A 72,089-nucleotide genomic window follows, 5' to 3' on the forward strand; every position below is an offset into this window, starting at 1 on the left:
CCTCCCGTGGTTTCAATGTAGTGACAGATAATAAATGATTGTTCAACAGTTACTTGTATCAACTCAGCTGTCGGAAGTGACTGGAAGCCAAATATGTTTGAGACAACATTCGCCATGTTCTCATTTCATCTGACAGCTGTCAGTGTTCGTGGCTGCGTCATTTGATCCTCTGACTGTGTTTTTCACATATGTCTCTCTGGGGACATATCTATAGAAGGTTTGCGCGAATGGTTCCTCTGCATGCTGTGTTCTAGCCTGTGAGCTCATCCATCAGATTCAAACTAGTTAATAGGTTGTCAGCTGTGAGATGATTCGGTCATATTTTTCTTGAAGTTCTGCTATCAGATCAGACACATCAGATCCACCCATGCCCAGACCTGGGTACTCCGTCTGTCGCCCTCTAACACATTGAGAAGGCTCAAACTGTGAGACATGTCCCATAAGAAAACCACAGACTTCTTACACACACTGTCCTAAAGTTGGGGCAATATTCAACGCAGTTTTACTTAATAATAATTCACTGCAAAACCATTCTGACAAAACATGGTCAGTTTCAGTCACTCCAAAACATCACTTGTTAGTCATTTGTCACATTTACAAGTAATACGCAACATAATGGAACATTGTTATGTTTCATGTGCGGCATGTTCGGTGACGTGTCAATCTCGAACGCTGGTATATTGGGGAGTTACTACTCAAACTACCTCCCTTTAATCATTAGTCCCATAATGAGGACAGTGGTCTCTTGTAAACACTTTCAGGTAATGAAAAACAAATGTGTCCCCAAATTGGAATCATGGCCAATAATAAAATAACAGCAAACGAACAAACAAACATACAAACAAACAAACAAACAAACAAACAAACAAACAAACAAACAAACAGACAAACAAACAAACAGACACACCAAAACCACATACAGCTGTGTACTCTCACACGGATCCAGATCCTTAAACGGGATTACCACATGACCAATGAACGATGTGAAGATGGGTGTTATTGGGTTGAGTACAGATGAGTCAGTGTTTTCGTACAACCTGCTAGTCACGATATGACTGAAATACTGCCGATGTCATGTAACATCTATATTCTCTCAACCACTCACTCATAGAACCAACATCACTTAGTGACCTTGCTGACAGCAGTACAATTGAGCCCATCGTTTTGAATTTGACATAAATCTATGGTCTTTATCACGTACAATATTCACAGTAGCGGAAACAGTATCGGACCCGTTCAGTCACCTTGTCGGACACACACGGGTGACCGTGGGTTATGCCACAAGGTTGTGGACGAGGCGGCTACCAAATGTGACTCAGGCTGTAGACACGGAGCCTGAAGCGTCCGCAAAATCACTTGCTCACCAGATCTTGCAATGACAGTGTCGGTGGCACAGACACTCGGGCGATCCTATGACATTGCGCTCATTTCTTCAAGGTTTCATTACTGACATATATATGCTTGTTGTCAAAACCGACTTACAAGACAGGGTAATATACTAATCTTCGTTCAAAGTAATCGACTGACGCTTAATGTACTAAGATGGTTTAATTCCGGGTTAATCATACACAAACCGCATTTTTACAGCCGAAAAGCAAAGTTTGAATATACTGTCTTCTACATCACCTGGTCTAAGGTGATGCTGATAACGACAATACCACTATACCTAAGATGATGTTTGTAACGACAATACCACTGTATCTAAGGTGATGTTGGTAACGACAATACCACTGTATCTAAGATGATGTTTGTAACGACAATACCACTGTATGTAAGGTGATGTTGGTAACGACAATACCACTGTATCTAAGGTGATGTTTGTAACGACAATACCACTGTATCTAAGGTGATGTTGGTAACGACAATACCACTGCATCAAAGATGATGTTGGTAACGACAATACCACTGTATCTAAGGTGATGTTTGTAACGGCAATACCACTGTATCTAAGATGATGTTTGTAACGACAATACCACTGTATCTAAGGTGATGTTTGTAACGACAATACCACTGCTTCAAAGATGATGTTGGTAACGACAATACCACTGTATCTAAGGTGATGTTTGTAACAATACCACTGTATGTAAGATGATGTTTGTAACGACAATACCACTGTATGTAAGGTGATGTTTGTAACGACAATACCACTGTATCTAAGGTGATGTTTGTAACGACAATACCACTGTATGTAAGGTGATGTTTGTAACGACAATACCACTGTATCTAAGGTGATGTTTGTAACGACAATACCACTGTATGTAAGGTGATGTTGGTAACGACAATACCACTATACCTAAGATGATGTTGGTAACGACAATACCACTGTATCTAAGGTGATGTTTGTAACGACAATACCACTGTATCTATGATGATGTTTGTAACGACAATACCACTGTATCTAAGATGATGTTTGTATCGACAATACCACTGTATCTAAGATGATGTTTGTAACGACAATACCACTGTATGTAAGGTGATGTTGGTAACGACAATACCACTGTACAGAGGTTTTTGTGCTCTTTTAACCATTACATATGAAAGACTTGTAGTTAGTCTTAAGCGGAATATCATATTTTCTCTTAAAAACGCGTGGTTGATTAATACCGAGCGAATAAAAGTTGCCAAAAGAGTCGCCTCTTTTCCTCTCGTCCATTAATGAAACCACAGAGAAGTTATGTAACTCTGTCGCCGGAGCACTGCAGTGACGTCATATGAATAAGGATTTTGAGTTAGTTGTATGTAAAATGTGTAACAAACTTGTCAATTTGCTGATTTCTCAATGTCAACAAAGACATGCCGAATCGTTAGGTTGCTAAATGCAAATGCTCCCAGGTGTCGGGTGATGATGCAAAGATTTCCATGGGACCCCTCAGTTCGTGCTAAACATTGTTTCTGAGTGCGAAGCGAGCGTTGTCGAAGCATGTACGTACCTCACTTCCAGGATAGAAGATGCTATTTAGATTTCGTTCGATCTAGTTAAAAAAATCAAAACTACTTACTAGTAAATGATTGATGACCAAAAGGATTTTGCATGGTACAACTTGTAACATAAGAATTTCTTCCTCGGAAGCGATCGAAGATTTGATCGAAGTGGCAGTAATATTGTAAGTAATGTTATATTGACACCCACCTCGCTTCCAGGAGTGAAATTATTATGTTATTATGATATAGCAATGTCAAAATCATATACATATTTTACGACCAGTAGAAGGTAGTTTAGATTCTGTAACTCGGTGTAAATAATACTAAATAGAATTTATTCTCAGGCTGGTGGATGTTCGCGACAGGGCACCGCCATTTCTTAAAATCGTAGCGTCACGTTCTAAAGTCAGTGTGAGAATCAATTAGACTGTGGTCGGTTTTCATCAAGTTAACATATCCAAACTATTTCCTACCTGTAGTTAAATATGCTATTGAATCACGACCAAAAGGATTTTGCATGACATCGCTTGTAGCAGGACGATTTGTATCCATTATAACAAGAAGCAATTTTGATAGAATCGTCTCTGAAAACAAGATGTATCTCGGAAAATAAGCAAAGCAGGTGACAAAACTAAATGGCAGTAGATTGTGCAGACATAAAGCTTTCAGTTTTCAAAACAATTGTCCCTATTGCAGGTTTAGACAAACTTTTAAACAAGATAATCTATCCCCGGAAAAGTACATGAATACTACAGCAACCCACATAGGTATGTCTCATATTACGTCACGGAGACGCGCTCGTATGTGTGGTTGAAATTCCGTTCGTGGGAAAGAATCGTGCTCTGTTGTCAAAAAAGTCGATTTAAGGTAATGTCGAAAAATGTCGAAATGATTAGTTTTAATGACGGTTTTTCATTTATAACGATTGGTACCTTTGTACCCCAATCGAGTATATGTGATCTTTAACAATAGAGTAGACTGACACCACTACCCAACACCGAATCGTAACAATATGGTATATTGGGATTTATTACCTTCTTGTAGTGTAACACATTGCACTAAACGATATCGTATTTCAGTGTAATAATCTACACTTTGATATCCAGTTTGAGCGTAATAGACCTCACTATGTAATATCTTGTTTTAGCGTAATACGCAACACTGTACGATACATTGTTTTCGTGTAGTAAATCGGTGTAATAAGCTACACAATGTGATACCTTGTTTTCGTGTAATAAACCCTACTATTTGATAACCGGTTTAGTTTAATATACCCCCGGTATAACAGGTTTAGTGTAATATACCCAACTTTACTACCCATCAAAAGTTTAGGCTCACAAGTGTAAATGTAGCCGCATACTTCAGTCAACTGTTCTAAACTAGATTTTGCAAAATATTCCATACTGTTTAAAGGTACTGTTGACACATGAACTGATGTATCATAAAACAAATTAGTAACGTTGACAAGATTATTGTCATGCGTTCAGCAAATGATTAAACTCGGTGAAAAATGGTAAATTCTTATAAAAACTTTACACAAAAAAGCAGCAGTTCACATGCACGATATTTGCACATGCTTTTCAGCAATTTGATGAATCATCCTCGTGCAATTCATGCATCAGGTTTGCAGTTGTTTCCCCCAAGTTGATGGAGAAATTCATCTTTGTTGTATCCATGTATACATATATAACATATAGTGGGTGTTTTAAGTGAGTCTAGACTTTTGATGGGTAGTATATGTGATAACCTGTTTGTTGTAATATACCCCATTATATGGTAGCCAACTCAGTGTTATATACCCCACCGCAAAACAATATCTGCCCGCCTTTGATTACTCTTGATATTTTCCTATAAAGATAACAATTCAAACTGTCACGTAGATACCTCTGAACTGACGGTGTATCTCCACTCTCTCCCAGAGCGGGCGGTATGTGATGTAACAACTATGAACTACGTCACCGAAACGTAAAGTAAACGACTTTGTGAAAATGAAACAGATTGTTTTGCGGTCTCACAACAACGACCCTGCTGAAGTACTGTAGGAGATAAACCTCATAGTATATTCTCTACAATAAACATCCAAATAAAATACAAAGGAGTTGCTTCGTGGTGTATAGATCTCCGTTTACAAGGCTCTGATACGCAAAGACATTTGTACATAAACCATATACACATGTCAGTGATATATCTAGAAAGTCAATGATGGGATTTAACTATATTATGTTGTAACAAAAGTCTGAACTCAGTCAGGGGAGACAATAAATAATTCCCTTAAATGTCAGCAGTATAAATGGGGTGCTGTGTACAAGCAGCAGAGGGGGCGTGTTTGGGTGAGATGTGAGGAACTCTTTACGTCAGACAGTTGACACGGCGCCATTTCATTAACGGAGACCGGTGCTTTGTTTTATTAAACAACACAGCGCAATTGTCACTTTTTTAAACGATTAAAATGTATTTGTCTGTGCGTCAGATTTGAATCATTCTGTGGAACAAATACCGTCACAAAACAATCACGGGGCTATTCGTGGTCCCTTCAGCTGGCTAGGCCTCCTGTGTGGGTCCATCCCTGGCATGTAACGACAGTCTCTGCACGTCTAGCATTGTCTGACAATGACTAACATCGACCAAGCGTCAATTACTAATGTATAACTATGCCTTTTTCCAATCACTGTATTTTGTTTGAGCATCGAAGACGTGCAGTTCTCCAAACTATGCACCCACACTCCAGATTGTTCAAGATGGCAGCCGTATGATGTCACGTTGCGCATGCGCGTCATATGGTTTTACTTCTCAACCCCCACTTCGTGAACACCTTTATATAAAGTGAATGCGTGCAAGATTCGTTCATTCAGTTTCATCCAATCAACGCCTCTGTCCTCACGTGCTGCCTTGCAGACGACAGCAGAAGACATTAAGAGCCGACGGGAAACAGCAGAAGTGAGATTGACGCCGTGAATAGAAAGACAAAATGAGTACTTGGGCAATATCATGTCTTGTCACAGTTTGTTCAATCTACCTTGCGTCCGGTTATCCAGGTAAGTTTGTGATTCATTCTACTATCTACTGCGTATACTTTGGTTGACAGCGACGGGCATTTGTATAACTGTCAGTATCATACGTGTATTTGATGTAAGTTGTTTTTCTAAAACCATGTTTCGGAAAAATTGATATATGTAAATACACTTCAGAGAGTGTATTTCCGAAAGGTGTTTTGATATAGACGCCGATGTAATGTTCTGTGAAGTCCTGTGGCGTTCAAGAAGCGTGTTTCAGAAACATGTAAGGTTGTGTATTTGATTATGCTCGGGTCTGATCCTCTCATATAAATGGACACTACAGTCTATGAAGGTTGTTTCTGGACGGTGGATGTATATGTACACTGAATGTTCGTGAAGGTTGTTTCTGGACGGTGGATGTATATGTACACTGAATGTTCGTGAAGGTTGTTTCTGGACGGTGGATGTATAAGTACACTGAATGTTCGTGAAGGTTGTTTCTGGACGGTGGATGTATATGTACACTGAATGTTCGTGAAGGTTGTTTCTGACAATATATTTGTAAATATTAACAGTATATTCCATGAACGTTGTTTCTGTAAAGTTGCTAGAGATTTTAGTAGAACCCATAAATGACACGTCCTATCGCCCTCTCTTCCTGGAGTGTACTTCAAGTAGTATGATGATATCAAATAAAATCAAATGATATCAGATCATATCGCCGCTTCTCCTCCTGGAGTGTACTTCAAGTAGTATGATGATATCAAATAAAATCAAATGATATCAGGTCATATCGAAGCTTCTGCTCCTGGAATGTACTTCAACTAGAACTGATATGTGTAGTTTACGTACATATGATATCATTTTGCCGCATCTCCCCCTGCGATGTACTTTAAGTAGAACTTATGTGTAATGTCATACCTAATTCCCGCCTCTCTTCTTGGAGTGTACATTAATTATAACCGATATATGATACCATATCTTATCGCTGCCTCTGTTCCTGCAATGTGCTCCAAGTAGTCCTGATATGTGACATCATATCTTATCGCGACACTCTTTCTGGAATGCATTTTAAGTATAACTGATATATGGTATCAAAACGTTTCGCCGCCCCCCTTCCTGCATAAGTGGGACTCGCCATTCCATTCCCAAAAGTCTGACGAATGATATCGTAACCACTCTTCACTTGAAAATAGACTGGTCTGTCTGGGTACGGCAACACGTGGGCCAATGAAGCGTCATCAAACTATGTGCACTCATCTGAACACATGTCATTCTGGACAACAAACCAGAAGGAGTTCTTTTGTAGAGCAAACTCATCACACCGGGAAACGTCCCGAAATTAAGTAGTTTATGTTTACAGAAGATAAACAATATGCTGCATGTCCTCCTTGGCAGTGGAAACAGACGTATCTAGACCTAGTGTGATGTTCACCCTGAAATATGTTTCACACTGAGGACAGTCTAATGCTTGTACTATTTCATGCTATTGACTGACTTCCGTGTTGTTCTTCTGTAAAATCCCTTTCACGAAGGCGACCTCCTGCCGTGTCCTCCACGAATTCGACCTCTTCCACTCCCCTTTCACGAAGGTGAAGGGGTCATGAAGGTGACCCCTTGCGCCCTGCTTTACAAAGATTATCTTTTGTACTCCCCTGTCACGAAGGTTACCTTTTGCTCTCCCTTACATGAAAGTGACCTCTTGCGCTCTGCTTTACAAAGATTACCTTTTGCACTCCCTTTTCACGAAGTTGGCCTCGTGCGCTTACCCTCACGAAGGTTACCTCTTTACTCTATCCCAGTTCGGACTGAATATTGTATTTGTAAGTTTTACCAAGATGTACACATCAGAGGCATGCGTATTCCTTATATGATCACTGTGGTCTTTTAACTGGCGTACTAGTTCCAGGTCCAATTGCAGCGTTCCTTAGGCCTCATGCATGTTTGCATACATGCACATCATACTTTAGTCAGCATGCAGTAACCAATCACGACATACCTTGGTCAACATTTACATTCAGTATCTAATCACTGTGCACATTAACTGAGACATGTGCTTATCATTTGCTTTATGTGTACATTAACTGAGATATATGTTCAACATCTACTCCAGGTGTACACTAACTGAGCTATGTGTGCAACATCTGCTGAAGGTGTACATTAACTTAGCTATGTGTGCAACCTCTACTCAAGGTGTGCATTAACTGAGATATATGTTCAAAATGTACTCAAGGTGTACACTAACTGAGATATATGTTCAACATCTACTCAGGTTGTACATTAACTGAGATATATGTTCAAAATGTACTCAAGGTGTACACTAACTGAGATATATGTTCAAAATGTACTCAAGGTGTACACTAACTGAGATATATGTTCAACATCTACTCAAGTTGTACATTAACTGAGATATATGTTCAAAATGTACTCAAGTTGTACATTAACTGAGATATATGTTCAACATCTACTCAAGGTGTACACTAACTGAGATATATGTTCAACATCTACTCAAGGTGTACATTAACTGAGATATATGTTGAACATCTTGTCAAGTTTGTACATTAACTGAGATTCATGTTATGTTATAAATGAGATTGTTTCAAGACGTACATCTCCCCAAATAGAGGACCAGCCAGTAGTTGGTCACAGTGTCCTCTTTAACATGGATGAGTGTTTTTTTAAGTTCTCCCTGCCATGTGAGGCCGAGATATGCTGGCATCCTTTCAGGGGAAGCCAATGATACCGACACGCGTAGCCTCTCGTGCTTCAGGTCTTTCATGTACAGTGTTTTAAGCCTTCACTTTACAGCTTGTTCCTACTTCGTCTGACAAATGCCGTCATTAGTATTACCCGCTCTTGTCGCACCATATTCAGCTACACAAGGAGAAGCCTACTTAGGGATCCTTGGTTTGGAAATTATGTTCCATTTTTAAATATGTATTCATTGCTTGAAACGTGATAACCCACGCAGTAGTTGCTCGTCGTTTGTCGCACAAATCGGTGTTTTGTGAATCTGTTACAATAGCGAGGTATTGTGGCCATAACATTCACAATGACAGATATATCCATGGAATCTAGGTACACGCCGATTGTCATCAAGCTGAAAGATATTAACCTTTGGTACTTTGATACTATGGTTAAATCGGATTTGTCGTTGTTATTGGCCGACATAAGCTCGAAGTTTGCTGAAATGAAATGTTCCAGTAATGACAATGAGTTTCACGTTGTGATGTTCACACGTCAATACGTACATCGTGCATCTGACTATCCATACATCGTACAGCCGACTATCCATACATCGTGCATCTGACTATCCATACATCGTGCATCTGACTATCCATACATCGTACAGCCGACTATCCATACATCGTGCATCTGACTATCCATACATCGTACAGCCGACTATCCATACATCGTGCATCTGACTATCCATACATCGTACAGCCGACTATCCATACATCGTGCATCTGACTATCCATACATCGTACAGCCGACTATCCATACATCGTGCATCTGACTATCCATACATCGTACAGCCGACTATCCACACATCGTGCATCTGACTATCCATACATCGTACAGCCGACTATCCATGCATCGTACATCAGTCTATCCATATTTTGTACGTCAGACTATCCATATATCATTCATCCGACTATCCATATATCATTCAACCGACCATCCATATATCGTACAAGCAACTACAAATTGAGAAGAGAGGGCAACGGTGACTACAAATAGTGGACACAAGGTATAGGAGTCTACATATAGAAGACACAAGGTATAGTTGTCTACATCTGGAGGACACAAGGTATAGTTCTCTACATATAGAAGACACAAAGTAAAGCTCTCTACATATAGAGGACACAAGGTATAGTTGTCTACAATAGAAGACACAAGGTATAGTTGTCTACATCTGGAGGACACAAGGTATAGTTCTCTACATATAGAAGACACAAAGTAAAGCTCTCTACATATAGAGGACACAAGGTATAGTTGTCTACATGTACAGGATACAAGGTATAGTTGTCTACATGTACAGGATACAAGGTACCGTCGTCTACATGTACAGGATACAAGGTATCGTTGTCTACATGTACAGGATACAAGGTATAGTTGTCTACATGTACAGGATACAAGGTATCGTTGTCTACATGTACGGGATACAAGGTATCGTTGTCTACATGTACAGGATACACGGTACCGTTGTCTACATGTACAGGATACAAGGTATCGTTGTCTACATGTACAGGATACAAGGTATATGTATATAGCGGACCTAAGGTATGGTGGACACAAGGCTGTGGGTGCGGTAACCGTGATTACAGTGTGGTATGTCCTGCACCCCAACCCTACCTTCCACTGAACTGACCAGTTCCCTAGCGGCATCTGACAACAGTGGATGTCTGACTGCATGCAGTTAGTCCCAGCGGTCTTGTGCCACATACAGAACACGCTGAAGGGGAGACTTACACAAATAGGATCTCGTTATGGTTTTAGATCTGCATCCTTAGGGAGTTCAACAACGGTGAAGGTTCTCCAGTCTCCTACATTAATAGACAGATTACACTGTCTTGATTCAGTTACGACAATTTCTTAGAGTAAGTTATTCCAGAATTATTCCAGAACTATTCAACCACTACCAGCAACCAAATGTGAACAGAAAGGTGGGGCAGGCCCATATCTGTCAGTTTGTCTGTAGATACTGTGTACATAATGTGAACAGAAAGGTGGAGGGGTCCACGTCTGTCAGTTTGTCTGTATATACTGAGTGCCAAAAGTGAACAGAGAGGTGGAGTAGGTCAACGTCTGTCAGTCTGTCTGTATATACTGTGTACCAAATGTGAACAGAGAGGTGGAGTAGGTCCACGTCTGACAGTCTGTCTGTACATACGGAGTACCAAAAGTGAACAGAGAGGTGGAGTAGGTTCACGTCTGACAGTCTGTCTGAATATACTGTGTACCAAATGTGAACAGAGAGGTGGAGTAGGTCCACGTCTGTCTGCCTGTCTGTATATACTGAGGACCAAAAGTGAACAGAGAGGTGGAGTACGTCCACGTCTGACAGCCTGTCTGTATATACTGAGTACCAAAAGTGAACAGAGAGGTGGAGTAGGTCAACGTCTGTCAGTCTGTCTGTATATACTGTGTACCAAATGTGAACAGAGAGGTGGAGTAGGTCCACGTCTGACAGTCTGTCTGTACATACGGAGTACCAAAAGTGAACAGAGAGGTGGAGTAGGTTCACGTCTGACAGTCTGTCTGAATATACTGTGTACCAAATGTGAACAGAGAGGTGGAGTAGGTCCACGTCTGTCAGTCTGTCTGAATATACTGTGTACCAAATGTGAACAGAGAGGTGGAGTAGGTTCACATCTGACAGCCTGTCTGTATATACTGAGTACCAAAAGTGAACAGAGAGGTGGAGTAGGTCAACGTCTGTCAGTCTGTCTGTATATACTGTGTACCAAAAGTGAACAGAGAGGTGGAGTAGGTCCACGTCTGTCAGTCTGTCTGAATATACTGTGTACCAACTGTGAACAGAGAGGTGGAGTAGGTCCACGTCTGTCTGCCTGTCTGTATATACTGAGGACCAAAAGTGAACAGAGAGGTGGAGTACGTCCACGTCTGACAGCCTGTCTGTATATACTGAGTACCAAAAGTGAACAGAGAGGTGGAGTAGGTCAACGTCTGTCAGTCTGTCTGTATATACTGTGTACCAAATGTGAACAGAGAGGTGGAGTAGGTCCACGTCTGACAGTCTGTCTGTACATACGGAGTACCAAAAGTGAACAGAGAGGTGGAGTAGGTTCACGTCTGACAGTCTGTCTGAATATACTGTGTACCAAATGTGAACAGAGAGGTGGAGTAGGTCCACGTCTGTCAGTCTGTCTGAATATACTGTGTACCAAATGTGAACAGAGAGGTGGAGTAGGTTCACATCTGACAGTCGGTCTGAATATACTGTGTACCAACTGTGAACAGAGAGGTGGAGTAGGTCCACGTCTGTCAGTCTGTCTGTACATACTGTGTACCAAATGTGAACAGAGAGGTGGAGTAGGTCCACGTCTGTCAGTCTGTCTGAATATACTGTGTACCAAATGTGAACAGAGAGGTGGAGTAGGTTCACGTCTGACAGTCTGTCTGAATATACTGTGTACCAAATGTGAACAGAGAGGTGGAGTAGGTCCACGTCTGTCAGTCTGTCTGAATATACTGTGTACCAAATGTGAACAGAGAGGTGGAGTAGGTCCACGTCTGTCAGTCTGTCTGAATATACTGTGTACCAAATGTGAACAGAGAGGTGGAGTAGGTCCACGTCTGTCAGTCTGTCTATATACTGTGTACCAAATGTGAACAGAGAGGTGGAGTAGGTCCACATCTGTCAGTCTGTCTGTATATACTGTGTACCAAAAGTGAACAGAGAGGTGGAGTAGGTCCACGTCTGTCAGTCTGTCTGTATATACTGAGTACAAAATGTGAACAGAGAGGTGGAGTAGGTCCACGTCTGTCAGTCTGTCTGTATATACTGAGTGCCAAATGTGAACAGAGACGTGGAGTAGGTCCACATCTGTCAGACTGTCTGTATATACTGTGTACCAAATGTGAACAGAGAGGTGGAGTAGGTTCACGTCTGACAGCCTGTCCGTACATACTGTGTACCAAATGTGAACAGAGAGGTGGAGTAGGTCCACGTCTGTCAGTCTGTCTGTATATACTGTGTACCAAATGTGAACAGAGAGGTGGAGTAGGTCCACGTCTGTCAGTCTGTCTGTATATACTGAGTACCAAAAGTGAACAGAGAGGTGGTGTAGGTCCACGTCTGTCAGTCTGTCTGAATATACTGTGTACCAAATGTGAACAGAGAGGTGGAGTAGGTCCACGTCTGTCAGTCTGTCTGTATATACTGAGTGCCAAATGTGAACAGAGAGGTGGAGTAGGTCCACGTCTGTCAGTCTGTCTGTATATACTGTGTACCAAATGTGAACAGAGAGGTGGAGTAGGTCCACGTCTGTCAGTCTGTCTGTATATACTGAGTACCAAATGTGAACAGAGAGGTGGAGTAGGTCCACGTCTGTCAGTCTGTCTGAATATACTGAGTGCCAAATGTGAACAGAGAGGTGGAGTAGGTCCATGTCTGTCAGTCTGTCTGTATATACTGAGTGCCAAATGTGAACAGAGAGGTGGAGTAGGTCCACGTCTGTCAGTCTGTCTGAATATACTGAGTGCCAAATGTGAACAGAGAGGTGGAGTAGGTTCACATCTGTCAGCCTGTCTGTATATACTGTGTGCCAAATGTGAACAGAGAGGTGGAGTAGGTCTACGTGGTCCAGAGTATTTTGGTATTAGATAGTATTAGCTGAGAAGAGATTCTGAGAGGTTCTTTCTCCACGCTAAACAGTACCGACTTCCTGGGTTTTTCAATCTATCTGCAATGGGAATGTATCCGTTTGAAGGAAAGCTGAATTCCTTAATCTGAGAGCATACATTACTGCACAACCGACAGCACTGGTTGTGTTATAGGTACCGTCAAACTAACGATTAGATGATAAACATTTGTCTGTGGGAATCCAACACAAGTCGCGGCATTTACGCACATTCATCCGCGTTGTGGAGTGACCGTCACCATCACGCCATAGGAAAGCGTGACCGTCATTGTCTCCTCAAACCACAGAACGCGACTCTGCGTCTATCTTCGTACATTAAACAGTTAAAGATTAAACACGAGACAACTAATTAAACCTGTAATACTTGCCTTATGAGAGACTCGCAGCATCAAGATCGATTAAGAGTTATTGCCATCTCCAAACGGAGTCAGTCTCGTGCATGTCAGTCCCGGAACGGCGTATTATTAATTCGGACGTATTCGGCTATTTTCGTAAATAATCGATAACTTCCGTGAGGGAACGTCCCCAAAAATCGGATTGGCATGCACTTTGATGTTTGAAATGTCGGACAAAGTCAGGTGGGTAGATGAATCAGAAAAGCATGATGAGCCATAACGCTAGTAAACCGCGTGCATACAACTAGTTCAAGACACCTGGACTGTCGTTCATCGGACATAGCGCCTGTACATCAACAGGTACATCTAGTTCAAGACACCTGGACTGTCGTTCATCAGACATAGCGCATGTACATCAATAGGTACATCTAGTTCAAGTCACCTGTACTGTCGTTCATCAGACATAGCGCATGTACATCAATAGGTACATCTAGTTCAAGACACCTGGACTGTCGTTCATAACACATAGCGCATGTACATCAATAGGTACATCTAGTTCAAGACACCTGTACTGTTGTTCATCAGACATAGCGCCTGTACATCAATACGTACATCTAGTTCGAGACACCTGGACTGTCGTTCATAACACATAGCGCATGTACATCAATAGGTACATCTAGTTCAAGACACCTGGGCTGTCGTTCATAACACATAGCGCATGTACATCAACAGGTACATCTAGTTCAAGACACCTGGACTGTCGTTCATCAGACATAGCGCCAGTACATCAATAGGTACATCTAGTTCAAGACATTTGGACTGTCGCTCATCAGACATAGCGCATGTACATCAATACGGACTTCTAGTTCGAGACACTTGGACTGTCGTTCATCAGACATAGCGCCTGTACATCAATAGGTACATCTAGTTCAAGACACCTGGACTGTCGTTCATAACACATAGCGCATGTACATCAATAGGTACATCTAGTTCAAGACACCTGGGCTGTCGTTCATCAGACATAGCGCATGTACATCAATACGTACATCTAGTTCAAGACACCTGGACTGTCGTTCATCAGACATAGCGCATGTACATCAATACGTACATCTAGTTCAAGACACCTGGACTGTCGTTCATCAGACATAGCGCCTGTACATGAATAGGTACATCTAGTTCAAGACACTTGGACTGTCGTTCATCAGACATAGCGCCTGTACATCAATACGGACTTCTAGTTCGAGACACTTGGACTGTCGTTCATCAGACATAGCGCCTGTACATCAATACGTACATCTAGTTCAAGACACCTGGACTGTCGTTCATAACACATAGCGCATGTACATCAATAGGTACATCTAGTTCAAGACACCTGGACTGTCGTTCATCAGACACAGCGCATGTACATCAATACGTACATCTAGTTCAAGACACCTGGGCTGTCGTTCATTAGACATAGCGCCTGTATATCAATAGGTACATCTAGTTCAAGACACTTGGACTGTCTCTGGTTAAGCGTAACCCCTGTAAACCAATAGGATGGGGAGACTGTGGTCAACTGTAACAATTGTCACGCAACTTCTTGTAGTCCGCTTACAAAATTAATCGTTACTACATAGTGTACTGGCATCTTGGCTTTAAACGTCCGCGTCATTTAAAGTTCACATATCATGTCGTTTCACAACATAGCACTGGAACTGTTCTACTGTGATAAAACTAGAGAGAGCTCACACGGAACTTGTTCACACTGTGCTTCATTATCATAGCACAAGGGGAAATGTGGGGCACTTCTAATACAGTGTTAAACTGTCCCCGATGGCAGTAGCCATGTTTCGTGGCAGGTCACATGACAGACACTAGTTCAAGACACATGGACTGTCTAGACGTGGTGCATCTAATTCAAGGCACATGGACTGTCTAGACGTGGTGCATCTAGTTCAAGACACATGGACTGTCTAGACGTGGTGCATCTAGTTCAAGGCACATGGACTGTCTAGACGTGGTGCATCTAGTTCAAGGCACATGGGCTGTCTAGACGTGGTGCATCTAATTCAAGACACATGGACTGTCTAGACATGGTGCATCTAGTTCAAGGCACATGCACTGTCTAGACGTGGTGCATCTAGTTCAAGACACATGGACTGTCTAGACGTGGTGCATCTAGTTCAAGGCACATGGACTGTCTAGACGTGGTGCATCTAGTTCAAGACACATGGACTGTCTAGACGTGGTGCATCTAGTTCAAGACACATGGACTGTCTAGACGTGGTGCATCTAATTCAAGACACATGGACTGTCTAGACGTGGTGCATCTAGTTCAAGGCACATGGACTGTCGAGACGTGGTGCATCTAGTTCAAGGCACATGGACTGTCTAGACGTGGTGCATCTAGTTCAAGGCACATGGGCTGTCTAGACGTGGTGCATCTAATTCAAGACACATGGACTGTCTAGACATGGTGCATCTAGTTCAAGGCACATGCACTGTCTAGACGTGGTGCATCTAGTTCAAGACACATGGGCTGTCTAGACGTGGTGAATCTAGTTCAAGACACATGATTTTTCAGTTCAGGTGGGTGTAATAATGGGGGTAACTTAAGGTGGGTGTATTGAAGAGGGTAGCTTGAGGTGAGTGTATTGAGCTCGAGGTTGCTAAGTTCAGGTTGGTGTGTTGAGAAGGGTATATCAATGTGGGTGTATTGAGGAGGGTAGCTTGAGGTGAGTGTATTGAGCTCGAGGTTGCTAAGTTCAGGTTGGTGTGTTGAGAAGGGTATATCAATGTGGGTGTATTGAGGAGGGTAGCTTGAGGTGAGTGTATTGAGCTCGAGGTTGCTAAGTTCAGGTTGGTGTGTTGAGAAGGGTATATCAATGTGGGTGTATTGAGGAGGGTAGCTTGAGGTGAGTGTATTGAGCTCGAGGTTGCTAAGTTCAGGTTGGTGTGTTGAGAAGGGTATATCAATGTGGGTGTATTGAGGAGGGTAGCTTGAGGTGAGTGTATTGAGCTCGAGGTTGCTAAGTTCAGGTTGGTGTGTTGAGAAGGGTATATCAATGTGGGTGTATTGAGGAGGGTAGCTTGAGGTGAGTGTATTGAGCTCGAGGTTGCTAAGTTCAGGTTGGTGTGTTGAGAAGGGTATATCAATGTGGGTGTATTGAGGAGGGTAGCTTGAGGTGAGTGTATTGAGGAGGGTAACTTGAGACGGATGTATTTAGAACAATGGTGCATCACAAGGTCGTGGTGTTATCCCTCACAGTGTTGTATCACGGGGTTGTGGTGTTATCCATCACAGTGTTGTGTCAGAGGGTCGTGGTGTTATCCCACACTGTACCACCCCGGGAACACAGGGCACTTCTATCACCAGTAATCTGGTCCACTACTCTCACGTTTGTCTAATCGGCTTTGTGTGATTATAATCGTCTACATGCTATTTTGACTATCTCACCACACTGGCCTTTGCTTACTCGGGCTTGTAGGACATGAAAAGGCTTCTGAAGAAATGAATGCCTTCAATGCTCCCCACAAACAGAGTGTGGCACCAGTAACATCGCATCTCGATGCACTGTGTTGTGACAAATTGAACAACACATTAATGTGATAAGGCATAGCGTGTTTAAATGGAGAGAACAAGTGTGGTAATCAGAAGTGGAGAAATGTTCAATATAAATGGACTTTACGATAATGGATCTTCACATTGCCGCTGCTTGCTTATAAAAATTTTGCTGAGAACTGTGACACTTTCAAAGTTCCTACAAATCACGACATGTGTGACATTTAATCAGTCTGGTGCTGTTGTCCCCTTGTGTTGTTTGACTGGTTTTGTAGCCCTTGGATTGAGTGACTGATGCTATTGCCTCCATGGGCTGTGTGACTGATGCTATTGCCTCCATGGGCTGTGTGACTGGTGCTGTTTTATCCATGAGCTGTGTGACTGGTGCTATTGCCTCCATGGGCTGTGTGACTGGTGCTGTTTTATCCATGAGCTGTGTGACTGATGCTATTGCCTCCATGGGCTGTGTGACTGGTGCTGTTTTATCCATGAGCTGTGTGACTGGCGCTATTGCCTCCATGGGCTGTGTGACTGGTGCTGTTGCCTCCATGGGCTGTGTGACTGGTGCTGTTGCCTCCATGGGCAGTGTGACTGGTGCTGTTGCCGCCTTGGGCTGTGTGACTGGTGCTGTTGCCTCCATGGGCAGTGTGACTGGTGCTGTTGCCGCCTTGGGCTGTGTGACTGGTGCTGTTGCCTCCATGGGCTGTGTGACTGATGCTATTGCCTCCATGGGCAGTGTGACTGGTGCTGTTGCCTCCATGGGCTGTGTGACTGGTGCTGTTGCCTCCATGGGCTGTGTGACTGGTGCTGTTGCCTCCATGGGCTGTGTGACTGGTGCTGTTGCCTCCATGGGCAGTGTGACTGGTGCTGTTGCCGCCTTGGGCTGTGTGACTGGTGCTGTTGCCTCCATGGGCTGTGTGACTGATGCTATTGCCTCCATGGGCAGTGTGACTGGTGCTGTTGCCTCCATGGGTTGTGTAACTGATGCTGTTGCCGCCTTGGGTTGTGTGACATGTTCTAGCCACCTGGGTTATAATATTACCAGAAATTGTTGAGAATTTAAAAAAATCTTTATTCTTTAATGTTTACTCATCACTCACGTATTAAATGTTAATATTAGAAGACTGTAACTCCAGATTCACAGACAGGTGAACAGTTGGTATTTTGTCAAGTCACACGTGAGCAGATGGAAGCATATGTCCCTGGGGAATATCTGTGTACCTCTCATTGTTCACATTCCTTTCAAATTAACAGAGGGGCGATGCCTAAAACTTCTATGCTGTATGCTGTAACCTTCGCTCCTGTTGTCCAGGTTTCATGATCGGTGATGGAAGTCCTTGACATTTCTGTAAACACACTACATGCAGCTCAGTTCTAATTGTCTCCTTACAGACAGCCACCGTCCCTTTATCAGTCATATTCAGTCTTACGTTTTCCAAACTTCTTCGTATGTTTTTTTAAACAAGCCTCCTCCTGTGACCAACAGTCAGTTTTCTGCGCCTGGGGGGTGCTCATTGCCATATCCATTTGCAAATATTTCCAAAACACGATAAATAGTGAAGAAAGACATCAAAAACAGTGATGAAAGAAATAGCCTGTTCTGAATCTGAATCATCCATACTAGGATCACTAAAAATATCGTCTGCTATTAAGAAAACAAAGGGGGATAACTCCTCACAAACTATGAAAAGGGGTTAACGGAGTTGTCTCTCGTGAATGAAACCAAACACGTGATAGCTGGTCAAGGTTGTTTATACTAGAGGCCCAGTTAAACATTTTCCCAAAATTCTCAATAATATCTGGCAATACTATAAATGACTGACACTGCAGTCCCTTAAACTGTGTGACAGATGTTGTAGTCCCTTAAACTGCGTGACTGATGTTGTAGTCCCTTAAGCTGGGTGACAGATGTTGTAGTCCCTTAAACTGCGTGACAGATGTTGTAGTCCCTTAAACTGCGTGACTGATGTTGTAGTCCCTTAAACTGCGTGACAGATGTTGTAGTCCCTTAAACTGCGTGACTGATGTTGTAGTCCCTTAAACTGCGTGACTGATGTTGTAGCAACTTAAGCTGGGTGACTGATGTTGTAGCAACTTAAGCTGGGTGACTGATGTTGTAGTCCCTTAAGCTGCGTGACTGATGTTGTAGCAACTTAAGCTGGGTGACTGATGTTGTAGCCCCTTAAGCTGGGTGACTGATCTTGTAGCCCTTAAACTGTGTGACTGATGCTGTAGTCCCTTAAACTGCGTGACTGATGTTGTAGTCCCTTAAGCAGTGTGACTGATGTTGTAATCCCTTAAGCAGTGTGACTGATGTTGTAGTCCCTTAAACTGCGTGACTGATGTTGTAGTCCCTTAAGCTGCGTGACTGATGTTGTAGCAACTTAAGCTGGGTGACTGATGTTGTAGCAACTTAAGCTGGGTGACTGATGTTGTAGTCCCTTAAACTGCGTGACTGATGTTGTAGCAACTTAAGCTGCGTGACTGATGTTGTAGCAACTTAAGCTGGGTGACTGATGTTGTAGTCCCTTAAGCTGCGTGACTGATGTTGTAGCAACTTAAGCTGGGTGACCGATGTTGTAGCCCCTTAAGCTGGGTGACTGATGTTGTAGCCCATAAACTGTGTGACTGATGCTGTAGTCCCTTAAACTGCGTGACAGATGTTGTAGCCCCATAAGCTGGGTGACTGATGTTGTAGTCCCTTAAACTGCGTGACTGATGTTGTAGTCCTTTAAGCTGCGTGACTGATGTTGTAGCAACTTAAGCTGCGTGACTGATGTTGTAGCAAATTAAGCTGGGTGACTGATGTTGTAGCCCCTTAAGCTGGATGACTGATGTTGTAGCCCCTTCAGCTGGGAGACTGATGTTGTAGTCCCTTAAGGTGCGTGGCTGATGTTGTAGCTCCTTAAGCTGGGTGACTGATGTTGTAGCCCCTTAAGGTGGCTGACTGATGTTGTAGTCCCTTAAGGTGCGTGGCTGATGTTGTAGTCCCTTAAGCTGGGTGGCTGATGTTGTAGCCCCCAGGGTTGTGTGATTATTGTTGTTGCCTCTCTCGGAATGGGCGTGGCTTGTTGTTGAGCCATTGGGCTAGGTGTGTCTCGTTGAGCCTTTCTGATGGGTGTGTCTTGCAGATGACGTTGTGGGATGGTTGTGTCATGGGGTTGAGACCTTGGGATGGGTGTGTCTTGCTGAACCCTTTGGTATGGTATGTCTTGTTGACAGGTTTGTAATTATTTCATTGAACTCTTTGCACCTGAGTATGCAGTTGAAGACCACTTTTGAATCCGACTGTTTTGCAGAAGGCCTTTAGGGCCTTAAATGTGTTGTTCAAGTGTTCCCTGGGATCCGACTATGGTGTTGAAGACCTGTTTGAAGCTGAGTATGTTGTTGTGGATCCTTTTGGATCCGACTTATTTTGTTCCGTAGCGACTCTCTAATCTGATTATACACCTGCCCGTTGACAACCAGGCTGCATCAGTAATTACATGACTGAACTACAAGTGTGTGTATACAATAAGATTACACACCATGTTATTGAATATATCTACATTAAGATAACAGAAATAGCCTGTAGTAGCTGATCCGCCAGTATGTTAACTTGTCACAATAAATCGGCCAATTCCTTTTGTCATTTATTGATAAATCAGTAGGTCAAAGAAGTAAACAGACAAATACTGCCTAGCATGACATGTTTCAGATACGACGAAATACAAGGTGAATTTGTCAACAATTTCTATCATATTTTGTTGTTTTACCCAATTCTTGAGCGAAAACTAGGTAGTGATTGAATGAGTGTCTCCGCGACATGCATGAGTTGCTGAAGACCAGTTCTAACCCGGACACTTTGAATGTCAAATTGCGAAAACGGTCAGGTCAGCGCGTCATCTATCTGTTCTTCAAGAGAGGCATGACTGTCCAAGGCGTCTTTTATCTTCCTTAAGTTTCATTTAGACGCTGGTATGACGAAGACCACACACCCATGGCCATCCGAACCACATCATCCTTTGGAACAACATCAGCATCCTAGAAGCCAACCGGCCATATTACAGGTCAAGGAAATTCACAGAGAAAATCAACATTAAACTCAGCCCGACAATCAAAAGTGGTCAAGGTTTCTACGTCCCTACGGCTTACGATCAACTTATCAAGCCTAGTCAATAATAAACCACACTTATATGCTGGCTTCAGTCATTTCTTATGACAACACGCCTCATGTCAACACATTGTACATCAACCTCCTCTACTGGATAAGCTCAGATACCCGCCATATGGCATTTGTATATATGTCTCCTTGTGCAGATGTTCTGCACCATCTCCATTAGAATGGTTTTATTCCCCGAGGCGTTGAGTCCACTGCAGGAAATAAGTTGTGTATCCATGACAAGTGGTCCTCTTCGTCTCCCATCTGTTCTTCATGCGAGGCACGAGTAACCGAGGCGTGTTCTGTCTGTTCTTCATGCGAGGCACGAGTAACCGAGGCGTGTTCTGTCTGTTCTTCATGCGAGGCACGAGTAAGCAAGGCGTGTTCTGTCTGTTCTTCATGCGAGGCACGAGTAAGCAAGGCGTGTTCTGTCTGTTCTTCATGCGAGGCACGAGTAAGCAAGGCGTGTTCTGTCTGTTCTTTAAGCGAGACACAAGTCACCAAGGCATCTGCTTTCCGACAAATACTAGTGCTGTGACGATGTGCCAATAATTATTAGTTCTGTAACAATATGCCAGTAAATACTTTTGCTATAATGATGTGACGATAATTACCTAGATAATAACTGCAATATGGCGGTAATTTCTAGTCTAATAACAATGTGGCGGAGTTTGAAATTGTAGATAATAATTCTATTTTTAACACTATTTTAAATGACTTCAACTAAACCAGTTCAAGCAGACAAATCTATTGCAGTAGTGAGTTGCAATAGACTGTGGTAACAGTCACCCCCTTCTCCCTCAATAGTCACCCTACTAAATACCATGATGATCCCCTCTCCGGCGACTAGAATCACGTCCATTTACGAGACAGTACAAAGCTAACAAAATAGTTACCAATTGGTCGTATTTCTACCTTTTGACAATATGAACAACTTAGCATGTAATGCTTTATATATACATACACGGTATAATTGGAGTGAGATACAGCGCAGTAAGTGGCAGTGAGAAACAAGCTAGTTATACGTATAGCTTGCCGAAACGAGACATTGCGAGAATCGTTGGTGTCATATTGTCTTGTCTATTACTGAATTTAATAGACGGTAGATGTTTATTTGTGATGTGGATCTTGAGTGACCCAGGTGTAATACCACCACTGTTCTCAGACGTCCACCTTTAGTCTACTCTCATGACGTCATCTTGTGGCGCATTTGATACTCTCTGAACACAAGAAGCTTTTCGCTTTCCAACCATCCATCGACGGTATTGTGTAGACACAAGACGACAGTCTCGTTTTTAGGAGGATCACTTTGATATCGTGGCGATATTGAAAATGTTAACTTACACTACATCACTAAACAGCCCCAGGCTGTCTGGTAGCGTCTCGGTGTTCTTCTTGAAAGAATGTGTTACATTGATGGTGATTGAAACGGTATTGTATCTTGATGTGGACCAACCCTCGACAGCAACACTGGAAACTAATTGTTTTCTCAAGACGTCATAGACTGATGCACAAATCTCTGTCACGTGCACAGTCCACTGACTGAAAAGCAGTGTTGGGTTTGAAGTACATACATTTATTAACACCGAGTCATCCTGGCGAAAACGTGAGGCATGTTGTTACATGTTCTGTGACCAGGGACAGTTTTATATCACGGCAAAGAGACATATTGTTACATGTTGTGTGACCAGGGACAGTGTTATATCACGTCAAAGAGACATGTCGTTACATGTTGTATAATCAGGGACAGTGTTATACCACGGTAAAGAGACATGTTGTTACATGTTGTATAATTAGGGACAGTGTTATACCACGGTAAATAGACGTGTTGTTACATGTTGTATAATCAAGGACAGCGTTATACCACGGTAAAGAGACATGTTGTTACATGTTGTATAATCAGGGACAGTGTTATATCACGGTAAAGAGACATGTTGTTATACGTTGTATAATCAGGGACAGTGTTCTATAATGGAATGTCTCAACAATGAATGAGTGATTCACATGAATCCTGCTTGCCGCCAGTTATGTAATAAAAGACTTACCAGTACCTGAGAGATATCCACGATGCTCCCTCGTATTACCCCTACGAATTTGTATTACATGTACATAATATACATAGCGATTTGTTACACGAAAAATGCCATGACCTTCTCACGTTTGGAGAAAAGGACTGTGTAACATTCCTTATATATTGTATATGTTTGCGAAATTTATTTTTATTTAGGGAATGTGTACTATATACTCCTTAACCCTAACCCTAACCCTAACCCTAACCCTAACCCTGACCCAACCCTGACCCTAACCCTAACCTCAACCCTGACCCAACCCTGACCCTAACCCTAACAGTAACCCTGACCCTAACCCTAACCCTAACCCTAACCCTGGCCCTGACCCAGAAATGCTGTTTGCAAGTGTTTGAAATGAGAGGTAACATGCTGCATGGAGGCACTTAACTGTTCATGACAATGACAGTGTACTTACCATCTTCCAGTTATATACACGAAACAGACACCGGTTTCAGTGACATCTTTTTCTCTGGACTTTCATAGTTATTTTCAAGCTAGGCTCTGCAATAGTATCTATAGTTGTGGGCATACAGAAAGGAACATATAGTTGTGGGCATGCAGAAGGGAACATATAGTTGTGGGCGTAAAAAAAGGAAACAGACAGTAGTGAACATGAAAATGGAATGTGTATGCTCCTAACAAAACGTTAAGCAACACAGATTATTAATCTCATTATGTTTTCGTTTGTTGAAGTTGTAAATGATGGAATGATGCAGTAGAAAGGTGAAACATAAATACAGCCGCTCAGAAAAAGATGAAATGAATTGTCATGGAGCAAAAACAGATTTATGGATCATCAAAGAATGTACCTGTGAGACAGTCGTGCAAAATGTGCTGCACTGATGAAGCAAAAATCTTAACATTGAAGTCCAAATCAGTTTGGACAGTGAGGCAGTGTTCAGTCACGCGTATGACCATCATGAGTGCTAGTGCAAACTTCTACACGTCTTTGCATTGACTAGACAACGCAGTTTTGAAAGTGGTACATGTAAAACATGCAATATTTGGGATTACTCTTTCTTAGTAAAGTACTGATTTTAGTACCTTTTGGGGTTGAGTCCCATCCGCGATTCGAACCCTGAGAGTACAAATTCTAGTACTTTAGGGGTTAAGTCCAATCCGGGATTCGAGCTCACAACCTGAGGGTTCGAATCTCAGATGGCGCTCAACCCAGAAATGTACTAGAATTTGTCCTTTACTATGACAGATGTAATTCCAAATGTAACATAGGTTACGCCTTTGTATTGACCAAGTGAGCCTTTACAGCTGCGGTTGAGGAATGTTCTGCCATGCTCTCTGTTCAAGGTCATCCAGATTGTGGAGGTGAACATGGAGACCGTAAACACGACCTCCAGTAATATCCCATGTATCTTTAATGGGATTAAAATCAGATGACCCCGCAGGCCAGTCGATATGTGTGATGCTGTTGATCTAGACAACACTGTCAACAATTCTTTCTCAGGCATTTTCATTCATGGACGGGTAGAATAATCCATAAAAATGATGGCCCGCTTGTTGTACCAAAGGAATGGTAGGTTTAAAGAGTGGAACATGTTGTTGTGGGCATAAAGAAAAGATTATATAGCTGTGGACTTAGAGAAAGGAACAGGTAGTTGTGGACATAACGAAAGGGACATATTAATAGATCATGGCATAAAGCAGAGATTGTATAGATGCGGATAAAAAGGAGGGAACATATAGTTGTAAGCTTAAAGAGGGGAACTCTCAGTTCCCGGCATTAAGGAAGGAAAATACATCTGTGGGTATAAAGAAGGGAATAAAATATGTTTAAACAAACAAAGAAGGGAACACATAGCTGTGGCCTTAAGAAGGGAACATATGGTTGTCGGCTTAAAGAAGGGAACTTATAGTTGTCGGCATAAAGGAGGGAACATATAGACAATCTCACCCACGAGTGTACTGATATTAACTATAGCAACACGAGTTAATATCCAAGGCCTGTCGAGGATATTTTTACCCTTGTCAACGAGTGTTGATATATTTGATATCAACAGACCCGAGGATGAGATTCTATTTATCAACAAAATCATTTTTCATTAGATTTGCAGTGCAGCGATATGATAGCATTGTGACAACACCAAGTCCATCACGTTACAGCATTGTCAGGGCACTATACAAAGTCATCTGTCAAAATGATATCTCTTAGGAGACATCATACACAAGAGATATCTCCTATGAAACACAGTTCTGGATGATAAATTGTTGTGGACATAAAAAAGGGAACATAGTTGTCAGCCTAATATAAAGAATAGTCTTCGGGAAAGTACGTATAGTTGTGGAGTCAAGCAGGGGAACATATACTTGGGGTGTAAATGAGTGTTGGGGTGTACAGGGAACGTGGGTGTACATGTGAGGTGGGGTGTACAGGGGGTGGGGTGTACAGGAGAGTTGGGGTGTACAGGCGAAGTGGGGTGTACATGTGAGGTGGGTATACAGGAGAGATGGAGTGTCCATTCTGAACACCTCGATTTATCCTTGCTATTTGGTACACGAGAACAGGAACAGGACATATTACACAGTAGGCAGACACCCACACCACGTTGTGGTAATCACATGATATAGCCTGACAACCATGTGCTAGCTGTGTCTAGCAAAATCCACGGACTGTTCTAAGACCCAGTTCGTTTGGCAAGTAGTGGTGGAGAGAGTGTACTTCAAGCCGTTGACTGAAACACTGAAAGTATGTCTTGCGTTACAAACTTCGAGGTGACTAAATTACTCGGGTGCAGAAACATTTAGCATGGATGGAATAAAAACACATTTCGTATCTAATCAGGTATTAAATAACTGTTTCAATCTTCCTCTTCTCCCAAAATATTATACGCGACAATCTCAAAATATCAGTGCTGTATCCTGTCAGCCGGACTTATCGAGAGGTCCCGCCACCATCCTCAGAGCCCCTAGGGATCGAGAGTGAATCAGTATGGGTCGTAACTTAACCACAGACGAAATACGTGGACGACAGAACGGCCCCAAGGCGTTGCGGCAGATCATCTCCTAATTTGAAAAGCACTGGTTTCCCATCAATTATCTAATATTCTGCATCACCATTACTTTAGAATCAAGCCTGCAGACATTCCACCAGATACCAATCTTAGGCCACGGTTTAGAAAATTAAAGTTCGCTGCCCTCTAATAAACCGTTCCGGGTTTTGACTCTACCTATTACGCGGCCATGTTTATGAGCCCTGGTTGCCAATAGCAACCACATTATTAGCTCCCGTTGATGCAGTGTGTGATTTATCACATGAGTGTTGGCATCTTCTGCGCGGGGGAGGGGTGAACTCTTTTTATGTTGAGTCAGTGTTAAATAAATATATCAATGTTCAACGGCTAACTTCTGAACATCTACGGGTTCATTCTATTTAATGACAGTGGTTCATGTGTGTTAGCCTACAATTAATATGAGATCGTCATCAAGAGTTGTGCGAGTTGTGAGTGAGTGAGTGAGTGAGTAAGTAAATATTGTATTTACGTGTCATACAGTAAACAAACACATAGACATACAGACAGGACACACAAAAAATATAGTAAGACCTATGAGACACGAGGTGTCGGTACAGTCATAGTACAGGATTGAAGTCTGGTGATCCCAGTTATAACATGTTACAGTGTAAATCTACCTGCATGGTACAGTGTAAATATACCTGTATGGTACGGTGTAAATATACCTGTGTGGTACAAAGAAGAGAAGAAAGATAGTGGCAAGCACTGTAGTGAAAATTACTACTTACAATAGAAAGATGAATCCTTCTCCTTTCATTCATGGTAAACATCTGCGGCTGGGGATTAGCTAAACTGTCATTTGCATACTGGTTGTAAACTGGACCTCTGTGGTGAGATTGTTAAGGCAATACGTGATGTAACGACGTTCCTTACAAAACCATGTCGTAGACTGGAACTGGAACCAAAACACCCATCTCGTCCTCGACGCACGAGCGATCACCTAGTGTACGTTCTGGGGTGGAGTCTTGGGGCTTAGCTTAGCCTAGATGCGGTCGGTATAAGACGGACATCATTCGACTTACTGAATTCTGAAATACAGAATAACACAGACAGTATTCAGCCATGATTGCTACTCGTGCAATATATATGTCGTACAGATTAACACAAACCGGTATAAACCCGTGGTCATGGGTTGTGTTATATATGTGTTGTACAGACTAACCCAGAAGTATAAACCCGTGGTCATGGGTTGTGTTATATATGTGTTGTACAGACTAACCCAGAAGTATAAACCCGTGGTCATGGGTTGTGTTATATATGTGTTGTACAGACTAACCCAGAAGTATAAACCCGTGGTCATGGGTTGTGTTATATATGTGTTGTACAGACTAACCCAGAAGTATAAACCCGTGGTCATGGGTTGTGTTATATATGTGTTGTACCGACTAACCCAGAAGTATAAACCCGTGGTCATGGGTTGTGTTATATATGTGTTGTACCGACTAACCCAGAAGTATAAACCCGTGGTCATGGGTTGTGTTATATATGTGTTGTACAGACTAACCCAGAAGTATAAACCCGTGGTCATGGGTTGTGTTATATATGTGTTGTACAGACTAACCCAGAAGTATAAACCCGTGGTCATGGGTTGTGTTATATATGTGTTGTACCGACTAACCCAGAAGTATAAACCCGTGATTACGAGTTAAACGAATGGCAGAATGATATGATGTGCCATCACATGCACAATCATCTAGTATTACCTAGAATTCCACTACGTTATCCACGTGCAAACAGAGTCTGCTAATTCAATTTTGTTGTTAAGGATGTACATGTCTATATCTTCAGGGTCTCAATATGCACACTGGAAAAATATAGATGTGCACATGGGTGAATTATCTAAATGCGAGTGTTCTGGTTAACTCTCCAGTAGGACTGATGGATCAAAGACGCATGACCATCAACGTGTGACAACAGGGTACAACAGGGTACAACAGGGTACAACAGGGTACAACAGAGTACAACAGGGTACAACAGGGTACAACAGGGTACAACAGGGTACAACATGTACTCGCGTTCTCAGATCTTGTCGATAGGCAAGCAGTCGTGCAATTTGAGCTTCGTGCATACTGCGACAATTTCTTGAGATGCGTCGTCATTGTTACGTGCAATAACGTGTTTATCAACAACGTGACACCATATTACGGGTGTACGACTACAAGCATACACTGGTGAATAGCCTCAATCCATCAGGTTATTGACAACAGATGTCGCCACGTAATTCATGGTGGTATCGCAGGTGTTCAATCGAAAACAATCAGTTCAACACCTCAACGGGAAATGTGTTCAAGACAGGATCAGCTCCATGTTGTCAGGAGCACTGATGTATTCCGTGACGTCAGTTTTGTTAATGGTTCCTCTAAATGTAACTTATTACTGAATACTTGATATCAGACTGTGAGGGTAAATATTTTCTTTTCTCTTTTTTCAGACAGTGGGGAGCAGTCAGACGGTGTCGCTTTCAGAGCCCTGCCAGACAGTATGTTTCTCTCCAAATTAATCAACTTCCTGTCACGTGATTTTGAAGCACAGCCATCATTATCAAAACGAGGCTTGGGACATTGTATCAACAACTGCATGCGTGGCCGTGGGGGAATGAACTTCATACAATGCAAGTCTATGTGTCACTGGTGAGTAACATGAAACCATGTGTTTGTGACTTCATGGCGGATACGAAAAGAATAATCTATGTATCTACTTGGAAAATGGACATATTACCTGAAATTAATGTGTGGAGTGACCGTGATGTTGCTTTCTAAATCAAAGCTGTGACTAATATGTCACAGGTGTTGATTTCTCAACCAGACGAACCAGTGATTTCTTTTTTTCGAAATTATTGAGGAGTCAATAGTACACTTTGAGCTTTCTTTAAAAGCAAAGAAATCAACGTAGAAAGCAATAAAGTAAACCCCCCAAAACATATATCTTTAACCTTTAGACAAGACAAACGACTGTATGTCAATTTTATTACATGGTTTTATTGGAATACAAACTGCTGCAATATACTTTCAATTGCCAAAGTGTAGCAGACATTTTAGAATCCAATATTCTGACTATACTCACTGCAGCTGTTGCTCAAATCCTACAGAATCAAACATACTGACCATACCCACTGCAGCTTTTGCTCAAATCCTACAGAATCAAACATACTGACCATACCCACTGCAGCTTTTGCTCAAATCATACAGAATCAAACATACTGACCATACCCACTGCAGCTGTTGCTCAAATCCTACAGAATCAAACATACTGACCATACCCACTGCAGCTGTTGCTCAAATCCTACAGAATCAAACATACTGACCATACCCACTGCAGCTGTTGCTCTAATCCTACAGAATCAAACATACTGACCATACCAGCTGCAGCTGTTGCTCAAATCCTACAGATCAAACATACTGACCATACCCACTGCAGCTGTTGCTCAAATCCTACAGATCAAACATACTGACCATACCCACTGCAGCTGTTGCTCAAATCCTACAGATCAAACATACTGACCATACCCACTGCAGCTGTTGCTCAAATCCTACAGAATCAAACATACTGACCATACCCACTGCAGCTGTTGCTCAAATCCTACAGAATCAAACATATTGCCCATACCCTCTGCAGCTCTTGCTCAATTCCTAGAGAATCAAATAAATTGCCCATAACCAATGTAGCTATTGCTCAAGTCTTTAACACTCCACTTCTTCTACTACTGTATCAGAACATGGTAGAAACTCCAAGATTGGTTTAATGGTAAACTGAATTTACGTTTGAATTCCACAAGAGAGCTACTTTTAAAACTATTGTTTTAATCCTAAAAACATCCTAAAGTATGCCATCCTTTCAGTGTATGTTAAACAAACTAACTCAGTATTACAGTGTGCAGCTATGGTAAGCTCCAGAATTGAGCACAAATTCCGGTCGACATCTCACAACCTTTTGAACGGTTGATCTATTTGGTATTGTTATTGTTACATGACATGTGTAACCAAACTTGACCAAACTTTACCTGATAAACTGATCTCTAAAATCTCTGCTGGAGCCCATGTGCGACTGTAAAGATTATATGAACAAATAATTACAAAAAGGTAGTCAAATCAATGACTAATATAAATTAGATGTCCACGATGCGATTTGTGTGATGACACACAGAACAAGTAACTAGACACACAAATACTTTCTCTGCAGACATATACTTTATCTACAGACAACTACTTCAACTTCAACAAATACTTCATCTACAGACAAACACTTCATACACTTCATCTACAGACAAATACTTTATCTACAAACAGTTCTTCCACAGACAAATACTTCATCTACGGACAATATTTCTTTTACGTCATCCACAGACAAATACTTCATATACAGACACATACGTCATCTACAGAAAAATACTTCATCTACGCCATCCCACACAAATACTTCATATACAGACACATACGTCATCTACAGAAAAATACTTCATATACTTCATATACAGACACATACGTCATCTACAGAAAAATACTTCATATACTTCATATACAGACACATACGTCATCTACAGACAAATACTTCATCTACGTCATCTACACACAAATACTTCATCTACAGACACATACGTCATCTACAGACAAATACTTCATATACTTCATGTACAGACACATACGTCATCTACAGACAAATACTTCATATACTTCATATACAGACACATACGTCATCTACAGACAAATACTTCATATACTTCATGTACAGACACATACGTCATCTACAGACAAATACTTCATCTACGTCATCTACACACAAATACTTCATATACAGACACATACGTCATCTACACACAAATACTTCATATACTTCATATACAGACACATACGTCATCTACAGACAAATACTTCATCTACGTCATCTACACACAAATACTTCATATACAGACACATACGTCATCTACACACAAATACTTCATATACAGACACATACGTCATCTACAGACAAATACTTCATATACTTCATATACAGACACATACGTCATCTACAGACAAATACTTCATATACTTCATGTACAGACACATACGTCATCTACAGACAAATACTTCATGTACGTCATCTACACACAAATACTTCATATACTTCATATACAGACACATACGTCATATACAGACACATACGTCATCTACAGACAAATACTTCATATACTTCATATACAGACACATACGTCATCTACAGACAAATACTTCATATACTTCATATACAGACACATACGTCATCTACAGACAAATACTTCATCTACGTCATCTACACACAAATACTTCATATACTTCATATACAGACACATACGTCATATACAGACACATACGTCATCTACAGACAAATACTTCATATACTTCATGTACAGACACATACGTCATCTACAGACAAATACTTCATGTACGTCATCTACACACAAATACTTCATATACAGACACATACGTCATCTACACACAAATACTTCATATACAGACACATACTTCAACTACAGACAAATACTTCATATACAGACACATACGTCATCTACAGAAAAATACTTCATCTACGCCATCCCACACAAATACTTCATATACAGACACATACGTCATCTACAGACAAATACTTCATATACTTCATATACAGACACATACGTCATCTACAGACAAATACTTCATCTACGTCATCTACAGACAAATACTTCATCTACGTCATCTACAGACAAATACTTCATATACAGACACATACGTCATCTACAGACAAATACTTCATCTACGTCATCTACAGACAAATACTTCATCTACGTCATCTACAGACAAATACTTCATATACAGACACATACGTCATCTACAGACAAATACTTCATATACAGACACATACGTCATCTACAGACAAATACTTCATCTACGTCATCTACAGACAAATACTTCATCTACGTCATCTACAGACAAATACTTCATATACAGACACATACGTCATCTACAGACAAATACTTCATATACTTCATATACAGACACATACGTCATCTACAGACAAATGCTTCATATACTTCATGTACAGACACATACGTCATCTACAGACAAATACTTCATCTACGTCATCTACACACAAATACTTCATATACAGACACATACGTCATCTACAGACAAATACTTCATATACTTCATATACAGACACATACGTCATCTACAGACAAATACTTCATATACTTCATGTACAGACACATACGTCATCTACAGACAAATACTTCATCTACGTCATCTACACACAAATACTTCATATACAGACACATACGTCATCTACAGACAAATACTTCATATACTTCATATACAGACACATACGTCATCTACAGGCAAATACTTCATATACTTCATGTACAGACACATACGTCATCTACAGACAAATACTTCATCTACGTCATCTACAGACAAATACTTCATATACTTCATGTACAGACACATACGTCATCTACAGACAAATACTTCATATACAGACAAATACTTCATCTACGTCATCTACAGACAAATACTTCATATACTTCATGTACAGACACATACGTCATCTACAGACAAATACTTCATATACAGACAAATACTTCATATACTTCATGTACAGACAAATACTTCATATACAGACACATACGTCATCTACAGACAAATACTTCATATACTTCATGTACAGACACATAGGTCATCTACAGACAAATACTTCATATACAGACAAATACTTCATCTACGTCATCTACACACAAATACTTCATATACTTCATATACAGACACATACGTCATCTACAGACAAATACTTCATATACTTCATATACAGACACATACGTCATCTACAGACAAATACTTCATCTACGTCATCTACACACAAATACTTCATATACTTCATGTACAGACACATACGTCATCTACAGACAAATACTTCATCTACGTCATCTACACACAAATACTTCATATACTTCATATACAGACACATACGTCATCTACAGACAAATACTTCATCTACGTCATCTACACACAAATACTTCATATACTTCATGTACAGACACATACGTCATCTACACACAAATACTTCATATACTTCATATACAGACACATACGTCATCTACAGACAAATACTTCATATACTTCATATACAGACACATACGTCATCTACAGACAAATACTTCATATACTTCATATACAGACACATACGTCATCTACAGACAAATACTTCATCTACGTCATCTACACACAAATACTTCATATACTTCATATACAGACACATACGTCATCTACAGACAAATACTTCATATACTTCATATACAGACACATACGTCATCTACAGACAAATACTTCATCTACGTCATCTACACACAAATACTTCATATACTTCATGTACAGACACATACGTCATCTACAGACAAATACTTCATCTACGTCATCTACACACAAATACTTCATATACAGACACATACGTCATCTACAGACAAATACTTCATATACTTCATGTACAGACACATACGTCATCTACACACAAATACTTCATATACTTCATATACAGACACATACGTCATCTACACACAAATACTTCATATACTTCATATACAGACACATACGTCATCTACAGACAAATACTTCATCTACGTCATCTACACACAAATACTTCATATACAGACACATACGTCATCTACAGACAAATACTTCATATACTTCATGTACAGACACATACGTCATCTACAGACAAATACTTCATATACAGACAAATACTTCATCTACGTCATCTACAGACAAATACTTCATATACTTCATGTACAGACACATACGTCATCTACACACAAATACTTCATCTACGTCATCTACAGACAAATACTTCATATACTTCATGTACAGACACATACGTCATCTACAGACAAATACTTCATCTACGTCATCTACACACAAATACTTCATATACAGACACATACGTCATCTACAGACAAATACTTCATATACAGACACATACGTCATCTACAGACAAATACTTCATATACTTCATGTACAGACACATACGTCATCTACAGACAAATACTTCATATACAGACAAATACTTCATCTACGTCATCTACAGACAAATACTTCATATACTTCATGTACAGACACATACGTCATCTACACACAAATACTTCATCTACGTCATCTACAGACAAATACTTCATATACAGACACATACGTCATCTACAGACAAATACTTCATATACAGACACATACGTCATCTACAGACAAATACTTCATATACTTCATGTACAGACACATACGTCATCTACAGACAAATACTTCATATACAGACAAATACTTCATCTACGTCATCTACAGACAAATACTTCATATACTTCATGTACAGACACATACGTCATCTACACACAAATACTTCATCTACGTCATCTACAGACAAATACTTCATATACTTCATGTACAGACACATACGTCATCTACAGACAAATACTTCATCTACGTCATCTACACACAAATACTTCATATACAGACACATACGTCATCTACAGACAAATACTTCATATACTTCATATACAGACACATACGTCATCTACAGACAAATACTTCATCTACGTCATCTACACACAAATACTTCATATACAGACACATACGTCATCTACAGACAAATACTTCATATACTTCATGTACAGACACATACGTCATCTACACACAAATACTTCATATACTTCATATACAGACACATACGTCATCTACAGACAAATACTTCATCTACGTCATCTACAGACAAATACTTCATATACAGACAAATACTTCATCTACGTCATCTACAGACAAATACTTCATATACTTCATGTACAGACACATACGTCATCTACACACAAATACTTCATCTACGTCATCTACAGACAAATACTTCATATACTTCATGTACAGACACATACGTCATCTACAGACAAATACTTCATCTACGTCATCTACACACAAATACTTCATATACAGACACATACGTCATCTACAGACAAATACTTCATATACTTCATATACAGACACATACGTCATCTACACACAAATACTTCATCTACGTCATCTACACACAAATACTTCATATACAGACACATACGTCATCTACAGACAAATACTTCATATACTTCATGTACAGACACATACGTCATCTACACACAAATACTTCATATACTTCATATACAGACACATACGTCATCTACAGACAAATACTTCATCTACGTCATCTACAGACAAATACTTCATATACTTCATGTACAGACACATACGTCATCTACAGACAAATACTTCATATACTTCATGTACAGACACATACGTCATCTACAGACAAATACTTCATCTACGTCATCTACACACAAATACTTCATATACAGACACATACGTCATCTACAGACAAATACTTCATATACTTCATATACAGACACATACGTCATCTACAGACAAATACTTCATATACTTCATGTACAGACACATACGTCATCTACAGACAAATACTTCATCTACGTCATCTACACACAAATACTTCATATACAGACACATACGTCATCTACACACAAATACTTCATATACTTCATATACAGACACATACGTCATCTACAGACAAATACTTCATCTACGTCATCTACACACAAATACTTCATGTACAGACACATACGTCATCTACACACAAATACTTCATATACTTCATATACAGACACATACGTCATCTACAGACAAATACTTCATCTACGTCATCTACAGACAAATACTTCATATACTTCATGTACAGACACATACGTCATCTACAGACAAATACTTCATCTACGTCATCTACAGACAAATACTTCATATACTTCATGTACAGACACATACGTCATCCACAGACAAATACTTCATCTACGTCATCTACAGACAAATACTTCATATACTTCATGTACAGACACATACGTCATCCACAGACAAATACTTCATCTACGTCATCTACAGACAAATACTTCATATACTTCATGTACAGACACATACGTCATCTACAGACAAATACTTCATATACTTCATGTACAGACACATACGTCATCTACAGACAAATACTTCATCTACGTCATCTACAGACAAATACTTCATATACTTCATGTACAGACACATACGTCATCTACAGACAAATACTTCATCTACGTCATCTACAGACAAATACTTCATATACTTCATGTACAGACACATACGTCATCCACAGACAAATACTTCATCTACGTCATCTACACACAAATACTTCATATACAGACACATACGTCATCTACAGACAAATACTTCATATACTTCATGTACAGACACATACGTCATCTACACACAAATACTTCATATACTTCATGTACAGACACATACGTCATCTACAGACAAATACTTCATCTACGTCATCTACACACAAATACTTCATATACTTCATGTACAGACACATACGTCATCTACAGACAAATACTTCATATACTTCATATACAGACACATACGTCATCTACAGACAAATACTTCATCTACGTCATCTACACACAAATACTTCATATACAGACACATACGTCATCTACAGACAAATACTTCATATACAGACACATACGTCATCTACAGACAAATACTTCATATACTTCATGTACAGACACATACGTCATCTACAGACAAATACTTCATATACTTCATGTACAGACACATACGTCATCTACAGACAAATACTTCATATACTTCATGTACAGACACATACGTCATCTACAGACAAATACTTCATATACAGACACATACGTCATCTACAGACAAATACTTCATCTACGTCATCTAGACACAAATACTTCATATACTTCATGTACAGACACATACGTCATCTACAGACAAATACTTCATATACTTCATATACAGACACATACGTCATCTACAGACAAATACTTCATCTACGTCATCTACACACAAATACTTCATATACAGACACATACGTCATCTACAGACAAATACTTCATATACAGACACATACGTCATCTACAGACAAATACTTCATATACTTCATGTACAGACACATACGTCATCTACAGACAAATACTTCATATACTTCATGTACAGACACATACGTCATCTACAGACAAATACTTCATATACTTCATGTACAGACACATACGTCATCTACAGACAAATACTTCATATAAAGACACATACGTCATCTACAGACAAATACTTCATCTACGTCATCTACACACAAATACTTCATATACTTCATGTACAGACACATACGTCATCTACAGACAAATACTTCATATACTTCATGTACAGACACATACGTCATCTACAGACAAATACTTCATATACTTCATATACAGACACATACGTCATCTACAGACAAATACTTCATATACTTCATGTACAGACACATACGTCATCTACAGACAAATACTTCATATACTTCATGTACAGACACATACGTCATCTACAGACAAATACTTCATATACTTCATATACAGACACATACGTCATCTACACACAAATACTTCATATACTTCATATACAGACACATACGTCATCTACAGACAAATACTTCATATACTTCATATACAGACACATACGTCATCTACAGACAAATACTTCATATACTTCATATACAGACACATACGTCATCTACAGACAAATACTTCATCTACGTCATCTACACACAAATACTTCATATACTTCATGTACAGACACATACGTCATCTACAGACAAATACTTCATCTACGTCATCTACACACAAATACTTCATATACTTCATGTACAGACACATACGTCATCTACAGACAAATACTTCATATACTTCATGTACAGACACATACGTCATCTACAGACAAATACTTCATCTACGTCATCTACACACAAATACTTCATATACAGACACATACGTCATCTACAGACAAATACTTCATATACTTCATGTACAGACACATACGTCATCTACAGACAAATACTTCATCTACGTCATCTACACACAAATACTTCATATACTTCATGTACAGACACATACGTCATCTACAGACAAATACTTCATATACTTCATGTACAGACACATACGTCATCTACACACAAATACTTCATATACTTCATGTACAGACACATACGTCATCTACAGACAAATACTTCATATACTTCATGTACAGACACATACGTCATCTACACACAAATACTTCATATACTTCATGTACAGACACATACGTCATCTACACACAAATACTTCATATACAGACACATACGTCATCTACAGACAAATACTTCATATACTTCATGTACAGACACATACGTCATCTACAGACAAATACTTCATATACTTCATATACAGACACATACGTCATCTACAGACAAATACTTCATCTACGTCATCTACACACAAATACTTCATATACAGACACATACGTCATCTACAGACAAATACTTCATATACTTCATGTACAGACACATACGTCATCTACACACAAATACTTCATATACTTCATGTACAGACACATACGTCATCTACAGACAAATACTTCATATACAGACACATACGTCATCTACAGACAAATACTTCATATACTTCATATACAGACACATACGTCATCTACAGACAAATACTTCATATACTTCATGTACAGACACATACGTCATCTACAGACAAATACTTCATATACTTCATATACAGACACATACGTCATCTACAGACAAATACTTCATCTACGTCATCTACACACAAATACTTCATATACAGACACATACGTCATCTACAGACAAATACTTCATATACTTCATGTACAGACACATACGTCATCTACACACAAATACTTCATATACTTCATGTACAGACACATACGTCATCTACAGACAAATACTTCATCTACGTCATCTACACACAAATACTTCATGTACAGACACATACGTCATCTACAGACAAATACTTCATATACTTCATGTACAGACACATACGTCATCTACAGACAAATACTTCATATACTTCATATACAGACACATACGTCATCTACAGACAAATACTTCATATACTTCATATACAGACACATACGTCATCTGCAGACAAATACTTCATATACTTCAACTACAGACAAATAACTCATGTACGTCATCTACTGACAAATACTTCATATACTTCATGTACAGACAAATACTTCATATACTTCATGTACAGACAAATGCTTCATATACTCCATCTGCAGACAAATGCTTCATATACTTCAACTACAGACACGTACTTCATGTACTTCAACTACAGACAAATACTTCATATACTTCATCTACACACAAATACTTCATCTACATACAAATACTTCATGTACAGACACATACTTCATCTACGGACAAACACTTCATCGACAGAAGGGAGGCGCGGTAGGTGAAGAGCCTCCTTTATCATGCCTTATCACAGCTTTTCTATAGCGGCATCACTCTAGAGTCAAAGGTTTCATCGTATGTTCTCATTTCTCGTGCATTTATAGCTTTTGCTTGTTAGAATATCACGACTGTGTCTACTGTGTTTCAAATGTCAAAATGTCAACGAATGTAGTCATATTCTATAAAAACATCCTGAGCACATTGGATGAATTGTTATTATATTTCTCAAACTTACAATTTGCGATTTACGTGTTTCGTCGTTTATCTGAAATGTTAATGTATATCGTATGTGCAGTTGTACATATACTCACCAGAAAAGAAACGCATAGCTAAAATCTGTTTTTCAAAGTAGAACCTTTTAACACAAAATTCTTGAAATCAATATAAATGTCACAGCTAACTGTGAATACAGCCTGTATAATAATTCGCTGGACACGAACATTTGGGGAACTGTCGCCAAAATACAGCACCTTGACGTAAAACTGGGAAAAAACATATAGAGAAAAAACTGTAAGGATGTTGCACTTCCGAATACGGTTACTATGGCTTTATAGTATTGGGTATACGGTATTGGGTATTGGGTATTGGGTATTGGGTATTGGGTATAGGGTATGACAATCCCGTTGCGAATCACAATAAGATGACAAGACTGAATGAAGAGTGTAGAAACAGAGCCATTGTGTGTCTGGAGGCTGGAGAAAGTCAGTCACCCGTATGATTATCAACGTGAGGCAGACAACCATCTCTGTGGTAAGGCAGCACCACAGACTCCACAACTCTACAATAGATCGACCGAGAACTGGTAGGCCAAGGGTCACAGCCCCGGCGACAGGATCGCTTCATCGGGGTGTTGTATCTGCGGCAATCAGTACAATATACACAGCCATTAATGTTCCTGGACTTCGTAGAGTATCAGCGCAAACCATCAGAAATCACCTACGACAGCATCAGATACGACCAATGCGAACATATACAGCACCTGTTCTGCAGCATCACCGTCGTCATGCACGTATCCAATGGTGCAGAAACGTTCTACCATTGACATTTGTGCACTGGAGGAAGATCAGGTTTAGTGATGACCCCCCCCCCCCCCCCCCACTGTTCTTGCTGTATCACCATGATAGTAGGATGCGTGTCTACCGACGGAGAATTAACGCTACACTCGACAATGTATTCGTGAAGCTGATGTATACGGCGATGAAAGTGTCGTGATGTGGGCAAGCATATCATTGAATGGTAGGACAGATCTCGTGCACGTGCAGGGACATTTTACTGCTGTACGCTACCGTAATGAGATCCTCCAACGTCACCTTATTCCCGACACTGACGACAGTAGGAAGATTTTCCAGAAGGAAGGCAATGCCAGAGCGCATACTGCACGTGCTACCATGGAATATCTTGCCAAAACAATGGGAATGTGCTGCCATGGTCATCCAAATCTCTGGATCTCAACCCCACTGAACATGTGTGGATCTGCTATACGTGTTCGACACCGACAACCTGAACCACAGACGCTAGAACAGCCAAGCCATGCATTGCAGGTTGAGTGGAGAAGGGTTCCACAACGCCAGATTCGACAATCCATTCAGTCCATGCCCCAGGTGCAGAGCAGTGATCGAAGCTCGTGGTGGTCACACCAGCTACTGACTTTGTCACAATGCCGTCACAGACAAAGATGTCCCCAAGAGCAGTAAATGACTGCTAGTGTATGTAGTGGATGAAACATGTGCCCCACCCTGTGTTAACTTCGGTTCTGCACAATTTTTATGTATTGTGTGATCCGGTTATAGAAACCACGTCACAGTAAAGTGACATTATGGTTATGCGTTTCTGTCTTGGGTCAGTGTAGTACTACTATACACAACAGCTGTTGTTGTGTTTACCTTTTGAATATGTAAGCAATCGTCCTTCCTGAACATTTTCTCCAACCAGTCCTCTTACCTGAACATCTCCTGTAACCAATCGCCGTACATGAACATTTTCTGTAACCAACCGCCATACGTGAACATTTTCTATTACCAATCCTCTTATCTGAATATTTTTTAGCCAATGGCCGTACCTGAACATTTTCTGTAACCGTCAATCGCCGTACATGAACATTTTCTGTAACCACCAATCGCCGTACCTGAACATTTTCTGTAACCGCCAATCGCCATACCTGAACATTTTCTGTAACCACCAATCGCCATACCTGAACATTTTCTGTAACCACCAATCGCCGTACCTGAACATTTTCTGTAACCGCCAATCGCCATACCTGAACATTTTCTGTAACCACCAATCGCCATACCTGAACATTTTCTGTAACCACCAATCGCCGTACCTGAACATTTTCTGTAACCACCAATCGCCGTACCTGAACATTTTCTGTAACCACCAATCGCCATACCTGAACATTTTCTGTAACCACCAATCGCCATACCTGAACATTTTCTGTAACCACCAATCGCCGTACCTGAACATTTCCTGTAACCGCCAATCGCCCTACCTGGATCCACTTGCACAGAGCAACACCACCTTCTAGAATGCCTGAAGTAAGCATGTGATACTGCAAGTCATAGAAATATTTATCCATGTTTTATGAAAGTATTAAACTACTAAACATGCATTAATTAATTTGAGTTAGAAGTAGATGTAGTGACGTATCCGTCAAATTTAAATATAGAATGTATACACAGTTTCTTCATGACATAGCACCTGAATGTATTACTTGTCAGTCACAGCTGTTCGGGGCACTGGAACAAAATCCCTAAAATAGCACACATGTACTGGTTTTGTAAAGGTGTGATTTAGTAAATATGAAGAATAAATGATATTTCGTGTGTGTAATATATGTTTTTAATACTTACTCATAGTATGTTAGTCTTTGTTATGATTACCCCGGTCTATTTCCTTGACAATTGTATTTTCTTATTTTGAAATTACTTTTTCACACACATTTCGATGGCCTCAACAAATGAATTTCCCAGTTTGACGAATACTTGTGTTATGTCCTTCGTTACTATCCTTTCCATGATTATCAAAAAGATATGTTGTCTGAAACTTCCTTCAACACGAAGCCGAGTGGAAATGTTACATTCTGGTATCAACTTGACAATTATGTGGTTCACAGCTGCAAATAACGATGTTTCTCACGTTATATCAGTCGTGCATTCTCCGTGTTGTTAAAGTGTCGGGGCGAACCACACAGTTTCATGCAATACAAAACCAACCTCCACACGTAAAGTTGATTATTTATGTGAAACAGACTCTAATTTGAAAGCCAGTTTGTCTTAGCTCCTTTCAATTAGTCCGGACCAATTGTAAGTTTTGATTCTAACTTACAATAATGATCTTAGCCTACAATCGCTTTGTGCAAGTGGATGGCGATTGTAGCCGAAAGCTAAGATCGTTCTATTAAGGATTTACAATAACTGTAGCGATAAGATCGTGAACATGTTTCTGTAACCATCCGTCGTGCGTGCATATTTGCTGTAACCAACTGTCGTACCTAAACATTTTCTGTGACCAATCGCCGTGTTGGATCTTTTACTGTAACAAATCACAGTTCGTCAACATTTTCTGTTACCAATTGTCGATTGTTGGTTACTCACTGTAACCAACCATCGTAAATAAACATTTTTCTGTCACCAACCGTCTTACCTGAAGGTTTTCTGAAATCTATCGCCGTTCCAGAACAATTTCTATAACCAATCGCTATGCCTGAACATTTCCTACAACCGGTCGTCTTGCCTGAATATTTTCTAAAAACGATCGTCTTGCCTGAACACTTTCTGCAACCAATTGCGTTACCTGAACATTTTCTGTAACCAACCGTCGTACCTGAGCAGATACACATGGCAATTTTGAGAAAACATATACACATGAGTACTCAGCGACAAACAGAATATGCAGCAAGTAGTAAACATGTATAAGGAGGTATGTTTAATCACAGGTATGCACGATCTGGCATGAAATAAAACTGGTTATCTAGACTATACTCGCACAAATGCTTTCATGCATAGCTCAAACGTTCAAAGTCACATCAAGGCCACCGCCATAACTACACACTTCAATGACCTCAATACTGACCCACATCAATGCTATCACGGTATATACTTACTTCACTGAGACCTGAATACTGACCTACATCAATGCTATCACGGTATATATTTACTTCACTGAGACCTGAATACTGACCCACATCAATGCTATCACGGTATATACTTACTTCACTGAGACCTGAATACTGACCCACATCAAGGCTATCACGGTATATACTTACTTCACTGAGACCTGAATACTGACCCACATCAAGGCTATCACGGTATATACACACTTCACTCAGACGCAAGTAGTGACCCACATCAAGGCTATCAAGATAGCTACACACTTCACTGAGACGGAAATAGTGACCCACAACAAGGCTATCAACGCAACAAGGCAACAACAGTATGTGTTCTAAAGACACGTGTCAGAGGGGTAGCACAAAGGGCGTGATCTAACCCTCAAATTGTCAATTTGTCAACGTGAATGTTTAGACCTGTGAATCACAATGTACATATGCTGTAATTGATCAACGTGAATGTTTAGACCTGTGAATCACTCTGTACAGATGTTGTAATTAATCAACGTGAATGTTTAGACCTGTGAATCACTCTGTACAGATGCTGTAATTAATCAACGTGAATGTTTAGACCTGTGAATCACTCTGTACAGATGCTGTAATTGATCAACGTGAATGTTTAGACCTGTGAATCACTCTGTACAGATGCTGTAATTAATCAACGTGCATGTTTAGACAAACAGATTTCTTTGTACAAATACTCTGATTAATCAGCGTGAATATTTAGACATGTACATGTAGTCCAATGCAAAACTAACTTTGGAACACCTCATCTGGAGCAAGATGAGAGATATTTCTTCATAATCGTTTCATTGATCTTCTGTATTTGTGGAATGTAAAGCGTTCGAGATAGCGCCCGGTGACGAGGACGGTGGCAGCGTGTGCCACACGGCAGGCACATGCCTGATGGAGTGGGGGCATTAGCGTCATCGCGAAGAACGATTGAACTCTTCTTAAACTATCCTAATGTGTACAATAACTGTCACCGGACGGCCTATGCTGGGTGGTAGAGTCGGCATGGCTTAAGACATAGATGTGTCTTTTCTTTCTCTAAAATATGAAACATGGGCGCAAGATCATACTGGCTTACTCGAGAGTGGTATTTTTGTATTCTCATTATTGTATTCTGTTTGTTTCACCTGTGTTTTTCGTGACTGTGCCATGTGCGTGTTATGGGGCCTGTGTTCAAAGTCTCACAGCTACCACCAGGCCCCTATGTGCTACACTCCAATATCAAGGCTTTTATAGCATTTCCCTATTCTAACAGTAAAGTTATGAAACAGGAATATCCTCCAAATATGGACCTTAGATTTACAATGATTTAGATTTACAATGATTTAGATGTACAATGATTTAGATTTACAATGATTTAGATTTAACTCTCTCACGCAACACAGACAGTGGATGGCACTTCTCCCAGGAAGCCTAGTCGGAACCACCAAGAACTCTTCCAGTTTCAATCCACAGACAGAGAGATTGTGGTACTGACAGCAAACCTCTCCCAATATCAGCCCACAGAAAGGAATTGTGTTCGTGGCTGCAAGCCTAACCTATTTTCAGTCCACAGAGATAGGTTGTGTTCCTGACAGCAAACCTCACCTAATATCAGCCCACAGAGATAGGTTGTGCTCCTGACTGTAAACCTCACCTAATATCAATCCACAGAGATAGGGTGTGTTCCTGACAGTAAACATCTCCTAATATCAGTTCATAGAGAAGGGCTCTTTTTCTGATAGCAAATGTTTTTAATATCAGTCACAGAGAGGGGTTCTGTTCCTGACCAAAAACCTCACCCAGTATCAGTCAAAAGAGAGTTCCTGACAGGACATCTCTCCCAATTTCAGTCCACTCATAGAGGTGTTGAGTTCTTGGTAGCAAACTGTACCAATAGGAGTCCACAGAGAGAGGCAGTGCTTGTAGCTTGTTGTGTCTTGACTTATCTGAAACAGACAGCCAAATTGTATATTGCGTGTTGACGTATCTTTAACACATAGGCTCATTACATGTTGTATCTTGACGTATCTGAAACAGACAGCCAAATTGTATATTGTGTGTTGACGTATCTTCAACAGACAGGATTTTCTGGTGTCCCCCTCCGTGATATAGCTGGAATATTGCTAAAAGCTAAAACAAACTCACTCATTCACTCACTCACTCAACAGACAGGCTCATTACATATTGTGTCTTGACGTGTTTTTAAGAGACAGTCTCATTACATATTGTGTGTTGACGTATCTTCCACAGACAGGCTCATTACATACTGACGGTTCACTTATCTGCATCTATTGACATGTGTCTGGCTGTATTGACTTCAGGTCTGACATGTGTCTGACTGTATTGACTTCAGGCCTGACACGTGTACATTCACAGTAATGTTACAAAACCCCAATCTGCCCCCAATCACCAATGAGTCTGACTGAGGCGTCTTGTCCTTCCTGACGTCGTGGGAGAACAGGGTCAGATGTGGTCCCTTGCTGCCCCAGTGTTTTAGTTCAGTTCAAACTGATCCCTGGTTCTCTGAGATACAAACAGCCACGATCCTGGCAGATTGGCACGTGAAGTACCTGCAATAGTAATCAACCTGTCCCGTGCCCAGTCTTAGTCAGATCGGTGTCTAAATATATCTCTGAACGTGCTTCGGTTGTCCCGGAGATTACCGAAGGAAACACGACAAGCACGTGCAAGTCACTCATCAACGAACTAATCAATACGTCGGATTGAAAGTCGTACACTTATCGGTCGTTGATGATCTGGGGAGTAATCATTGTTTACATCGGGGGCGTTCAGAGCCTGGCCTCTGTAATGACATAATCATCGTAAAAGCCCTCTGGTTCAATATTCATTGTTAATCGTGAAATTACTTGCATGTTTTTGACTGACAGTAAATGTTAGCTTTAACGCTTAGACGTGGCATGCTGGGCGCTACGTGTGTACTCTACATGCGTACAGGGCAGGGCGAACACAGGATAGCAAGTCAGCAAGGATGCCAGGTTTTTTTCACAAAATGTTACATTAAACACATTCTTTACAAAAATCAGCTGTTCCTCCGCTACACAAAATCAAGTTCCTGACTTCGTTTAATTATGTTTGTAAGCAGCCAGACTAATCTCTTCAATACTCCTCTTGTATAAGACGATACATAGAATATCACGGGTCAATAAGGAATAGAGTGCTGAGATCAATAAACACACTGCTACACGTAACAACACAGAGACCGTTACAAGTAACAAAACAGAGACCGTTTCAAGTAACAAAACAGAGACTGCTACAAGTAACAACACAGAGACCGTTACAAGTAACAACACAGAGACTACTACAAGTAACAAAACAGTGACTGCTACAAGTGTCGTAAACCTTGATGTTTAAAGGCGTCTGCGTAATGTAGCAGTGATTGGCGAATGACGTTTGGAATGTCTTATATGATTGCTCAATTGTTCAATAGATTACTGTAGGGGGTAGTGATTGGCGACCGCCGTTAGGAATGTGTTATCTGATTGCTCAATTGTTCAATAGAATACTGTAGGTGGTAGTGATTGGCGACTGACGTTTGGAATGTCTTATATGATTGCTCAGTTGTTCAATAGATTACTGTAGGGGGTAGTGATTGGCGACCGCCGTTAGGAATGTCTTATATGATTGCTCAATTGTTCAATAGATTACTGTAGGTGGTAGTGATTGGCGACTGACGTTAGGAATGTGTTATCTGATTGCTCAATTGTTCAATAGATTACTGTCGGTGGTAGTGAAAGGCGACTGGCGTTATATGATTACAACATTGTTCAATACATTTTTCAGATCCTTTCTTGTCCGTGGATACCCAGCCTTGCGTCCTCAACTCAACGGTCTGATCGTGTTCGTCCAATTTTCAAAGAGCAAGCTAGTTACCGAGGAGATCACCTTTTGACCTCTTTCTCCAAAGTCAGCTGCATGAAGCGTTTTCACGGACCTAGTAGCATGGGCATTGTTGCAAGCCTGCAGCCATGCCTCACTCCCAACACCTCTGAAGAAGTAGTTGCCTTGTGTCGTTGACGTCGTTCTAATAACCACTCACTAATTTTTGAAATTTTACAAGACAAGGGTATAATATCTAATTTTCGGTGACATGCTTTGGCATATTTAACACATTAACTAAATACAATTGTAGGGGTTCAGTTGTGCTAAGATATACAACATCGTCATGTTCTGGGTTGTTGTATGTTGTTATTTACTGATGCATACCATCAAGACGCTGACGAGTTTCAAATCGGCAAACCAACACAAGCTACGTTATTATTTTAACTACACACATACAGAAGAAACCATGTTTTCTGGTCAGATGCATATTTCTATTAAGTAACAGTACATATTATTCTTTACCAAACACCCTTTAAGTATCTGGTTGTACTGCTGATGTAATCCTTGGCTGTCTTGAGCGTGTTGTGATCTGCTGGTCTACTGAGTTGGATCGCTAGGCCAGGGACACATGAATAAAGAGATGGAATCTATTTATTCAAAGACTCATGTTGATATTTTTTCCCTTCCTGATTCAATGGAGACCTGCTGCCAGTGCATCTAGTGAGACGTAATGTTTGAGTGACTTGGTCCAATACCAAATTTAGCACCGATGTTTGACATGTCCTGTAATCTGCGCCACCACGGAAAACATTGAGACATGAGACATTGTGATCTCATTCCCATCCCTTGACCATAGAACCCTTTATCTCAGCTTGTGGTACCGCAACGTATTGTCCATTCAGCTGGTGATACTGAAACGTATTGTCCAATCAGCTGGTGATACCGCAACGTATTGTCCAATCAGCTGGTGATACAGGAACGCTTTGCCCAATCAGCTATTGATAACGCAACGCATTGTCCAATCAGCTGGTGATACTGAAACGCATTGTCCAATCAGCTGGTGATACTGAAATGTATTGTCCAGTGAACTGGTGATACCGCAACTTATTGTGATAACTTACATTGTCGATACCGCATTGCCCAATCAGCCGGTGATACAGGAACGCTTTGCCCAATCAGCCGGTGCTGCAGTTCACTGAGGATGTCTCAGTCTAATCATTTCTCATACCCGTGCACCTTCAGCCGCTGTTCATGTTCGTACTATAGGGGATATTTAGTGTATTCCCCACAAGGTTTTAGACTTTAGACGTACCGAGTATATAGTTTCATCACCCGATTATCATTACATGCCGACTCCTTTCTTATGAAACAGCTCCAATACTTGTCAAACCGCGAGGAAAAACACCGCCTGCTCTTTCCTTCAGTAAAATAGCTTTTCACACAGCCCAAAAGGCCTCACTTATTTTTTTTCGTTCTTTCTGTTTTCAGGATGTACTGCCATACAGTAACAGTAACATATAGGATATACTGAGGTGAAATACTCTGCTGACCAGCAGAAGATGTTTGGTGGTCCAGAAACAGACAGAAACTAACCTAACCCTGCCCTATGCACGTCAGTTTACACGATATAATAAGATATTGTCAATTTAAATCTGTATGTTTCCGAAGCTCGAAGTTCATCACACGAAAACACCGCAAGTTAAGTGAATGCTGATGCACTAATCAGTTCAATATTGTCGCCGTTGATGAACCACATTGCCCATACGCGCGCTTCTCCTTTTAATGACACGTCATGTCCAGCTAAATTTATCAACATTTTGAAATATATACTAGTACTCTTTCTGGATCTAATGTAAGTTTTAACGTATTACTTTAGAACTTTGGTTAGGTAAGCTGTCAATGGTAAGTAAACGGTTTCACGGATCACTCGATGACGCATCTCTCGTGTAGCATTTGTCACTCCACGACTCCATCCGTGCCTCCTGTAAAGAAATAATCAAACTGGAGCAAAGTTTCAAATGTATGAATGTACAGCAGTTGCCTGTTCTTTCCATGGGTCGGTCTGTTTTTATGTGAGTTTACATGTTCTTGCCCTAGGTATGTCTGTTCTTGTCCTGATTTTGTCTGCTCTTGCACTAGGTCTGTCTGTTCCTGTCCTGATCTGCTTGGTCTTGCCCTGACATTGTCTGCTCTTGTCCTAGGTCTGTCTGTTCCTGTCCTGATCTGCTTGGTCTTGCCCTGACATTGTCTGCTCTTGTCCTAGGTCTGTCTGTTCCTGTCCTGATATGCTTGGTCTTGCCCTGACATTGTCTGTTCATGTCCTGATATGCTTGGTCTTGCCCTGACATTGTCTTTTGTTGCTATTGCTCTACTTGGTATTGCCATGGGCTGACTGTTCCTGTCCTAGGTCTGTTCTTGGCTTGTCTCTGTCTGTTCTTGCTCTGGATCTGACTGATCTTGTTGTGGGTCTAACTTTTCTTGCCCTAGGTGAGTCTATTCTTGCTCTGGCTCTGAATGGCATGGCCAAGGGTTTGCCTGTTCTTGCTGTGGGTTTGACTGTCCTTGCTCTGGCCATGTGTCTGTTCTTGCCCTATGTCTGTGTGTTCTTGTCCTGGGTCTGTCTGTTCGTGGCCTGGGTCTGACTGTTCGTTGTTGTGGGTCTGACTGTTGACTGTGGCCCTTTCTTGACCTGTTTCTATCTGTTTTTGACCTGGGTCTCCCGGTTCTTTGCCATGGCCTGTATGCCCTTGTCTTTTCTGTGGGTCTGACTGTTATTGCCCTGACCATGCCGTGTTCTTGCCCTAGATCTGTGTGTTCCTGCCTGTGTCTGACTGTTCTTTGCTGTGGGTATGACTGCTCTTGCTCTAGATGTGACTGTTCTGGCCCTGGCTCTGTCTGTTCCTTTCGTAGGTCTGTCTGTTCTGGTCCTGACTCTGCTTTGGGTCTGTCCCTTCTTGACCTATTTCTATCTGGTTTTTTTGCCCTGGGTTTGTCTGTTCCTACCCTAGGTCTGTCTGTTCTTGTGCTGGATCTGTCTGTTCATGCCATGGGCCTAATCTAACCGATGAAACAAATGATGCAACGGTACTGTAAACGAGTTAAATGGGGTTCTTGTACATATTCTTTCAAAGTTCGGATCTGTCAATTCTGAATGATTTCTTAAAAATTAAAAAAAACAAACGTTCGGTTGTAACGGCAACTTAGCTGATTGGCCGCTGTGAGAATGCGGTACAATAAAAAGGGAGGTAACAAAATTATTGCGCCGTGAACCTTGACCTGCACATGTTACCGAACATCTATTGTAACCCTGAACGCTGACCTGCACATGTTACCGAACATCTGTGGTAACCCTGAACGTTGACCTGCACATGTTACCGAACATCTATTGTAACCCTGAACGCTGACCTGCACATGTTACCGAACATCTATTGTAACCCTGAACGCTGACCTGTACATGTTGCTGGACATGTATTGTAACCCTGTACCTTGACCTGCACATGTTGCTGGACATCTATTGTAACCTTGAACCCTGACCTGCACATGTTGCTGGTGCAAACTCACCAAAGTCTTAGCACGAGAGAGAAACAGTTACGTAGAATGAGACACAGCGAACGGTCGGACAGCAGTTATGAAGCGTTGGCAGCGATTGATGATATACTCCAGCCATGTGAATGTGTGAATGTGTGTCGCTCACAACACGGCAGCTAGCCTTTATATATACTTTCAGTCGTTTCCCGAAAGTACGAGCACTTACTGCCATCGCCAACACTGTAGAATGCCCTCGAAACAATGTCTCCCGGAAGTAAACAAACAGAAAGGATAATTTCCGGAAAAGCTGAATCCTAAAAATGCAGATCATCTATCATATGAAATGCGACCCACCATATTTATTATTCAAAACAATAAACATTGTGACCTAGTTATAATTATTACTGAATTAATACAGAAAATACACAGAAAATACACACTCGTCCGTTTGAGTCAGAAACGTACCGATGAACTGCAAACTTTATCATTGTACAAAATTGCCAAATATATAAATAGTACACATGTGTATCATTTACTAATACCCAACCGCTTTCATATATTTGAACATTTTTCGGACTCCATCAAAAGGGATGTTTAGAAATTGCCATCACTGAAAACGCAAAAGCTGTTATCTGTGGCCGCGGGGTGAAACCGCAGAAATGGAACAGCCAGGCATGGCGGGGGACATCTCAAAACCTATTCCGGTAGACCTGTCGGTTCTGCTTCTGTCGTTGTGTCATAGTCACGACTTAAAGGGAAGACAAGTGGTGCCACACTTGCCTGTTGTAAGCCATCCCGAGACAAATAACCTTGTTCAATGACGTTAGCTACCTTGTTGACACAGGATTCCTTGACCAAAACCTCTACGTCACGTAATCTAAAAATTGTGTTTGATCTGGAAACATCTTTGATAATACCCCAGATCATTTCATTAGGGCTAAGGTCACACTGATAGAGTAGAAGTCGCAGAATATTGTGACCCTTCTTTTTTCAGGTAACTGTCAACTTTCTAGAAAGGTTCACTATTGTGGCTTGTAGGATCTCATATAGCTGAGGCTTCGTTGCCTTTGAAGGCCGTGCGACCTGAAATGTGCCGATCCATGATATCATATCACCTTTACGACTGTTCGATGTCGGGGCTTTTCTGTCGGTGTGATGTGCGCTGTGGTATAGGGCATTGTCCATTACGATAAAAGACTTCACTGGTACAGCTGGTACCAACTTGTTTTTAACCCAGTCTAAGAAAACCGCACCATTCATTTCGGAAGGGTACTTTCTGTTACCTGTGGACTTTGCACTGAATACCAAATTGCAACCTGGGAGAAAGTGTTTGTTCGAGCAACCAAAATGGAGAATGATTAGTCTCTCTCCTTTCCCCACAAGCAGCTTTCTACGTGACCCCTTATCACACCCATTGGTTACCCACTGACTGCTGGCAGTGTGCGAGGCACTGACCCAGGTGGCGTCCAAGCACTCTGTCTCGACCCCTTCCTCGCACTGCTTTGTTACCCTGGGAAAATTATTTCTCAAGCGAACGATACCAGGGCGTTCACAGATTACTGACCTATTCTTCCCGAAATGTTCTTATAACAATACCCGAAGGAGTGTAAGAGTCGCCAGAGTGTGTACTTTGATACTCTCAGGTTGTGTTCTTGATTCAAATGCAAAATTTCATTCTGGTTTTTTGTTTAAATGTTCAGCGACATGTATTTGCTTTCAGTATAGAGCTTGTTGATAGACTGCCTTACAAGGTTCTTTTGAAAGTTGCCCCAGTGCTCTAATTTGTGTGATTTTGACACGATCCCTACCTGCTTTGCGTCACCCTCACAATGTTTGTGCTCTAGAATATTTGTCAGTATTCTTGTTGATACTACTAAAGCTTTTGATGCCCATTTACGGGATGTATTAATGGCACAAAATGGTTTGCCCTTTTCGGTTTCACCGGGCAAAAAGTCGTACACTTTAATCATCAACTGTTTCACATCAGCATTCAACTTCATTGTTCATCAGGCATGTGTATCCCGTGCATGACGACATAGTGGCGGTTCCGTTTCTGCGGTTTCACCCCGCCGCAACAGACAACAACTTTTGCGTTTTCAATGATGATAGTTTCTTAAAAAACTTTTTGTGGAATCTGGGAAATCTTGAAATATCAGAAAATTGCTAGGTTTTAGTAAATGACAAATATTTGTTCTAATTACAGTTATGTGGCAATTTTGTACAATGATTTAATTTGCAATTCATCGGTACGTTTCTGACTCAAACGGACTGTGATGCGCATGTCAGGAAGTCACTGGTTGCTAGCACTTGAAATCCTTATCGATAGGAAATCTAACCGAAAGGTTTGAAGTTTGGAAAAAAATCATGGATTTAATATTTTCAAATACCTTGTAAATTAGATACCACGGTATTGTAAGCTTGACCCCTGACCTGCATGTGTTGCTGGGCGTCTGTTGTAACCCTGAACCTTGACTTGCAAATGTTGCTGGACATCTATTGTAACCCTGAGCCTTGACCTGCATATGTTGTTGGACATCTACTGTAACCCTGAGCCGTCGCAGGGCCTGAAGCTAGTGATAGGAATGGACATAATGCGGAGTCTGTGACCCACCGCCCCTACTCTGTGGTTTTAGGAACGACACAATCTTTTCTCTGCCTGCAGTGACTGAAGGGCTGATGGTATGAGTTATGAATTGCTGGCCAGAGACGTGTAGTACCACACTACCGCCCTACAAGGTAGAGTGATCTGTGGTCCGCCGAGACAATCCTGCCTGTAATAAAATGATGTCCTGTTTCATGAGTGACTGGAAAAATGATACAGTGAACATTTCTATCAAACCGCGGAATACAATTTGTCGGACACAAAATTGATTGCATTTTTTTCTGATGTTGTATTTCGTGAAAATCGATGTCAGCGTATCTTGTCGACTCGGAACATTCTGCTTTGGAATTTCGTGATTTAAGAAAATGTATAAGATAACAAAATCCAATTTAGAAACCGGTCTGACACAATGGTAATCAATTTGCGAAATGCTTTTACACCGATTAAATTTAAACAGTGACTGTAGTCATTAGCCCGGTCAGGGATAAAATTAAATCGGTAAAAGATCATGTATACCTGCTTCATAATTTTAGTCTAGTACATGTATCTAATTACTTGAACTTTATTGATCTATTGAGCGATGCATTTCCGATGTTTGTCCCTGCTGGTTCAGGATTCCCCGATTTACTTCAGGTCTTTCAACAGCGGCATTACGTGCGATGTGAGTAATACAGTGGTACCCAGTGTCAGCATGAGTGGGTGTAAGTAATAATATGCCAACTGGTATGGGCAGAGCTTTTGCTGTGTCAGTAGGAGTGGCCTGAACTAATAATATGTCAGCAGTATGGGCGGAGCTTGTGCTGTGTCAGCAGGAGTGGGTGGAAGTAATAATATGTCAGCTGGTATGGGTGGAGCTTGTCATGTGTCAGTAGGAGTGGTCTGAACTAATAATATGTCAGCTGGTATGAGTGGAGCTTGTGCTGTGTCAGTAGGAGTGGCCTGAACTAATAATATGTCAGCAGTATGGGCGGAGCTTGTCATGTGTCAGTAGGAGTGGCCTGAACTTATAATATGTCAACTGGTATGAGTGGAGCTTGTCATGTGTCAGTAGGAGTGGCCTGAACTAATAATATGTCAGCAGTATGGGCGGAGCTTGTCATGTGTCAGTAGGAGTGGCCTGAACTTATAATATGTCAGCTGGTATGAGTGGAGCTTGTGCTGTGTCAGTAGGAGTGGCCTGAACTAATAATATGTCAGCAGTATGGGCGGAGCTTGTGCTGTGTCAGTAGGAGTGGCCTGAACTTATAATATGTCAGCTGGTATGAGTGGAGCTTGTGCTGTGTCAGTAGGAGTGGCCTGAACTTATAATATGTCAGCTGGTATGAATGGAGCTTGTGCTGTGTCAGTAGGAGTGGCCTGAACTTATAATATGTCAGCAGTATGGGCGGAGCTTGTCATGTGTCAGTAGGAGTGGCCTGAACTTATAATATGTCAGCAGTATGGGCGGAGCTTGTCATGTGTCAGTAGGAGTGGTCTGAACTAATAATATGTCAGCAGTATGGGCGGAGCTTGTGATGTGTCAGTAGGAGTGGTCTGAACTTATAATATGTCAGCAGTATGGGCGGAGCTTGTGATGTGTCAGTAGGAGTGGCCTGAACTTATAATATGTCAGCTGGTATGAATGGAGCTTGTGCTGTGTCAGTAGGAGTGGCCTGAACTAATGATATGTCAGCAGTATGGGCGGAGCTTGTCATGTGTCAGTAGGAGTGGTCTGAACTAATAATATGTCAGCAGTATGGGCGGAGCTTGTGATGTGTCAGTAGGAGTGGTCTGAACTAATAATATGTCAGCTGGTACGGGCGGAGCTTGTCATGTGTCAGTAGGAGCGGGTGGAAGTAATAATATGTCAGCTGGTGTGGGCGGAGCCTGTAGGAGTGAGGAGGACTAATGACATATAGTAGACTCCAGTGGAAATTGATGGATGTGTAGTTGAATGTAGCATACGCGTCAGGGGTTATCTATGGGTGTTGAGTTGATTGCACCATACGCTCCGTGGTTCACATTTCTGGACTCAAGATCGCCCCCATATACTGTCCCTTCGCCCCATATACTGTCCCTTCGCCCCATATACTGTCCCTTCGCCCCATATACTGTCCCTTCGCCACGTGTAGCTGTAGCCTATGGATACGTTATTGTCATTGAAAACAAAATCACCTCCATTTATATTGAAAAGAAGTCGTAGTTCTGAGAGCAGAGATTGGGGATATTTGAACTGGGGCACACTACATGCTGGAGCCAGGATCGCTTAGAAAATGCAACCGCCAGGTAAAATGATTACATGAGTATTTTTTCTACATGACGCCCAACCAAAGTGCTGTTATCACCACCTCAGTTGCCGGACCCAGGCCTTCTAGACACATATAGAAATAAATAAATAAATAAATAAATAAATAAATAAATAAATAAATAAATAAACAAATAAATAAATAAATAAATAAATAAATAAATAAATAAATAAATAAATAAATAAATAAATAAATAAATAAATAAATAAATAAATAAATAAATAAATAAATAAATAAATAAATAAATAAATAAATAAATAAATAAATAAATACATGGCGAAAGAGATTCCAAAAGAACCATGAAGATGCTGGTCAAGCCAGACATGATACTTTGATATGTTTGTAGATGTTGGTCAAGCCAGACATGATAGTTTGATGTGCGTATGTTACTCAGAGAAGATGATTTGACATGAACAAAAGAAGACCCAAGATCCGAAGAATCCTAGACTGCCATACTTAATATCTCTGTCATTGGAGGAAGGTTTGCGTTGATGAAGATGATGTTATATGGGGACTGAGCGACAAACTGAACTGAAGCCGTCGTAGGCGTTGCCGCAATCAACGAAAGGAGTGCTAAACTCCTACACTGAACTTGTATGGCATCGGAACAGTTTAATAACTTCAGAGGACGCCATGTGTAGCCTCTGGTCGAGTAACATACCATAATATTCAAAACAGCAGGAGTAACATTACACACGTTACACTGTTCTGTTAAACTCCTGATCTGTGTGTAGTGATGAACGGAAATGTGCTTCTAAATGTCATAGTTGACACAAACGACAATGCGGCTTTAAAGTTAACTGACTGTAACAGCAATGACTGTGTTGGCCCTCGCGGTGTGTCACGTCACTGCCGCCTTAGTGTCCTCAGCAACACGTCTATTTGCAAAGGCGACATGGAGCCCAACCACAGCACAGAACGGTTCCACTGATACAGCGACGCTTCCAAGCTAAACTTTCAAAGATGCTGTATGAATAGTTCAGTTATTAGGAGCATGGTGTTGCATGGAAATCGATATTCAGTTCAGTTCTTGCTTTTGTAACTTCATCAGGCGGTAATGGTGGCAGTGAAAAATGGCGCTCCCCTGCTCGAGAGTTCCTTCTAATTGTAGGCTATCAGGTAGATAAGACAGGTGGCGTTAAGCGTCATAGCGAACAACAATACTCCACTAGTCAGTAGTCTGAACGTGCAGACCATATCAGCTTGTATTACTTAAAAGACATCATTTTATAATCTAAAAAACTAGTGTGACGTCAATCAACAGCGGTCAAACGGTAATTACTAGAAGAAATGCGACACGTTGGTTAGAGTGAATGAGTGAGTTATTTCCAGCAGCGAACTGGCTACGTTACGCAGGGAGATTTCACCTGTTCCCCGAACCAAAAGCGCTGGTATTTGTCACATATCAATTGATGCCACTTTATATTTGCAACGTTGTTTACTATTTTGGACACTAGACCTTGAAATGAAATGAAACTTAAACCCTACTGAGCAGAGATATACTTTCACAGTTACTATCGTCAACAGCATTCCACATGCAATGCGTGTGTGGACAATGAAGGGACAAAGCAACCAGGGCTGTTAAAAGCCGAGGTATCTCTTTCTATATAACTATCCCAGACCATAATGTAGAGGTATGTTGGCCATACCTGAATTGTACAGTACAAGACACAGGGGTTGTTGCCTGTGCATGTATTGTACAGTGCAAGACACAGGGGTTGTTGCCTGTGCATGTATTGTACAGTGCAAGACACAGGGGTTGTTGCCTGTGCATGTATTGTACAGTGCAAGATACAGGGGTTGTTGCCTGTGCATGTATTGTACAGTACAAGATACAGGGGTTGTTGCCTGTGCATGTATTGTACAGTACAAGACACAGGGGTTGTTGCCTGTGCATGTATTGTACAGTGCAAGACACAGGGGTTGTTGCCTGTGCATGTATTGTACAGTGCAAGATACAGGGGTTGTTGCCTGTGCATGTATTGTACAGTCCAAGATACAGGGGTTGTTGCCTGTGCATGTATTGTACAGTCCAATGTACAGGGGGTTGTTGGTCATACATGTGTTGGACAGTACATGATACAGGATTCTTTGGTCATACATGGCCGTACAGTCCAAGATACAGGGGTTGTGGCGTGTGCATGTATTGTACAGTACAAGATACTGGGGTAGTTGGTCATACAGTACAATATACGCACATTTTACAAGAGTGTCCTCTGCACTTTTCCCGAACAAATCCCACTGGCCTCAGCCTAACGACTGTGACAAGATAAATACAATTAGTAATAAGAAATTATTGACAATTTACGAATATGTTTAATTAGATTTTAGCATAATCACCTTGACCACCTATCAAGTGTTTTTTTGTCATTCAAGAGAGACAACACCGTTAATCCTTTTTCATTAGTTTGTGAGGAGTTATTCACCTTTGTTTACTTGCTAGCAGACGACATTTTCAGTGATCCTCACTATGGATGATTTAGAGGAAGTTGCCTTTAGAGCGTTATAACATGGTCATCAGATTAGCTTAAGTGATTTCACAGCTATCTCTCTGTCAGCTGGTTATTGTGTTTTGAAAAATATTGCAAATGGATGGCACTGAGCACCTGGGATGCACAGGTTGGTTCCGAAAATTGACTGTATGGACCAAACAAACTGAGAAACCTTTGTATGGGAACAAAAAGGTAGAAGATAAAACAAGCAATAGATGGACGACCACGTCTCTAGAGCACAACGTTTCGATGCTGGTTCTTGTATCGTTTTCAAGTTCGAATGATACAGGTTGACGGGTGATATATCTATACAAGGTGTGAAGTATATATACATAAAATGGGGCGAATTGTGTTTGGCTAAGATTGATGATAGTATTGTTAGTTGTTGAAGAGGTCTTCTTGCTGGCACTGGCGCAGGAGGTTGTGAGTTGATTCTGGCTAAGGTTGACGACAGTCTTGTTGGTAGTTGATGAGGTCTTCTTGGTGGCACTGGTGGAGGAGGTTCTGAGTTGTTGGAACTACTTCACGCCTTGGTAGAGGAGTCCAGTTTGTTGTTGGCTGATGTCCTGGCGGTTCGTAGTGACGAGAATAGCTGAGGATGTGTTTCTTTTCCAGACGAGTCAAGGAGTTGAGTGTCTGCACTGACACGTTTACATTGAGACGAACAAAGATTCGTTTGAGTGGCATATGTATAAGTTGCAAGAACAAGTATATATGGATGACAACTCGCCCAGTTGTATAGGGATTAGAGGTACGGGACCGCAAAGCAAAATCGGCTGCAAATTTGCAGGGAAAACCAGAGGTGTACCACTTATAAGACTAATTATTTGACTACTTTTCATCTGCAAAAACCGCCCACACATAAATTTACATAACTCTGAGATTTATCACCCAGCAAAGTGCACCTCAATTAGAGATATTGTAGGTATATGTCATAACCAAAATGCCAAGAACCAAACTATCACATGACCTATGCCGAGATCCGATCAGGTCATTTATCCCTTCGAGAAGCAAAGAGGAAATATCACATATTGCAAGCCAGAGAATGAGAATCTATATGAGAATTTGGGGTACAAAGACAACTTCTGACTTTGAAAACCCACTTAAAAAATCATATCTTTTCCTTTCCGACTGAGAGAAACAAATCCTGGTGCAATCTCGGGCTAGACCTTTTACACGTGATACCAGATTCCTCAGCAATTTCTTGAACTCTATTTGCTGCTCTTTCGCGAGTTCGCAGAACACGACAAAATAGCCGATTTCGTGTACCTCTACCCATCACACCAATTTCGACCTGCAGCAGGCAAACTACGAATTATACTTGCATACTGCCTGGAATCCAAGAACAGACACAACCAATGCACCGACTGTCTCAATGCCATGCCAAAACTCCACACCATCTTAGACGATGACAACTCAACTTGCAAGTGTGGTGCCATTGATCACTGCAGCAGCAGCAAGAAATGTATTCTGTGGAGAGACATTGACCACACACCACATGAACACCTCCCGCTCGAGTTTCCAGTAGCAATAGTGACTGGTGGCTGTTTTGTGAAGATAGAGAACCTGTATGACCGCAGCTGCCTCCAGTGGACTATTCGATGCACACGCCTCCTCAACAAATTGGTAGATAATTGTCCATGCAAGAAAGATTCATGTATCTTCCTACAGCTAGCAGGGAAAGAGCCACCGCAAGGACATCGGGATAATATTCAACACGCACCATTATCCAACTATGGTGGCCCCAAGGACATGGAAGTAGCAGCCCCTCCATTCAGCAAACGTCAAAGAGCTGCTGAAGTTCCGGAAGGAACATGTCTACATATACAAAAAGTTTGCCATAGCCAATTATGAAGGGAAGAACAGACTGTTGCTGCTTCTCCATTCACCAGGTGGAGGAACGTTTCCAGTGTACGGCTACAAGATACGAGAAACAGTTCGAGACGCCGGGGGCAGAACGCCTACGGTTTGTGGGGGAACCATTTCTGTGAAATCTGCCACTCACCGATGTCAAAAATTAAAGATGTCAGAGTTGAGTTGCTGCTTCCAGATCCTTGGTCAGGATAGGTTCCGTGGAAAAATTCAAGAACAGACACAACCAATGCACCGACTGTCTCAATGCCATACCAAAACTCCACACCATCTTAGACGGTGACAACTCAACTTGCAAGTGTGGTGCCATTGACCACTTGACCACACACCACAGGAACACCTCCCACTCGAGTTTCCAGTAGCAATAGTGACTGGTGGCTGTTTTGTGAAGATAGAGAACCTGTATGACCGCAGCTGCCTCCAGTGGACTATTCGATGCACACGCCTCCTCAACAAATTGGTAGATAATTGTCCATGCAAGACATCGGGATAATATTCAACACGCACCATTATCCAACTATGGTGGCCCCAAGGACATGGAAGTAGCAGCCCCTCCGTTCAGCAAACATCGAAGAGCTGCTGAAGTTCCGGAAGGAGTCTACATATACAAAAAGTTTGCCATAGCCAATTATGAAGGGAAGAACAGACTGTTGCTGCTTCTCATGAGAAACAGTTCGAGGCGCAGGGGGGGATAGAAGGCCTACAGTTTGTGGGTCAACCATTACTGTGCAGACTCGGTCAAATCTGCCACTCACCCATATCGAAAATTAAAGACGACAGACAAGTTGAGTTGCTGCTTCCAGATCTTTGGCGAAAATAGGTTCTGTGGAAAAAGTACAAGACACTACCTCAATACTTTTTTTCTACATGGACTGGATGCAAACAATAAACATCTATCATTTGTAGTTCAAGGTACAAGATGCCTGTAAACAAAAAACATACATCGTTCGTAGTCCGAGGTATATGCAGACGAAAAACATACATCGTTCGTAGTCAGGGTGAAAAACATACATCGTTTGTAGTCCAAGATACCAATACTGTACCAGGAATCCCAATACTGTACCAGGAATCCCAATACTATTCCAATACTATACCAATTCTATGCCAGGTATAGTACTGGTATAGTATTAGGTTTCCTGGTATAGTATTGGGATTCCTGGGGGTATAGTGTTGGGATTCCAGGTATAGAATTGGGATTTCTATATGGACATTTGTTTTTGTAAGTATAGCATACACCCAGAAAGCTACGCTACCCAAAAATGACTTGTCTTCAGAGGACATCCAAGAAATACGCACCCTTCACGGTGTGGTCACACCAAGGGAGGTCAAAAAACGCTTCGGTATTGGCTCCTCAAGGCTGTACAAGATATGGCGAGATCCTGATGTCTTGTCCGCTGACAAGAAAGCTCCAAATCCAACTAGCGCAGATACAGAACCTTCAACCCTCTTGCCTGGGGGTGTTGGGGAAGCCCCCACGGCGCCTCCAAATCCAACCATCCAGGACTTCTTCGATCGTCTGTGGAAGATTGTGACTCGTTCGGAGCAAAACACGAACATGGTGTCAGCTCTTGTGGGGCAAACCACGTCGATGTTGTCAGCTCAGGCAGAGCAAACAACGAATATGTTGGTCAACATCTTGTCTAAGCTGGACAAGGAAGAACTCTTAGAGGATATGGAAGATGAGGAGAATATAGAAGACATCGAGGAGGAACATTTTGATGTACAGAAGGATGGCAGATGGTAGAATCAACCAAGAATTTTGTATATGTTTCGATGACTGCCTTTGCTCTCTGGAATGTCTTGTGGACGACCTGGAAGAACTGTACATGAACCAAACAAGATGATTCACAGTTCGTGCACTCCATACAGAAACAGGACGGTGTAAAGAATGAAATGCCTTTCAGGGACCCCTTATGAACTAAAAACGTAAACACCTTGAACTACGAACGATGTATAATTTTCGTCTACATTCATCTCGGACTACTACCTATGTATGTTTTTCGTCTGCATGCATCTTGGACTATGAACGATGCATGTTTTTCACCCTGACTAAGTACGATGTATGTTTTTTGTGTGCATGCATCTTGCAACTCGAACTACAAACGATGTATATTTTTCGTCCACATACACCTGGTACTACGAACGATGTACATTTTTTGTTTGCATCCAGTCCATATAGAAAAACAATATTGAGGGAGTGTCTTGTATTTTTTTCCACGGAACCTATCCTGACCAAGGATCTGGAAGCAGCAACTCAACTCTGACATCTTTAATTTTTGACATCGGTGAGTGGCAGATTTCACAGAAATGGTTCCCCCACAAACCGTAGGCGTTCTGCCCCCGGCGTCTCGAACTGTTTCTCGTATCTTGTAGCCGTACACTGGAAACGTTCCTCCACCTGGTGAATGGAGAAGCAGCAACAGTCTGTTCTTCCCTTCATAATTGGCTATGGCAAACTTTTTGTATATGTAGACATGTTCCTTCCGGAACTTCAGCAGCTCTTTGACGTTTGCTGAATGGAGGGGCTGCTACTTCCATGTCCTTGGGGCCACCATAGTTGGATAATGGTGCGTGTTGAATATTATCCCGATGTCCTTGCGGTGGCTCTTTCCCTGCTAGCTGTAGGAAGATACATGAATCTTTCTTGCATGGACAATTATCTACCAATTTGTTGAGGAGGCGTGTGCATCGAATAGTCCACTGGAGGCAGCTGCGGTCATACAGGTTCTCTATCTTCACAAAACAGCCACCAGTCACTATTGCTACTGGAAACTCGAGCGGGAGGTGTTCCTGTGGTGTGTGGTCAATGTTTTTGTCTCTCCACAGAATACATTTCTTGCTGCTGCTGTAGTGATCAATGGCACCACACTTGCAAGTTGAGTTGTCACCGTCTAAGATGGTGTGGAGTTTTGGTATGGCATTGAGACAGTCGGTGCATTGGTTGTGTCTGTTCTTGGATTCCAGGCAGTATGCAAGTATAATTCGTAGTTTGCCTGCTGCAGGTCGAAATTGGTGTGATGGGTAGAGGTACACGAAATCGGCTATTTTGTCGTGTACTGCGAACTCGCGAAAGAGCAGCAAATAGAGTTCAAGAAATTGCTGAGGAATCTGGTATCACGTGTAAAAGGTCTAGCCCGATTGCACCAGGATTTGTTTCTCTCAGTCGGAAAGGAAAAGATATGAATTTTTTAAGTAGGTTTTCAAAGTCAGAAGTTGTCTTTGTACCCCAAATTCTCATATATATTCTCATTTTCTGGCTTGCAATATGTGATATTTCCTCTTTGCTTCTCGAAGGGATAAATGACCTGATCGGATCTCGGCATAGGTCATGTGATAGTTTGGTTCTTGGCATTTTGGTTATGACATATACCTACAATATCTCTAATTGAGGTGCACTTTGCTGGGTGATAAACTACGTCTCAGAGTTATGTAAATTTATGTGTGGGCGGTTTTTGCAGATGAAAAGTAGTCAAATAATTAGTCTTATAAGTGGTACACCTCTGGTTTTCCCTGCAAATTTGCAGGCGATTTTGCATTGCGGTCCCGTACCTCTAATCTCTATAGGACTCGCTCAAAGTACAGTTCGAAATTTAACGTGTGGGATGGCATATCTGTGTTAGAGGCAACGTCCCTCTATGTATGTGAAGGGAATATGAACAAAGATCGGTATACGAGGGCTGGTCTGAATGTTCTAGGCCTGTCCACATGGAAATGAGGAAGCTCTTCGAAGTCAGATGGGTGTACTGCAGACTTTGCCAATCGAGAGGTGTGAGACGAAGCAATATCATGTAAAATCATGTTGTACTGGTGTGTATACCCCGGTATGCTTCAAGGACCTGTTCCGTACGAACTAGTTGATCTATTTAAGTAATACAACTCGAAATGCTGTTGAAGATCATATCCAACAACACTCTTAGGATTACACGGCGCCACCCGTCTGAAAGTTATGTATGCCTAGAACTTTTTGACCAACTCTCATATTCTCGAGGGGTCTTTGCTTCCATCTTCCCACACGTTCCATGGAAGGTTTTTGATTTTCCAGTGGACAAAGACCCAAACCGTCATTCAAAGCATTCACAGGCCGGGTTTCGGACCCAAAATGTGACAGTATTAGATTGGCCAAGCTATAGCCCTGACGTACACCGAACAGAAAATGCTTGAGGTCTAATGGCGGAAAGTGTCAATCAGAAAAATCTGACATTTTTTTCTGAAATTAGAGAGGAGTTGGTCCGATATTGGGACAGCATGGACCACGACTTTCTACATCTTTGATCATTTCAATATATGATGAATGTGTATTTGAGATCAAACGCCATGATACATTTAAAAACACGTACACATGTGTATACCATGTCTCACGCCGCCAAACTGCCCGGACCACAAGGTGGCAGACCCGAAAGAATCAAACAAATTCAGTTGTTGCTTTCTCCTTGAGTATGTGATACACAGACTTTGACAAGTTAAATATAACTCCAGTACGTTCGGCTTGCATCAGCTCAACAAATTATGTTTGTAAACTGACCTTGATATACATCTTTTGTTATAGAGTTCATACTTAGGGTATTCATCTTCAATATCCTTACAGTGAGTGAGTGAGTTTAGTTTTACGCCGCACTCAGCAATAATCGAGTCTGGATCAGACAATCCAGTGATCAACAACATGAGCATCGATCCGCGCAATTGAGAACTGATGACATGTGTCAACCAAGTCAGCGAGTCTGAACACCCGATCCCGTTAGTAGCCTCTTACGACAAGCATGGGTTGCTGAAGGCCTGTTCTACCCTAGACCTTCACGGGTCTTACAGCAAAATGGGCACAATGTTTCACTGAATTGTTATTTGTGGTTTAATAATCATGTCAGCCATTAGCGAATTTAATCTGGATCTACTGAATGCAGTTCTTCAATATCAGTATCTATCAAGTAGCTTTCGAAACATATATTTTGCTTAATATGCAAGTACTATGCAACCTTGTGTCACTTAATTTAGGCTAAATTGTGTGTGCACATTCCCTTTGGTTTATGGTGATTAACTATCAAGCGCCGCTGCTTACCATGTCCTTTGATGACCATATCCTTTGATGACCATATCCTTTAATGACCATATCCTTTAATGGCCATATCCTTTGATGACTATATCCTTTGATGACTATATCCTTTGATGACCATATCCATTGATGACTATATCCTTTGATGACCATATCCTTTAATGACCATATCCATTGATGACCATATCCTTTAATGACCATATCCATTGATGACTATATCCTTTGATGACCATATCCTTTAATGACCATATCCATTGATGACTATATCCTTTGATGACTATATCCTTTGATGACATATCCATTGATGACTATATCCTTTGATCACCATATCCTTTAATGACCATATCCTTTGATGAACATATCCTTTGATGACCATATCCTTCGTTGACCATATCCTTTGTTGACCATATGCTTTAATGACCATATCCATTGATGACTATATCCTTTGATGACCATATCCATTGATGACCATATCCTTTAATGACCATATCCTTTAATGACCATATCCTTTGATGACCATATCCTTTGAAGACCATATCCTTTAATGACTATATCCTTTGATGACCATATCCTTTGAAGACCAAATCCTTCAATGACTATATCCTTTGATGATCATATCCTTTGATGACCATATCCTTTGATAACCATATCCTTTGAAGGCCATATCCTTTGATGACTATATCCTTTAATGAACTCTGGAATACATAGCCGTAACTATTCCAGAAGTCACTTTCAAAATCGATGTCATCACACACATAATCGTTGGATGAAGGCAAAGTATCTACATTTCTGTATGATTCGAACAGAATATAGTCTTGCTAATCTGAAGTCCTTGCATTTAAATCTCCATACACTGAAACATCTCCAAGCTGTTTAAACTTCATTGTATAATGAATTTAGTTCAAAATGTCACAAGTATCAAGGCCTATATTAAATCTCTACTAGATGAACTAACGGGAGTAATATAAACAAATAAGAGGCACATATATGTTTCCAGATGAAATACAGATGTTCCTAAACCAAATATAATGAGCTCTACACACTCAATATTAATGTACGCAACACAATGCGAAACTGAAACTGAAAAGTATGCCACCATACCGCGTAGCCCTTAGCCCTTCCCCCTTCACTTTTTGCATGTTTAACAGTCCGAATTTCACACAACAGAGTAACTTCACTAGGACCCCCCCACCCCCCACACCCCCCCCAAAAAAAAAAAAAAAAAAAAAAAAAAAAATTAAATAAAATAATTAAATAAATAATAATAAAAATAGAACACAATTATTACTTATTCACAACATATAATATATATCGTTGATTGTGAAAAGCAAATGTACAAAATTATGAGTGGACAATCGCAAATCAAAAGTGCAATATTTTGTATTTGGGTTTTCTTCCCTCGAAAAGAAGCACCCTGGAGACACGGAACCCGGTCAGAGCTGGTACGTGTGCGCCAAGTGTAACGAAGACTGTTCATTGGCTTGTTCTTTTGTCGATTAGCATATGGCTCAGTGTGTGTATATGGAGCTGATCTGTTTGATGGACATTTCAGAAGTATAGTGAGAAATAAGAAAATAATTTTTTTATGAATAACCGCTTCTTTTATTGCATATGATGCGGCGTTTCGGTATGGATTCATGTATCGTCGTCAAACAAGTGTGATAACGGTATAATAATAGAAGCAGGTGTTATCCATAAAAAGTGTATGTAGAGATGTTGGGTTTCGTAAATACATTTTCTGTATTTGCGTTAAAAAACTGAGCTGGTGAACTACTGCATGGCTGGAAACGGCAAGTACAAAGAAGATCTTGAAACTGACAATTTGAGTTTGCACCGGTTTCCCTCCGATCGAGTCATCCGAGAAAATGGATGCAGTTTGTTAGCAGCCCCCAGACATGACAACATGTCATGCGTGCCAGTATCGAAACTGTCTGTCTGTGTGATTACATAATGTGACAGAGACAGAACCCAGGTGCACTAGCCATAAATCAATGTATATTGTTTATGGTGTATAGCCTGGTAGGTTCATATAACATGTGTCCAATGATTGAAGTTGTGTGTTGCATATTGTCGCCAGCAGACAGGCAGACAGACACATAAGTGTCAATAAAACATACACTGAGTTTTGTCTGTGACACAGACTACTTGTCACAATCAAGATACATTTCTGTGTTTCCATAATCAAGTATTAAAACATTTCATTTATCACGATGAGAAATTATTAACATTGAAGCGTTAGTATTGCTACACTTACTTGAAAAACTGATTTGCAAATCTGCATGTATTGTACCAGTGTATTGTTACTACTGCAGACCAAGATGCTAGTAATCACGGTGTTTCCACCCTGTTACAAGTCTACATATAGACGTACACGTCATCGTCACACACGTACATTTACGACAGGTAAGTCTACATAGACGTACACGTCATCGTCACACACGTACATTTACGACAGGTAAGTCTACATATAGACGTACACGTCATCGTCACACACGTACATTTACGACAGGTAAGTCTACATAGACGTACACGTCATCGTCACACACGTACATTTACGACAGGTAAGTCTACATATAGACGTACACGTCATCGTCACACACGTACATTTACGACAGGTAAGTCTACATAGACGTACACGTCATCGTCACACACGTACATTTACGACAGGTAAGTCTACATATAGACGTACACGTCATCGTCACACACGTACATTTACGACAGGTAAGTCTACATATAGACGTACACGTCATCGTCACACACGTACATTTACGACAGGTAAGTCTACATATAGACGTACACGTCATCGTCACACACGTACATTTACGACAGGTAAGTCTACATAGACGTACACGTCATCGTCACACACGTACATTTACGACAGGTAAGTCTACATAGACGTACACGTCATCGTCACACACGTACATTTACGACAGGTAAGTCTACATATAGACGTACACGTCATCGTCACACACGTACATTTACGACAGGTAAGTCTACATATAGACGTACACGTCATCGTCACACACGTACATTTACGACAGGTAAGTCTACATATAGACGTACACGTCATCGTCACACACGTACATTTACGACAGGTAAGTCTACATATAGACGTACACGTCATCGTCACACACGTACATTTACGACAGGTAAGTCTACATAGACGTACACGTCATCGTCACACACGTACATTTACGACAGGTAAGTCTACATATAGACGTACACGTCATCGTCACACACGTACATTTACGACAGGTAAGTCTACATAGACGTACACGTCATCGTCACACACGTACATTTACGACAGGTAAGTCTACATAGACGTACACGTCATCGTCACACGCGTACATTTACGACAGGTAAGTCTACATAGACGTACACGTCATCGTCACACACGTACATTTACGACAGGTAAGTCTACATATAGACGTACACGTCATCGTCACACACGTACATTTACGACAGGTAAGTCTACATATAGACGTACACGTCATCGTCACACACGTACATTTACGACAGGTAAGTCTACATAGACGTACACGTCATCGTCACACACGTACATTTACGACAGGTAAGTCTACATAGACGTACACGTCATCGTCACACACGTACATTTACGACAGGTAAGTCTACATAGACGTACACGTCATCGTCACACACGTACATTTACGACAGGTAAGTCTACATAGACGTACACGTCATCGTCACACACGTACATTTACGACAGGTAAGTCTACATATAGACGTACACGTCATCGTCACACACGTACATTTACGACAGGTAAGTCTACATAGACGTACACGTCATCGTCACACACGTACATTTACGACAGGTAAGTCTACATATAGACGTACACGTCATCGTCACACACGTACATTTGCGACAGGTAAGTCTACATATAGACGTACACGTCATCGTCACACACGTACATTTAAGACAGGTAAGTCTACATATAGACGTACACGTCATCGTCACACACGTACATTTACGACAGGTAAGTCTACATAGACGTACACGTCATCGTCACACACGTACATTTACGACAGGTAAGTCTACATAGACGTACACGTCATCGTCACACACGTACATTTACGACAGGTAAGTCTACATAGACGTACACGTCATCGTCACACACGTACATTTACGACAGGTAAGTCTACATAGACGTACACGTCATCGTCACACACGTACATTTACGACAGGTAAGTCTACATAGACGCATACGTCATCGTCACACACGTACATTTACGACAGGTAAGTCTACACATAGACGTACACGTCATCGTCACACACGTACATTTACGACAGGTAAGTCTACATATAGACGTACACGTCATCGTCACACACGTACATTTACGACAGGTAAGTCTACATATGGACGTACACGTCATCGTCACACACGTACATTTACGACAGGTAAGTCTACATATAGACGTACACGTCATCGTCACACACGTACATTTACGACAGGTAAGTCTACATAGACGTACACGTCATCGTCACACACGTACATTTACGACAGGTAAGTCTGCATAGACGTACACGTCATCGTCACACACGTACATTTACGACAGGTAAGTCTACATATAGACGTACACGTCATCGTCACACACGTACATTTACGACAGGTAAGTCTACATATGGACGTACACGTCATCGTCACACACGTACATTTACGACAGGTAAGTCTACATAGACGTACACGTCATCGTCACACACGTACATTTACGACAGGTAAGTCTACATATAGACGTACACGTCATCGTCACACACGTACATTTACGACATTCACAAACACATGAAGCCTTGAGATGGAAGCTGAACGATGGTCTAAACACGTCTGATGATATCTGAGCGTTGAGACACTTGATGTACGGCTTCAACAGTGAGCTGAAACATGATCTGGAGATCGTATCTGCCCAAAAGCAAAATGTACCTTGTCCAGGGTGAAATTCAATATTATTATCATGAAAACAGATATCAATGTATGTGTGCTGAAAGTCAAATAACGTGCAAAAATACATTTTTCACATACATACCAAATGTTTCGTGAAAACCGTGCTATTCTGACAAGATTGTCTGTTGTGAATATACATCAAAATTTGTCATTTACACGTATTGGCTGATGTTGAGAATCTTCAGTCAGGCATTATGTGTGAAAGAAGGACATAAATGTGAGTCACTTCGAGTAATAACTGGAACTGTCAGTCACTACTCGTATTGCCTAGTTCTCACAGACACTTTGTGAAATGACTGATTGATTTAGTCACTGCAGGAAATGACTGATTACACAGACTGATTGTAACGTATACTGATCATAATCAAATAGTGATGATTCCAGATGAGGTGTATACCCCAACACACCACACTCACCCAACCTCACCCCATCACGCCCATCCGTCCCTCATCCATCCTCACCCGATCACACCCTTCCGTCCCTCACACGACCTCAACCCATTACGCCCATCACACCCATCCACCCCTCATAGAACCTCAACCCATCACGTCCATCCGCCCCTCACCCGACCACTCACCCGACACCACACGGTGTCGTCCCGGGAAGGGTAAATTATCTTTTTCAGAGTGAGTGAGTGAGTTAATATTTAACGTCACATCGGCAATATTTCAACCATATTGTGACGAGATAATACTGAAATGAACTATATGTCTATTAAAAAACCTGTCAACGAAGGATCTTTTTCAGATGTCCCGGGAAGGTTAAAACGTATATATCGGATTTCCCGGGAAGGCTAATTTCCAAGAGAGAAAGGGAGAACCACCAAAGACATAGTGAAGCATGATCTGGAGTAGATAGAGTTATTGTTTAAAACAGTGTTATAGTACAGTCTTGTTTAGAACTTTATGTGGCGTTTGTATTTCAGATGTGTTTAATCATTAATTATTGAAGGCATAATCCATGAGTAGATTTGTTTTAAAAACACTGTCATAATAAACTATTTAAGTGGCGTTTGTATTCAAGATGTATTTGATTAGAAAGACTCTAGAACACAATAAGTATCGGGAAGCTTAATCCATGTCGACAGTAGATAAATCTAAGTTCATTTCATTCTTACAATGTTATACTGAAAACTGACACCGGGCTCTCATACACATATTCGTGATGGTTGATGCACAGGTTAGAGTACACTTCACCGAATCAGTTGGAGGAGGAACGTCACGTTTCGCCTGATCCTCATGTTTACCACCCATCTAAACATGGAACTATGTTGTTACGCAGATATAGTGGGCGTTCTCCTCTTCACCTAGATGCTTCCACAAAATCTACACAGTCCAGTAGTCTCTGACAGGAGTGAGATACAACAGTTGCAGGGCATCCCAGGAAGAGGAGTCACAGACCATAAGTTATCCCTCCTGTGATCAGTCAACCCTCCTGGCATAAGTCGTCATTTTTGTTACAAGTCACAGTCTTGTCAGAAATCATCAGTCTTGTCGTAAGTCACACCTTTTGTCATGCACTCTCAAGTCATACGTCTCATCCCTTGTCATAAATCACCCCTCTTGTCATCAGTCATCTCTCATGTCATACGTCTCATCCCTTGACATAAATCACCC

General features: G+C 41.1%; 1 long non-coding RNA gene across 1 annotated transcript; it reads left to right on the forward strand.

Moving 5' to 3' along the window:
* Positions 1 to 5,862: 5,862 nt before the first annotated feature.
* LOC137260194 (uncharacterized) lies at positions 5,863 to 47,854 on the forward strand. The gene is made up of 3 exons (XR_010954739.1): positions 5,863 to 5,957; positions 28,853 to 29,051; positions 47,651 to 47,854. It is a non-coding gene; the product is annotated as an uncharacterized lncRNA (long non-coding RNA).
* The last annotated feature ends 24,235 nt before the right edge of the window (positions 47,855 to 72,089 follow it).

This window comes from Haliotis asinina, chromosome 13 (genome assembly GCF_037392515.1).
Source record: "Haliotis asinina isolate JCU_RB_2024 chromosome 13, JCU_Hal_asi_v2, whole genome shotgun sequence".
Taxonomy (NCBI): Eukaryota; Metazoa; Mollusca; class Gastropoda; order Lepetellida; family Haliotidae; genus Haliotis; species Haliotis asinina.